Genomic DNA, 72,089 nt, shown 5'->3' with positions numbered 1-72,089 from the left:
GGACTTTTGGGAGGTCTCCGTACAACAACTGCTTGTACCTTACTAGGATACACCTTCACGCCTTCAGTTGATACAACATGTCCTAGACAAGAAACTACATTCATCCAAAATTCACACTTAGAAAGTTTAGCATAAAGTTTTCTCTCCTTCAAATTGCAAAATAATTAGGAGGCGTTTATCATGATCTTCACTACTTCTGGAAAATATTAAAATATCATGTATAAAAACAAGAACAAACCGACGAGATAAGACTTGAATACCCGATTAATTTAATCCATAAATATCGCAGAAGCACTTGTCAATCAAGATGGCATCACCAAAAATTCAATGTGATCATGTTGTGTTCTAAAAGTAGTTTTAGGAAGATCTTTCTCTCTAACACGCAGTTGGTGATATCCAGACCTTAAATAAATGTTTGAGAATACTTTAGCACCCTTAAGTTAGTCGAACGAATCATCGATCCTTGGTAGTGGATATCTATTCTATGTGTTATTCTGTTCAATTGTCTATAGACAATACAAAGCCTAAGAGTGCCATCTTTCTTCTATACAAATAAAATAGGGGCTCACCATTGAGAAACACTAGGTCAAATAAAACCTTTTTCAAGAAGTTCTTGCAATTACGATTTCAACTCTCTTAATACTAGTGGAGCCATTCTATAAGGAGTGATAGAAATAGGGGTAGATCCAGTTATAAACTCTATTGGAAATTCAATCTCTCTTTCCGGGGAAATCCATGAAGGTTTTCTTGAAAGACTTCTGGAAATCACATATCACAACTATGTCTTTAATACAAGGATTCTTCAACTGTGTATGAACTATGTAATAAAGGTATGCCCTACAGCCTTGGCGCATCAACTTTCTTTCCAAGGCCACAAAAATAATATGATCTTTCACCTACTACGATGATGTGTGAACGAACATGAAGGATCTTTAAAAGTCATATGCTTTGACCTAAAATATACAACTACATGATATTTATAAAGTCAATCTATCTCGATAATAACATCAATATCGTTGAAGGGCATTTCAATCAAATCAGCGGGGAAGACTAGGTTTTGAACCATAAAGGGACAATCACGATAAATTTGATAATACACAACCTAATAACCCAATGGACTCTCAACCAACACATCATAATTAACTCACACAGATTTCACATTTTCAGGAAGAACAGGTGATGATTAAATATAGGAATGTGTAGAACCAAAATTAAACAATGTAAGCACACATAATCCAAATAAGTGAAATTTACCGACAACCACGTCTTATCCATATTGATCATCCCTCTTCCTCATAGCATAAGCGCGTGCAGTACCCCTTTGTCAAGTAGTTTGATTAGCTCCACTTGTACATGTTGCTTGGGTGTTCTTAGGTGTTGCACCTTAGAAGGCTTATGCACTGAGCCTTCAGTTTTCAAGAAAGGAACATTATTACGATTAGGACAATCCTTCACTTTAAGATAAGAGCTCCCAGAATTAAAACATGCACCAGAGGCTCTCTTTCAAGTATCAAAATAATTATTTCCACATTGCGGACAAGTGGGAATGTGAGGCCTGCCTTGGCCATAATTTGGAGTACTAGCTATAGAAATGTCTGATTTGTTTTGCTTTTGTTGAAGTTGCCAGTTATCACTACTAGCCTTAGAATTATAAAACCTTCCCCTCTTTTATGGAACCAAAAAATCTAGTCTCGGCTTTTAGAATCTATTTTCATTTCTACTAGCTTCTTCTTTATCAAGTCGTTCCCATGTAAAAGCAGAAGACACTAACTTACAAAAGTGAAATCATTTAAACCATTTTCAAATTTCCTGCACTTGTCTTTTTCCTCTTTAATAATACCTCCATCATAGAGAGAGAGAGCCTTAGAAACTGTTGTTCATATTCAGCAACAGACATGCCTCGTTGCCTTAAATTCAAAAACTCCTTTTTCTTTGCATCATAATCAGCAAGTGGGACATACTTCATTTGAAATTCCTTAAGAAAATCATCCCATGTAAGTATATAAGGTTTTACCTTGGCATTCAAAACACTTACCCACCAATTATAAACATCCTTTTGTAATAGTGAAATAGCGTACTTAAATTTCACAACATTTGAACACTCTAACTGCTCAAACACCCTCTCCATGTGATTAAGTCATTGTTCAGCATCAGAGGGATCAACATTCATTCAAACTCCACTCCACCCATTTTTCTCATTTTCTCGAAGTTAAAGTTAATCCCATAGGGATATTGCATTGATTCATCCATGTGGTGGAAGAATTTAGCCATTTGTAAAAAATAGGATTCATAACTTGAGTACGATGACTCATGTGAGAATGTTAACTAGCTCTTATGCATTGTTGGTTTTCCACTTCAGACCCACTAGCATGGGGAACATACTCATTTGAATATGTTCTCCAACCCTTCCAGTGCATGAGGTTGGGAACAGAGGTACCCGAACCTTCACAAGCAACTTCCATAGGTTGGTGAGAAGAAGAGGATATAACTTAATTCCTTCAAAAGGGAAGATCATATTGCATTAGGGACATGTACATGATGCATGTGCACTCTACATGCAATAAGAATTTGGCTAACCATGAAAGTGAACATGAACTCTAAATAGAACCTTTTCAAAAGAAAAATAACTATAAGAGTAATTCACAACAAAAGTCCTAGAACCATAAACCTAGGCTCTGATACCAACACTTGAAGCGACCCTTTTCGAGAGATACTACAACATAAAATAAACCTAATTTCATACTTGCAACTTTTGAAAGAGATAACAAAAGAGCATATACATTCTAATCTAGTAGAGGGATTAGATTCATAACGAGTAATTTAGTTAAGGATTTGCATCTTGCCCATTCAAACATTTATTTGAAGTCAAAATTGATATGACATGGAATTTTGACTTATGACAAAAACCATCCCAAAATCTGTTAAGCAAATAACTGTCGAGCTTTTCATGAATATATTATCCTCGCACTTAAGGTTGAAATAACAAGAATATTACCAACTTCCAAGTACTAAAATCAATTGATTCATGCTTCACACAAACTTTCAAAACATATAGTAAATTAATATATTACAAGACTTGGGTTTACACACCTGAAAAAGATAAAAAGGTATAGCCATACTTATATTACAACCCATGGTGACATGACCAAATCATCCCTCAAAATTTCATGTAAATATATAACACATACATCATGTACAAGTCTCAAGGTTTTTACAAAATATATATGCCTATATGCAAATTTGATCTTCATTAAGGCTTTTGAAATCTCCATCTTTAATGAACAACTTTAAGCGTCCTCCCGAACATTCCCTATGATAGAAACAACTATCGCTAAGCATATAGCTTAGTGGTGCAAAAACTATAGGTTTGGTGGCCTTAGATTCACAAAGTTATAATCCTCAAGTCAAGGGAAGCACAATTGAAACAAAATTAGTAAATTAAGTAAACAATATACAAAAAGTCTCAAGTTTGATATTTAAAGATCCATGTCAAAAACGCTCATGGCACCATTTCCTAAGAGGTTCGATAACAAGACTCGTCCAATATACACATTATGTTGTCACAGCAAGCACGAGCAGGTATCAAGAATGGTCAAAGTCGAATAATCAAGAGAAGCAAGAACCATATTAAAAATGGGTTTCTAGTTCGTACTTAAACAGGACAACTCCCATACATAAGACGAACTAAGAATCGAGAGTCAAGATGAAAAACAATCCAAATCAAGAAGCATGCCAATAATGACAAAGTCACAGCCATAAGAAGGATAAGGTCCCAACAAGAGTGCCAAGTGATTAAACAAATCGTACAAATGGGTGCACTACACAAACGTGTTTAACATCTTAAATGACAACAACAAGACAATGCAAAGTGACAAGAGGTAACCAAGGTACCAAGATAAAGTTTCAAATATACCAGTAGGTAAAAATAGTACAGCTACAATTTTATACACAAACCTCAATGCTTTAGCAAAGAAACAGTCCAACACCATGTCAAGTGTTCAAACCATTGACCAGCCAACTTGTGAAGGTCCTCAACTTGTTCACGAGTATATACAATCTTAAAAATACAATTAAATAACTTCTTTAATTCCTAGTATATAAATAATGCAAAAGTAAAATAGGATAATTATCACAAGTAAGCTTTGCCTTTACAAATATGACTATGCTCCAAGAACAGTCATTCTGGCCAGCCTAATACCTCATGTCATAACTTAGTTTTGAATAGGTAAAGGGCAAAACTGGACTTTATAACCTTCATGAGATATATAGGTACATCTCTTAATATTTTAAAAAAACAAGAATCGCTGCAAAATATATTCTGTGTAAAAAGATATATTCAAAACACCAACAGTTGAACATAAATGATTTCCAATTCTAGTATATAGACAGAACTTGTCCTATGTTGCATCCCATATTTTGAATCCATAACAGCCAACTTAGAGCTTTACATAAGCATAAGAGTTGTAGGTATAAAAATTAGCTTTACAAATCATATTTATTCACTGTAAACTAAGTTCCATCGAAAAATATATGGATAAAAAACCAAACACTATCCAGCTCAAAAATATATTTCGTCACTTATCAAAAGAAAGTGTGTATGTGTGTGTGTTGGATTCAAGCCAAAAGTACCTAGACTTTCTCTTGATTTTGAAGAGCAACTGTTTAGCTAATTCTATAATGTTCATAGACTTGAGGTAAAACAAATTCAATCAACTGAGGTGTAAAAAATAGAGCTACAAAAGTGATCCTCGTCACATGTACACATGTCCTTCAAAGGTGTTTCCCAAATAAAAGTAGAATACCCAAAAAACGTACATATATAACTATATGTATATACCTGATACCATAACTATCAATTTGTTCATAATTCTAATTAGAAAATTATGCAAATACCCCCATACAATACCTTAAATTACGATAACAATTTATGGTAAGCACTTCTCAATTATCACATAATTTCAAGTTCCCAAAATGAGAATAAAATATATTATAGTAATTAAGCTATGGTGTATCGACGTGTAATTCTTGGCCTAGAATGTTAGGGCTGTTACAACTGCAATCGTACAATTATATTAAATTTGAAAAATAAAAATTAATTATTTAAGACCTATAATATACAAATAAGAAAATGTATAAATAATATTGAATTAAATCTTTAAGAGATATATTCTTTTTTACAAATATATTACTTAAAAACATATGTTCTTGACTAATATAATGAAAATATAATTGACTTATATTTTTTCAAATTAATATATTACAATTGAATTGATCATAAAAACTAAAAGTTTGAAGTTTCTACAAACATCATGAAATGCTTCTTCGATAAAAAGATTAATATATAAATAATATGTCATAGATTATTAAATATTCGACAAAGAGATAATTTAACAAGTCTAATTGAAAAATGACTTGCAATATGAATTCAATATAACTAAAACAAATGAAACTAAAAAGGGAAAATTTCACATATAGCCGCTAAAAAATAGCCTAATTACCCTCCATAGCTATAGTTTGAAATTACAATTAGTAGCTACATTTTATAGGGAGGAGATAGGTGAACAAGACATGGAGAGAAAGGAGTGAGGAGAGAGAGGGCAAAAAGTGGTAGAGAGGTGAATTGTATATGTATATTGGTTAGATAATTATATAGTATACATATGTACTTGTATATCTGACAAACGAGATTAGAAGAGAGTGGAGAGAGGCGAGCGAAATTGGGAGAGTGAGGAAAGAGGTGAGCGATATTAGGAGAGAGGCAAGCAAGAGAGGGAAGAGAGGTGAATTGAGCATGCATATTGATTAGATAATTGTATATTATACATATGAATATTTATAAAATCAAGCGAGACTTGGGGAGAGGGGAGAGAGGTGAGTGTGATTTAGAGAGGGAGGAGATAGGCGAGAGAGAGAGAGAGAGAGGAGATTGGGAGAGAGGTGAATTTATATGTTTATTGATTAAATAAGGGATAATGCCCAAGTACCCCCTCAACCTATGCCTGAAATCTCAGAGACACACTTATACTATACTAAGGTCCTATTACCCCCCTTAACTTATTTTATTAATAATTTTTTACCCCTTTTTAGCTTACGTGGCACTATCTTGTGGGTCCAACGATGGTTGACTTTTTTTTTCAGAACTAGTGCCACGTAGGCTAAAAAGGGGTAGAAAATTACATATAAAATAATTTCAGGGGGGTAATAGGACCTTAGTATAGTATAAGTATGTCTCTGGGATTTCGGACATACGTTGAGGGGGTACTTGGGTATTTTCCCATTAAATAATTGTATATTATATATATGTATTGGTATAATATGGAAAATTATACATATACAAATGTAGCTAATTATACAAACGCGAAGTCAACGCATATAATTAATGTATAATGTTAGTCGTGAGTTGTAATTATAGCAAACTATAGCTATGATGTGTAATTAAATTGTATAAGTTAACTTCATAATTTTCTCAACTAAAATATAACTTAAGCTATAAATTCAAAAAAAAATTTAACAGAATACTCTTATAGCAAATGTCAACATAGCATTCATAAATTTGATATTGTTGTAAAACTAAAACAAAATAAGACAACGAATATTAATGATAAAGAAATTGAAATAGGGATACAAAAGATGAGAGCATTTTTTATTCTTCAAAGTATTCATCAAATGTTCAAGTGTATACAGTATGAATCGTTAAGCCTCTATTTATAGTGTAACATAGAGGCATACAAAAGGTTAGTCAAGAACATGACATTAACATGAGTATAATGGGGAGGTTATGAAAGTGAAAGGTTACAAGAATATGGTTATAAAGGTGGAGTTTATGATCATCTTCATAATGAGGAAACTAGTGGAGATAATGGATGAGTAACTTCCTAGTGTAGTAGACATCCACACTATAATATTTTATAACACTCCCCCTTTAATGTCCGTATATATTTTAATACTCTTGAATGTTGCCTCGTTAAAAACCTTAACAAGAAAACCTATTTGGGACAAAACCATGCTTAAGAAAAGAGTAAAACACATATTTTTCTCCCCCAAATAAAAACTTTACTCGATATCTTGGACATGATGCATTCCTATATTATATCACAACTTCTCAAATATTGATGTTGGTAATCCTTAGTGGATAAGTTTACAAAATTATCAATTGAAGAGTCTTTAAACGTCTATTTCACCATTTTGTTGAAGATCTGTGTGAAAAAAAACTTTTGGTGAAATTTCTTTTGTCTACTCTACTTTGATTGTATCCTCTATTAAATTGAGCTATATATTATTTTCGTATATGGTGGCTGGAATATCCTTTGCCAAAGGAAAATCACATACTTCATGAATATGATAGGTTATGATTCCAACCGAACATACTTGCGACTTACTTCATGATCAATGTTATTTTTGTATGATGTGAAGAAGGGGTTACTAGTGTTGATTCTTTGAATGCTAAGATATTGTTGTACTTCCATATGAAAACAAATAGGTCATTTACGATCAAAATTTATGCACATCAAACAAATATTTTGCATCTATATAATCAAATAGTTTCTGACTCAGAGATTCATCATTACAATTTTATTGAAGATTGTCTTATCTTCTCTAAGAAAATCACACATCTTCTATATGTTGAGTCACTTGATCTGTTAGTTTCTTGGCATAAATTGAACGATAATATGACAATCCCTACACATAACTTTTGTTGTGTTTATCAAATAATCTTTTAGCATTTCCATAGCCAATAATCTATAAGTGCACCAATTGCACTAATACAAGAAATCATAACCACTTTCATGAGCTTGATGTAACACTCCGTATAAAAAACAAACGAAAAATCATCTTTTCAAAAAAATTGCAGCTCTAGTGGACGCTTTCCCTCGACGGACCGTAGCCTGACCCACGGTCCGTCCTACACATCCGTCGATTGAGTCAGAAACCCCTAAAAACTCAGCCTAAAAACATTTGACTAAGTGTGGAACGACGGACGGACCTACGTTCCGTAGGTTAGACTACGATCTGAAGTGTGCGTCTGTCGATCAACACACAACACCCCATTTACCCACTCTCTGACAAGAACCACGATTCACTAACACGGTCTCTAGATGGACTAATGGATCGTAGGTGGAAATTAATAGACAATTAGGAGGAAAATGCAGTTGGGTCAACTTAAATTGATCATAACTCTTAGCAAAAAATGAATAAGGAGTCCCATGATATACCCACCGATTAATAATTGAATTCGCTTTCCATAGACACCGGTCTTTATAAAATAAGACCTCCAAGTAAAACGTTATACCTATTTTAGTAAAGTCTCGTCGAACAAGCCCAACCTATGGACCCCAATGAAGGACCTATAATTCATGTCGTTATTTGGTCCGACAGCAGTTAACTCAGGGGTCTATTGGTCTTTTCTCACTTTTTTTAAACCCTAAGATACGTAGTTTTGACCCTAAATCATGATTTTTAGTTTGTTTAAGCTTAGAAACATAACTAAAACTTACTTTAGTCAAATCATTAATAAAAAACATACAAAATTAGAAGCAAGAAAGGAGAAAAAGCTCAAGAATTCTAGTTCAAGAACGCAACAAGGTTCCAGCACTCTCTGCCCCAAAATCTGAATATTTCTCTGTGAATTTCATCACGAGGTATGGGGGATTTCACTAGTAGGTTTCTTTCACCCATTAGATCTCTAGTTTTCAGTTAGACTCTTAATTCCCATATCATGATTTGACCTAGGGTTTCTAGAACTTCAACAAAACTTCATGAATTAATTAGTTATATGTTCCAAATAAGATATCCATGTTATTATTTATTTATCACATGAATTTTAGAACCCTAGCTATGTATTTCTTTAGTTCTTGAATTACACATGCTAGGTCAGATTTTTCATATATTCAATTATACATGCCTCAGTTTTTAATGCATCATTATAATATTAATTGTTGCATTCTTAGTTTGCATGTTAAGTTTTGAGGAATATAGTATGTACAGAAACTCAATCATAATCAGTTAAGTACATAATTCATTCGGAGTAGCATAATATCGAGTTCGACTAGGGTTTAACGTATCCAATTAGTCCCGGAACTACTAGCTAAGTAGGTTGTAAGTCCCCCTATGGAGGCAATTAGTTTAGTGATCGCGCTAGCATGCCTTTATACATTTGGCAGGGTATATTGGGTCCTCTCAATGGGGCTTATACATTGGAATCCAGATTTAGCTCATGTGGTTTTATTATCAGATATTAGTAAATCACACAGTTCAGTAAAACTCTAATGCATTGACTATATTTACAGCTCAGTTATCATTTAGTCTCTTCATGTTATAAATTTTTTCATTGCACCAGTTAGCTTAGAATTCAGTATATCATGTTCAGTTTATTATATTAGCTTTTGTTCTTGTTCAAATATAATTTATTTCATCTTTACTCTATCCTACATGCTCAATACCTTCAAGTACTGACGCATACATGTGTTACATATTCTCCTGGTATAGGTTCAGATTCTCAGCATCGAGATCGCGCTTAGGCCAATTTTAGATAGCATATTCAGTGGTGAGTCCTTATTTTCCGAGGATAATGTCATTAGTTCATTTCAATCATTTAGTTCAAGTTTTTGCTAGACTTAGCTGGGGATTTTCCTAGAATTTCTAGTCAATTATAGGCTTATTTCAGATATGGTATCCAACCAGCTTAAGGATATGACTTATATATATGTCACTCAGTGTATAGACAACAGAGACTATATTGTCTTTTGTAAATCAGTATAGCAATAAATATATGTATTAGTCTAGAAACTCTCTCAAAGTCTTTCTGCGTCTCTACACCAGTTGGTGACCCAGTTATAGCTTGACGGGTATACAGAACTGCCCTGTCACAGTTTCTCAGAAGTCACCCATCAGATCTTTGTAGAGTTAGAAATGGTAGACTTTGATGTCATTCTAGGAATGGATTGGTTACAGTCCTATTATGCTTCAATCAATTTTAGAACTAGGAATGTTCGTTTTCAGTTTGCAGACGAACCAATCTTAGAGTGGAAGTATAGAATCTCAGCACCTATTCTTACCTTATGTCCAGAAATATGATCTCTAAGGGTTATCCATATCATCTAGTTTGGGTTAAGGATTCTAGATCTTAAAACCCAACTCTTGAGGCAGTTCCAGTAGTATGTGAGTTTCTAGAAGTATTTCCAAAAGATCTTCCCAGAGTCCTTCCCGAAAGAGAAATCGACTTTTGAATTGATCTCCTTCCAGAACCCAACCTTTTTCTATTCCTCCTTATAGAATGACTCCAGCAGAGCTTAAGGAATTAAAAGAGAATTTGAAATACCTTCTATACAAGGGCTTCATTAGACCTATTATTTCACCATGGACTACACCCGTGTTGTTCATAAAGAAGAAAGATGGTTCTCTCAGAATGTGCATTGATTATAGACAGTTGGACAAGGTCTTAATCAAGAATAAGTATCCCATCCCCAGGATTGATGACTGGTTTTACCAACTTCAGGGTGGTAGTCATTTCTCAAAGATAGACCTCAGATTGAGTTATCATCAACTTAGAGTTAGAGACAGTGACATTTCGAAAACAGCCTTCGGAACTTCATATAGTCATTATGAATTTGTAGTTATGTCATTCAGACTAACCAATGCTCATGCAACTTTCATGGATTTGATGAACAGAGTGTTCAAGCAGTACTTGGACTTGTTTATTATTGTCTTTATTGATGATATCCTCATTTACTCTATGAATGAGGAAGAACATGCGAGTCATTTAAGAATTGTTCTACAGACTCTCAAGGATCCCAAGTTATTCGCTAAGTTTAGCAAATGTGAGTTTTGGTTGTAATACATTAATTTCCTTGGTAACATTGTATCTAGCGAAGGGATCCGAGTGGATTTATAGAAGATAGAAGCAGTGAAACAATGGCCCAGACCTACCTTTGCTACATATATTAGAAGTTTCTTAGGTCTAGTGGGGTATTATAAAAGGTTCGTGAAAGGATTCTCATCCATAGCCTCATCATTGACTAGGTTAACTCAGAAGATGGTCAAGTTACATTAGTCAGATGATTCTGAGAAAAGCTTCACAGAATTGGAAACTAGATTGGCTACATCTCATGTCTTGACTCTACTAGAGGGTTCAAATGGTTATGTGATCTATTTTGATGCATCCAGAGTTGGCCTAGGTTGTGTATTGATGCAGCGAGAAAATAAAAACTACCCAACCCATGACCTCGAGCTTGCATCAGTGGTATTTGCACTCAAGATATGGATACACTACATGTCTGGTGTTCATTCATCATAAGAGCCATCAGTATCTGTTCACCTAGAGAAAGTTGAATATTTTCCATAGGAGATCGCTTGAGTTCCTTAAGGATTATGATATAAGTGTGCATTATCATCCTGGTAAGGCGAATCTAGTAGCAGATTCTTTTAGAATATTATCTATGGGTAGTGTAGCCTATGTTGAGGAAGAAAGTAAGGATCTAGTGAAGGATGTTCATAGGCTTGATCGCTTAGGAGTTTGACTTATGAGCATATTGTGTAACAGTTCAGAATAGGGCAGAATCTTCTTTGGTAGTCGAGGTTAACGAAAAGCAAGACAGTGATCCAATCTTGCTTGAACTTAAGGGTGCAGTCCACAATCATAGAGTGGAGGTCTTCTCCCAAGGAAAAGATGATGTACTTTGCTACCAAGGTAGATTTTCTGTTCCTGATGTGGGTGAGTTGAGAAACCATATCCTTGCAGAAGCCCATAACTCCAGGTATTCTATTCATCTAGGTGGCACTAAGATGTACCACGATCTGTGGAAATTCTATTAGTGGAATGGAACGAAGAGGGATATAGTAGATTTTGTGAGTAAGCATTCGAATTGCCAGCAAGTCAAGGTAGAACATCAGAATCTAGGAGGTATGACTCAAGATATCGATATTCCTACTTGGAAGTGGGATGTGATCAATATGGATTTCATCACAGGGTTACCTCGTACTCGCAGACATCATGACTCCATTTGGGTGATAGTTGATAGGATGACTATATCTTCTCGCTTTTTAGCAGTCAAGACTACATATTCGGCAGAGGACTATGTCAAGCTTTACAATAATGAAATTGTGAGGTTACATGGAGTCCCTTTGTCTATCATCTCAGAATAGGGGTCCCCGGTTTACCTCGTATTTCTGGAAGTCATTTTAAAAGGGTCTTGGTATTCAAGTTAACCTTAGCACAACATTTCATCCACAAATGGATGGACAGATAAAGTGTACCATTCAGACCCTAGAGAATATGTTGAGAGCTTGTGTGATCGATTTCAAGGGTAGTTGGGATGATCACCTTCCTCTAATTGATTTTTGCTACAACAATAGCTACCATTCCAGCATTCAGATGGCCCCGTATAAAGCTTTGTATGGGCGTAGATGTAGATCTCCTGGTTTTTGGTTTGAAGTAGGTGAAGCAGCTTTAATACCTTTAGATTAAGTCCTTTATACTATAAAGAAAGTACAACTCATTAGACATACACTTAAGACAGCCTAAAGTCATTAGAAATCTTATGAAGATGTAAGGAGAATGGAACTATAGTTCCAAGTTGATGATTGTGTTTTTCAGAAAGTGTCACCTATGAAAGTGTTATGAGATTTAGCAAGAAAGTGAAGCTTTGTCCTAGATATGTAGGCCCTTACAATATCTTGAAAAGGGTTGGCACGGTGGCATATGAGGTAGAGTTGCCAGAAGAATTAGCAGCAGTGCATCAAGTCTTCCACATCTCACTTTTGAAGAAGTGTTTGGGTGATCAAGCCTATGTAGTACTATTAGAGAGTGTGGCGGTGAAAGATAGTCTTTCTTAAAATGATGTACCAGTTGAGATTCTTGATCGTCAGCTTAGGAGGTTGTGTAGGAGTCAGTCCGTAGAGGGAGCTACTTGCAAAGCACAAGCACCCATGAAATCCAAGTATCCTCACCTCTTTTCTTCCGATTCCACTCCAGCTTGAGGTAATAGTTCCTCTTCTGTTTCCCAATTATTCATGCGAGAATTCAGTCTTGGAATCATGTTCCCTCAATTTGTAATTGCATTTTCAATGTATTTGCATGTTCTGTGAACTCAAGTCAGTCAAAAAGTCAATTCTCAGTGTTTAGTAGTATGGTTTGCATCTCTCTCCCTCTATTTCAGCTAATTAAGTCTTTATTCGAGGATGAATGTTCCTAAGGGGAAGATAATATAACACCTCATAAGCAAAACAGACCAAAAACACGCTTATAAGAAAATCTGCTGGTACAGTCAACGGTTTCAATCGATGGATTGTAGTGTGACCCACGGTCCGTCCTGCACATCCTTTGATTGAGTTAGAAACCCCCAAAAACTCAGCACAAATTTTTTTGACTAAGTGTCGAATGACGGACGGACCTATGGTTTGTAGATCAGACTACGGTCCTAGTCTGCGTTCGTCGATCAACACCCCATTTACCCACTCTCTGACAATAACCGCGATTTACCAACACGGTACGTGGATGGACGTCTGACCGTAGGTGGAAATTAACAGAAAGTTAAGGGGAAATGGTGTATGGTCAACTTCAATTGATCATAACTCTTAGCACAAAATGAATTTGGTTTCCCATGACATACCCACAAATAGATAATTGAATTAGCTTCTTATAACCACCAACCTTAGTAAAATCAGACCTCCAAGTAAAATGTTATGCCCATTTTAGAAAAGTCCTATCAAACAGACCCAACCTACGGACACAAACGATGGACTGACGATTGAACGACGCAGCGTCAGTTCAGGTTGTCGTTTGGTCCAACAACAATTAACTCAGGGGTCTTTTGGTCTTTTCTCACTTTGTTTAAACCCTAAGATACGTCGTTTTAACCTTAAATCATCAAATTTTAGTCAATTTAAACTTAGAAACATAACTAAAACTTACCTTAGTCAAATCATTAATAAAAAAAGTTAGAAAATTAGAAGCAAGAAAGGAGAAAAAAGTCAATAACCCTAGATCAAAAAAGCAACAAGGTTCAAGCAGTTCCAACGACAAAATTTGAATATTTTTCTGTGAATTTCATCACTAGGTATGTGGGATTTCACTAGTGAGATTCTTTCATCCATTAGATCTCTAATTTTCAGTTAGAATCTTGATTCCCATATCATGATTAGACCCAGGGTTTCTATAACATCAACAGAACTTCATGAATTAATTGGTTATATGTTCCAAATCAGATTTCAATGATATTATTTAGTTTATCGCATGAATTTCAAAACCCTAGCTATGTATTTTTTTAGATCTTGAATTACACATGCTAAGTCAGATATTTTAGTTATTCAGTTATACATGTCTCAGTTATTAATGCATCATTATCATATTAAATGTTGCATTCTCAGTTTGCATGTTAATGTTTGAGATATCTACTATTTACGAAAACTCAATCAGAATAAGTTAATTGCATAATCAATTGGAAGTAACATAATACCGAGTTGGACTAGGGTTGTAAATCCCCTCTGTAGGCAATCAGTTTATTGATCATGCCAGCATGCCTTTATACCTCTCAATGGAGTGTATACATCGGACTCCATATTTAGCTCATGTGATGTTATTATCGGTTATTAATAGCTCAACAGTTCAGTAAGACTCTAATGCATTGACCATATTTACAGTTCGATTATCATTCAGTCTTAGCATGTTATAAATTTGGTCATTCCATCCAGTTAGCTTGGAATTCAGTATATCATGTTCAGATTATTATACTTGCTTTTGTGGTTGTTCAATTATGTTTTATTTCAGTTTAACTCTATCCTACATGCTCAGTACCTTCAAGTACTGATGCATACATGTGCTACATCTTCTCGTGATGTAGGTTCAAGTTCTCAGCATCCAGAACGCGCTTAGGCCGATCTTTGATCTCCAGTTCAGCAGATTCAGTGGTGAGTCCTCATTCTCCGAGGACAATAGTCATTAGTTTATTTCACTTATTTAGTCATTTAGTTTAAGTTTTTACTAGACTTAGATGGAGCTTGTCCTAGCATTTCTAGTCAATTAGAGACTTATTTCAGACATTGTTAGTTTCAACTTAGTATTGAGTTAATATTTTCTTTGTATTAAGCTCATTATTTTCAAATATCTCAATTATACAATATGGTTATTCCCCATTTTTTCTGTTTAAGTTATGAGTTAGCTTCCGCATTCAGTTTATTATCTTTAGTATGCTATTAATCATGCTAGCAGGGTTAGCTTGAGATCACTTGTGATCCTAGGTTCCCAGTCCGGGTCTCGAGGGTAATCGGGGCGTGACAGTTGAAAAAACTATTTATATGTCGTAAGCAATCTCAGAATCATTGAGTACCCAATGAAATTATTTTTAATACCTTTTAAATCGTTCAAAAATTTTCATACAATATTCATCATCTAGATAGACATGATAATTAGTTATTATACATATTCAAGTATTTTATTTATTTAAAGACTGAAATAAGTATTATTGAATCCACCATTGGAGAACATATATCCATTTAACAATGTCAAGACTTCTGCAAAAATCCTTATACCCCGAGGCACAAACCGTACTTTATATCTTATGGTTATACTTTTGCACAATGATTCATTTCTACCCTCATTGACATATATTTTGATCTATGAACTATATGTTCAGAAGCATCACTTTTCTAAGTGAAACAAAGTATACTTGAATAGTGTCAATCATTTATCTGTCCATACTATATGAAATATTCGAATTTAAGATTCTCGTAGCCATTTATAGCATTGGGTGTTGCATCATATTAAATATACTATTGACGACCGTTTTGATATCAATTACAATACGACATAACTTATCGAGATCTCTTTTTTTCATCATTTTTAGGTACCTAAATCTTTACCAAGGTTTTATGAAATGTTAAGTCATAGTGCGTTTTCAAAGCACTTGCCTCATTAGAAATGACCATTTTGATAATTTTCTCCCTTTATCAAGAAGTTTTACATTTGGAATCGATTGTTCTATCACGTTATTGGCGTACCGTAGATACTTTCGTACAAGGACTATTTATTAGAGCATTTGCAGCTTAATTTAAATATTGGGTCAGCAAATACATCTGCAAAATTACTTGCAACATTTTTAAAATGAATTATCTCTATTTCAAGTTCACATTGTCTTTTAATGAGGATCTAGATAATCATCCCATACATAATTTTCAGCTGCTACACATATCTCCCCTAATGTTAGGAAATCTAACATTTACACTCAACCTTATTTGGGGATCCATCTTGGTGCGTGGAGCAATAAACTCATATGTGCGCACATCAATATTAAACGTGTAATAAAACTAAAGCAAAATAAGACAAGGAATATAAATGATAAAGCGATAGAAATAGGGAGACAAAAATGAGAGAATTTCTTATTCTTCAAAGTATTCGTCAAATCTTCAAGTATATATACAATATGAATCCTTATGCCTCTATTGATAGTCTAACATAGAGGCATACAAAACGTTAGTCATAAACATGACATTAACATGAATATAATGGGGAGGTTATGAAAGTGAAAGGTTAGAAGAATAATGGTTATAAATGTGGAGGTTATGGAAGTTATGGTCATCTTGATAATGAGGAAAGTAGTGGAGATAATGAGTGAGTAACTTCTGGGTGTAGTGGACACCCACACTATAGTATTTTATAACAATATTTTTTACAAAAATGAAAATCATAAATACATAACCTTACTTAATATTAAATTCTATTTGAATTTAAAAATTAGAATACTTATAAAATTATGCGAATGAGAAAATAAGCATTACATAAAGTAATAGATAATACGAAAAAATTGCATAGAATCACTTGATAAGGTTGAAAACGATAAGAAAATGAAATATAAAAAAAAACCTTCTAAATTTTTTTTAAAAAAAAACTTAAAATAATAGAAGTTAAAATATTTTTAAAAAAGACATCAAAAATAGAATTCAAAAAAATTAAAAAGTAATCAGTTGAAAATTACACCAGATAATTACAAGCAATTAAGACTCGATCAGTGAATTAGAAAGTGTACTTATGCTTGTCAATTACAACAATTACCTGCTGACTAAGTAATTACTCTGTCCAACCAAACAGGACAGACAATGTAATTACATCAAACCCAATTGTCAGGGTGTCCTTCCAAACAGGTCCTTAATGTTTTTGTTCATCTAATTAATGACATAGCCACACATTATTGCTCTCATCTAAGGGTCATAGTACCACACTTGTATATTACAAATTAACACCTTAATTTCTCACCTACTCTGTTAAACCTACTAGATCAAATCTAAAAGCGAATGTCATCGCACTCATGTTGTCATCCTTTTTTTTTAATCACGACACTCTTATCAAATTCAAGCTTAGTGTCTAGTACTAACTAAGGAAATCAATATAATTTTTCACATAATATACTATCTTATGACTCTAGATAAAATCAAGAAAAAATCACCCCCTAAGACTTCATTACAAGTAGTCAATTTTTATCTCTCAGTGTACCTAGTTGCAGTTTATCGTTACATTCTCTTTAACAACCTAGGTACTATATACCCATTCAATATACATTATTGTCAAATTGGTTTCATAACCATATGACTATTATGGGGCTCTCCCTTTAAAATCATAAGCCAAACTTAGATCTATAACCTCATGAATACTTATCCTTATGTTTTACGCCTATACTAGGCCTTTACTAACACAATAACTATTCATGTACCTTTTATCTTGAAATTCACAATAATTATTACTCTTTAGTCAACACATTAGGGAGAATCACCCCCTTAATAACTTACTTGGTACATGACAACAACTACAGACTTTACTCAATAATTATCTCCACTACTTAGGTTACTACACTTCTATATATATACTTCTAGCTTTGGGCACTTCTGCTACTACTAGCTTATAATATCACATATTACACAAACTTTCAGGTGACAATATTACTCAAGCATTCTTAAGCAAGTTTATGGTGCACAACTCAATAACATGATTGATAAAATGTAAATCTACTATACGGACAAAGTGGATAGCTCAGCACAATTGCAATAGTGGAACAATCATCAAATCCTTAAGAATCAATTAAAGTTTTCTATCACGATCCGAGTCTACACTCTGGGCATGGCCGACACTCAAGAACCATTACTGTTCCACAAACAAACCCTCAACCTCGCTGACTACAAGCGGAAGACAAACTTAAGCATACAAAGCTTAAAAACTGAACAATATTCAAGAAACTAAAATACAAATGTTCAACTCAAATGAAAAAATTTGAGTAAAATAATGTATTCAACTCGCCATATAATAGACAACTTGAATCTTTAAAATATTCAATAAAATAAATTAATAATACAGAATTCTCAGCAATAGAAACTATCTATGAAGCATCTAACTGATAAATATCGAAGTCGGGATAAGACCCACGACATCTTAAAAATTAATATAAGTGAAAGTTAAATGAAATCCTCTGAAAGCAAGAAGTCTCACTATTGCTAACTCGAACTCTCAGATATATCAATGAAGCTCCTGTTAATGGTCCTCAATACCTATCATCAAAAGATGAAGGTCAAATGGCTTAGTATGTGAATGTACGAGTGAATGTACGAGCATGTAAGGGGAACTCTAAAACATAAACATAACCTTGAAACTCGAATGAAAAGGAAACATACTTACCTCTTTTCAAACTCATTCAACTCAACTCAACTTAAGAATAAGATATTCAACTCAAATATTAGATACAAAACTTCATAGATATAATATTCGACTCAACGAAGAACAAATTAACTCAAGATACTCAACTTAAGGTACTCAACTTGAAATACTCAACTCCTGATACTTAACTGAACTCATTTCAATATAAAGCAGTTTAAAACAAGTGCAATATGAATAAAAGCTGATTAAAAACTTGATTTCAACTCTGTGTATATAATAAGGATACAACATAACTCTGAAATGTATATGAAAATATAATTAACCGATGTATATAAAATACAATAACTTATGTGGAGTTTCTCTAACCGAAAAACATCACTTAAGAGTTATGGTTATGATACAACAATTCACCTCACGTGGCCAAGGACCATCATATACCTATCCATCAGTATAGGAGCTAACATAACTTAGTGGATTCACTAGTCTACTGTGAAAAGAATTCATTTAAAAAGTATTACCCTTTTCTACCCATGATGGATATATAGCTTTATGAAGACATGAGTTATATGAACTCATGCTTGCCCCCAATTTGGTGCTCAATTCTACTCTTAAAATATTCTAGCTCTTATGTTTTTAAAACATAATTTTTCTGTGATTTAATATTATTTCTCAAAAACATAGCTCAAAGGATATCTAGGAAATCTCAATTTCTTTTCTTGCTTCATTTAGAAAGCTATTACTCTTTTCTGAAAACTAGCGTGAAAGCTCTTTGCTGAAAAACTAGCTCAGAGGTTCTTTAATGAAATACAAGCTCATAGGCTCTTTGGGAAATCTTAGTTTCATTTCTTCTTTAAATGTGAAAACATTTTAAATCACTTTGGGAGTACTTAGTCTCCATATACTTTTGAAGAAATGAACTTCAACTTTACTCTTTACTCTTTACTCTTTACTCATTACTCTTTACTCGTTACTCAAGTTGAACTTTAAGTCTTCAATAAAAAGTTAAAATGTTGGTAAAAGACTTTTAAAAACTTTATGAACTTCTCTTTGACTTGCCCCTGAACTTCTAGACTTGACTCTTAACTTTCCTTCAATTTAAGTATGTGTTCAAGGTTCATGATCTCAGGTTTATGGATGATTCATGATGTTTAACTTGGAAGATTCATGCGGAATTATGAGCATGAACTACTCAACTCAAGGACTCAAAGATACTTCTAATCTCAATTTGTTCGACTTATAGGGTTCATGCGAAATTATGGACATGAACAATTCAACTCAAGGACTTCATGGGTAACATGTTATAGTTCCATGATTAAAAATATAAACTCATATGTGTTAAAAACATATTAATCAAGACTTGGAACTTGAAGATGCTATTCCTCTCAAAGATACTAAACTGATGGAGTTCATGCGGAAGTTATGAGCATGAACGATCGAATCGAAGGTCTAAATAACTTCATGGAACTCATGTATATAATTTTTCTCATTCACTTACTTACTTCCTCAAAACTAAGTTCAAATCAATAGTTGATCTCAATGATTCATAATTGAACCCAAATGTTTTGTTGAACTCTTCTCTTAACTCTCTCTTGAATGTGAATTGTAAATTCAAGAGTTATGGTTCAAGATATGAAGGATCTCAATAACAATATAGAAATTCGATAATTAGGAATAATGATTTTTAAAGAAACATGAACTCAAGAACTCAAAATCAACTTATCTCAGTAATACTCAAATCTAGGGAAAATATCCAAGATTACTCTTTTACTATGTGGAAGTAGATTTAGGGTGTCAGACAAACTAGTCCAACACTATGATAGCCTTACATACTTGAAAATAATAAGTCTCTTGAAGATTATTCAAGAAGAACTTGATAAGAAGTCTTGAAAACATAGCTTGAAGGCAAACAATCAATACTACCTTTCTTGAGATTCTTGAATCAATTTCATGAAATATCTATGACAAAAAAAATATGATTTTCATGAGTAAAGATGAAAATCTGATTGTTTTGATCTTTTTCTTAGTCAAGAAATTTGTTTATGGTTTTCATGGAGGTAAAAAGACTAAGACAATTATTTTTAATATTTTTCCGTCGGCTAATCCATAACAGCATTGTATAGGTTACTAAATTAGTCATAACTTGTTACTCAGAAATTGGATTGTCGCGAAATTGTTGGCGTTGAAAAGTAGATCAAATTACCTAAAATTATATAGGTTATGACTCATGTAACTCTTAATATTATGATATATATGGTTGTTCAAACCCAAGTAGAATCTTACATTAAAACTTAATGAAACTTCAAGAACACTTATCAGAAACTCATCAAAAACATAAATCCTTAAATTTCAAGAATAAAGTACGCTGAATATATCATGATTGGCGTGTGGGTGAATGAAACCAACACTATTGGGATCTTACATACCTCTTATGGATTAAACCTGTGGAGAAAATCCGCAACTAAACTCAAGAATGTTGAGGAACGCCTTCACCCTGTCCTCTTTTCTCCTCTTTTATCTTCTTTTCTTTTCTTAAAATCTCAACTAAAACTAGGTGTATATTAGGACTATACTGAACCAAATAGGATTATAACCCTAAAATATTACTAAAAACGAATTAAATATGATTGGGCATGGATAGGATATAAATATCCCTCACTATTTTGGTCTAACTTTCCTTAACTGGACATCCTAACTTCAAAAGGTCATATCTCACTCATCCAAAATGAAAACTTAGAAAACTTGGCGGAGTTGGTAAGATAAGTCAAACATATTTCCTATGGTATCTTGTAGCACAACTAAATCATCCTTTACTACGAGTTATGGTTGTTTGAATTTGACCCAAAACTCATACTTAACGTAACTCTCCAAATTTCAGATATTGCTATTTCCAATTTAGTTCTTTTTGGAAATCTTGGTGCTAAAGCTAGTAAACTAACCTTATTACTTAAGAAAATTTTTATTCCTTGGTAAAATCCCACACACTATGATGAAAGGTTCGATTCTTAGCTCAAAATTTTCTGGGGTGTTACATTTTCTAATATAGTATTTGCAAGGAATAGTAAGTAGGCTATAATGACCTGACAAGTATCATCGACTCATCTCGATCTATTAGGAACGACTATTTGTAAAAACATTTGTCACAATACAATACTTATTGTTTATTTCTTATACTTTAAATCAGAATTTAGGATCTTGTAAAAGTCGATAATGGTTTTTGAAACTTGTTGGCATGGCTTGCATTATGATCCGAGGGACTCCAAGGTATTTCAATGTCATTGAAACTCATTTTCATGTTGAAAATTTTGTTAGTTCTTGTTTCATTCTTCGTGACCACGAAGGAGGAAGTTGATAATCTTGAGGCTTAGAGAAATTGTCTATGTGACCGCATTTGGGAACTTCTTGACTGCGAAAATCAGTCAATGGGTTGGTCTGATCAAACCTCTTAAGTAATCATGATAGTGTGATTGTGACCATCAAAACATAAGTATGAAGTTATCACGAACGTGAAGACATACTTATTTTACGGTAAATGGTCAAAATTATCTCTAAACTCTATCCGGAATGGGGCACAAATACTCTCCTTTTTTTTTACTCAAAACTACCCATCCATTTGCTTTTTGTATCACAAATATCTCTACTTTAATGGAGTTCCACCAAGCACATCACGGGGAAAAAAAATTCCATGTGGTCAATCCACATCAAGATCCAACATAAGAAATCATCCGATTTAATACCCTAGAAATAAAAAAGGTGTTCTTAAAAGACCCTCAAATTAAATAAAGAATGTCAAACAGCTTGAAAAAGAGGATATAAAAGTGGGGAAAATACAATAATAAGAAAATGCGAGATAATAGGAAATGGAGAGTATTACAAAACAAAAAAGAGAAAAAGTAGTTACGACAATGAAGCAATGCAGTAATTCGAACACAAAAAACACAAGGGATAGCTGAATTCAAAGATTGAAAAATCTAAGAGAATAGAGCAAAAAATACTGGTAAGAAGGAAATACCAAGCATATCCAGCAGAAAGCGAAAGAACTCTGAACCACCATTTAACTTTCTACCCTAATATGGGACCTCCAAACTCTCCTATCTAAAGTCACATCCTTGATAGGATCAAAGTGTATCTCTATACTTCTATTTCGCTAAGAAATACAAGTGATACTAAATCTAATGAATACAAGTGATAAAGACATTTCAACATGTATGCATCAAATACACATGTATCAACTTGTATTTTTGTATCACGAATCAATATAAAAGTGAAACAAGAACAAATAAGTATAATATACAAGTGATACATCTTGTATCAACATGTATGTCTCGAATAAAACATATCAACTTGTATGTATATCAAAGTGTATGTGTTGATATAATTTGTATTCATAAAATTCATTTTGTATATATCGAACTTCTATCCTCTCTCTATCCTAAATCTTGCTCACCTCATTCCTGACTCTCCTAAACTTGCTTATCTCTCTCCTTTCTTCTCAATATCGCTCGCCTCTTCTACTTTTATTTTATTTTCTTTTTTCTTTTTGCTAGGAATGCTAAATACCCATCCATATATATATATCCACGCCTAATATTAGTCATTTCTAAAACTTTTCCTTTAAACTAAAGTATGAAGCTTTTTTTTCATTCGGATCTAGAAGTTGGGTTTGGCCTAGGTTTTATTTAGGTCTATAATATAATTTTTAGTATAACTTACATAAATATCATAGTGTAAAATATAAATTACCTTCTACTTCTATTTTTTTACTACATAAATCCCATATTTTTAGGTATTTCAGATACATAATTAAGGATTCAGATACATCAATCTGTTGTACTTATTAAGGGAAACAAGAGCTTAAAAATTAAATTAAGATCTGATAGTATCCATTTGTTTCACTAATTAAGGGGAAAACTGAAAATTAAATTAAGATGCCATAAATTACGTTATTTCATTCCAAATTATTGTCAAGAATTCAAAATCCTATAGTGTAACAAATCAAAAAATTCAAAAATAAATTGTTGGCTTCTTGTTCCTCTTTCTCTCTATTTCATAATTTTCTTTGGATAAGCGAGGTGAGTTATGAAGGATATAAAAGTGATTTTATTGTTGGACAAACCAATTTTATGTGAATCTTCAAGTTCATCGAATATTTCATCATCGATAAGATGCTAAAGATCAAGAGTGAGATAAACATTCAAGTAAAGCATTGCTATTAGGAGTGCAATCAAGTAGCTGTTGTATATTCCTATTTTGATTTGCACAGAACCTCTACTTAAACTTGATAAGTGGCAAATACCTTGTATTCGATCCAAGTTTGACAAGGCCAATTTTTATGTTAGCTAGAAGCTTGGCTATTTTCTGGCTAACTTATTGGTGACGTGATCACCACATGTGTTGTATTTGAGATAAGGACTTGACCCCCCCCCCCCCCAAATCTTTTTGCTTAATATAAAATTTTCCAAATATAAGACCGAGTAATTTATTAAAAAAAAGAATTTCCTTTCAATTCTGATTCATGATTGTCAAAAATTTTGAGATTCAAAATTCTTCTTTAGTTCATTGAAAATTCTTTCAATTTTGATTCAAAATTATAAAAAATTTTGAGGAGATAGATCATGAAGATCCTTTCAATTTAAATTGATAAGTGTTGTATTTCTTCTAGATACATTAAAAAGTGTTGCCCATAAGATTTTAGGTTTGAGATCAATACATTATTATTTGGAAATTGTTATGTATCAGATACATTTAGTATACATTCAAATTTACGTATCATAACTAAAAAATTAGTGCATGAGATATTATTATTTATGTATCTTATTTTGTTTGAGATCATGAAGATCCTTTCTATTTAAATTAATAAGTGTTGCATTTCTACTAGATACATTAAATAAGAAAGTGTTTCCCACAATATTTTAAGTTTGAGATTGGTACTTATTGTTTGGTAATTGTTATATATAAGACACATTTAGTATAAATTTGAATTTACGTATCATAACTAAAAAATTAGTGTATGATACTTTATTATATATGTATCATATTATGTTTGAGAATACTATATTTAAAAATAAAAATATATATAATACAAGTAATTGTTCCAAAATAACATCTTTTTTGTGTGTAATAAATAACACGAAATTCATATATCAAGTATATTTATATTGAACATGATAAACACTAATCAAAGATTCAACAACATTAGAGTTATGCATCAATACCTTAAACATGAACATTATACATTTGTATAAATTAAAGGTTATTGTAGCAGTGAGGTATCAGATCAATGATAACACTAATAAAGACTAATTTAAGACTCAAAATAAACAAAATACATTTAAAATCTATATCTTTGATAGTAATGGTCGTGCTATGGTAGATAAATTTTTTGGACGTTTTTCAATAGTAGAAACACTAAATGATAAGAAATATTTTTACAAGAAAAAATTTCAATGACAATATGATTAACTAAAATTGTAAATGTTCAATAAGATTTCAATAGGGCAAGGGACGGAGGTAACTTTATTTTTATTTTTAAGATGAAAATTTAAAAATAATAATAAAAGAAATCAAAATTTGAAGTGAAGGAAAAAATATACCTCCTGAATAATTTGAAATCATTAATTGAAAATAGAAAATATTTGAAATTTAAAAATAGATTAATTGATAAACTTGAGAGAGACGAAAATCAAAAGGAATTTGAAGTTTGTAACTTCTAAAGAAGTTGAGAGAATTTAGGGATAAAATGGAGGAGTGAAATGGGAAGAGGGAAACATGGTGTAGCTGAAAATAGGAGTGAAATATTTACGTATCCGAAAGATTTTTTGAATTGGGAAAATAAGGAATTTTTGAAATATTTGAAAAAGATAGGGATAAATGGACATTAACGTAATTAAATTTGTGCATATAAGTAATTTTTTCTATTTTGACAATATGATTAACTAAAATTGCAAATGTTCAATAAGATTTCAATAGGGCAAGGGACGGAGGTAACTTTATTTTTATTTTTAAAATGAAAATTTAAAACTAATAATAAAAGAAATCGAAAATTGAAGTGAAGGAAAGAAATCTACCTCCTGAATAATTTGAAATCATTAATTGAATATAGAAAATATTTGAAATTTAAAAAAAAATTAATTGATAAACTTGAGAGAGACGAAAATCAAAAGGAATTTGAAATTTGTAACTTCTAAAGAAGTGGAGAGAATTTAGGGATAAAATATAGGAGTGAAATGGGAAGAGGGAAACATGGTGTAGCTGAAAATAGGAGTGAAATATTTACATATCCGAAAGATTTTATGAATTGGGGAAATAAGGGATTTTTGAAATTTTTGAAAAAGATAGGGATAAATGGACATTAAAGTAATTAAGTGTGTGTATATAAGTAATTTTTTCTATCCATAGTGTAATTCAATAATTACATTCTGTCTCGACAAATTTAGTATTTACAAAAAATCCCTTAAATTTGTTGACCCGTGATACTTTAGACTCTAGTGATACATGGTAAATGATACATGGTAATTTTAAACTGTTGAGAAAAAAAAAAGGGGGAAACGGTACAGTTAATGTTGTTAATAAAACAGCTAAATTTACGGTAACATATCATTAATCAGCATAAAATCAGCACTTAATTGGATATTAATTTCAAATTTTGAAAAACAAAGATTATATCATCTATTTTGAAAACAATTTTTTTGAACAATCTGTTAAATTTCGAACTACAGTAATTTTATTGTTGTTACAGTGGATTTTTCAAGATGAATACGTCGATTTTGATGAGACATTCCAAAATTTGGGTGAACGAATTGCAGTTTGAAAGTTACAAAATCGACGGAATCGTTGTTGGAGATTCAATTTCGTTTTCTAATCTCAAAGCAACAATTGCAACCGAGTTGGATATTGATGTATCAAGGAAAGAAATTGAAATTCGATACATTGTAGAAGGTAACTCCTGTCCGATGAAACTTAAGAACGATATGAGTGTTAAACTATATTTTGAACTGGAAAAAAATGAGCCTGAATATTCAGTGTATCCATTATGTATTGACACAATTGAAAAGAATAGTGGTACTGTACATAACTTTGATGGAACAAGTGGAGAAATAACGTGTGTAGAAGGCACAACACATGATACACAGACTTTGGCAAACTTAGTGAATGATACATTATAACAATTTTCAAAACATATATTAGTACATCAACTAAACAACTAATACCTTACTAATACATGATATCAGTTTTCAGAAATTCATACTATATGCAAAACATGTATCAGTGAATTGACTAAACACTGTACACACTGATTCTATATGTATCATCAAGCACAGTTGATGACGCATTTACTAAACTTATTGAATGATACATTATAACAATTTCAAAACTTCATGATACATATAAAATATTATGATACACAACAAATTCATGTATCAATTCACCATCTAAAATACTATACACACTTATTCAAATGTATCGGCAAGCACACTAGATTCCTTAAAATTTTTACTAATTTCAACAAAAGTTTTAAGTACCAAAATACTAACCCGAGACAATGTAGGCCTAATAACAATGTTTGCTGCTTCTTTTTTCTTTTTTTGTTGTATTTTGACAACCTTTGATTTTGATGTTTCGCCAGAGTCTTTGTTTGAATCCTTCTGAAGATTCATAGGATCATGCAAAGACTTTTTCCTATTTTCTTTCCAATTTTCATCGTCGGAATCATATATTCTTCTATTAATTAACGGATCCATTACTATAATGTAATAGAACAATTAACAAAAACAAATAAGAGAAGAAAAGACGAACTGATGATGGATTAATAATAAAAAGATGTTGGGTTAAGACGATTACAGATTAAGAAGAAAAAGATGATGGATTAAGAATAAAAAGAAGAAACCAATAAATTCTGTTGGGTTAAGAAGAAGGAAGATGATTATGGAAAAAAAGGAAGTGAAACTTGATGGAGTAAGAAAAACGGGAGAAGTTAAGAGTTGTCCTGATTTTTAAAATTTGAAATTTTTTGAATTTTGAAATTAAAAATTTCAAAATTAGGTCTTTTATTTAAAATTAATTAAAATTAATAATTCAAAATAAAAAAACTGATTTAAAAGGTTGAGTGTTTAAATGGAGAAAATTCAAAATCCAAAAACTGATTTAAAAGGTTGAGTGTTTTAATGGAGAACAAATAGACATTAAAATTGGTAATTGTGTATTATAGGAGAGAGAATGTAATGTATCTATAAACTTACACTAATATTAAAAATAAAAATGAATTATGTAATATTTAAAAAAAAGAAGGGAAAATTAGAGAATATAAAACTTATAGTTGTGTATTTAAGTTATTTTTTTATTCCGGTATAAATTTAAGGAATCCCGTAGTATAATTCAATAATTACATTCTGTCCCGACAAATTTAATATTTACAAAAAATCCCTTAAATTTGTTGAGCCGTGATACTTTAGACTCTAGTGATACAACTGATTTTATGCTGATTAATGATACGGAGTGATGGACTATAATTTGGATTGTCTTTTTAGTTTGATGAAAAGAGGTGATAATTACAAATACGTTGATGATTTAGTGCTAATTTTATTAATAGTAATGATACATTTTTTTTATATATCTCAATTTCAACGGGACAGTGGTTAAGGTTGATAAAAAACTAGCTAAAATAACCGTATAACCTTCATAAGTAGTTATAACATAAGAAACTTTTACTTCCATTCTTAATTAAGTTCTAGATAAAGAATTTGTATTATAAGTTTTGAATTATATTTCTGTGTAGGTTAGGTCAATTCTAATAAGTGTCGAGTTATTATTTATTCTTTGTACCATTTAAAGTCAAAAATAAATTATAGATTTTAATTTTTTTACATATATTAAAAGTCTGTTTTTGTAGGTTTAAGATGCCGAATTGTTAGTATATTTTTTAAAAAATATTTAAAGGCAAATTATTTTTTTCTTTTAATAAAAAAAATTGACTTTTTTTATAATTAGTACTTCGTCATAAAGAACTTTTTTTGAAAATTCTTAAACTAAATTATGTTTATACACCAACATATCTTATAAATCTTGTGGTCTTAAATATGAAAAGTGAAAAATTGAATTAAAATTTGAAAAAAATAACATTTTTTAATATTTCAAAACAAACTTAAAAGAGTAAAATAAATTATATGAAAGACGTATAATTTCTTTTTAAAAATAACTCACAGCAATTTTATTATTACTAAAAACACGGGGTTCCTCAAATTTGGACCTAAAGCGGATATCTCATTTTAAATGCGTTGAGCCGCCCCGTACCAAACAAGCCATTATAGTCAAATATTTATCACACAAATTAGATTGTGTTAAGAGCTAATTACATTTTATTTTCGATTCTTTTTAAATTATAATTTCTTTTGGTGGAGTCCGAATATATCCTAAAACGTCTAAATACATCGTATTCCAGTTTGACATTCCGATCCATCACATAAAGTGATATATTGATAAATCGAGTAAAGTAATGCATTCGAGAATAGTAGAGACTAGAGATTTTTATAATTTTTTTTAAATTGTGTGAAATTTTTAAGAGTGTATAAAGTATTTACATAATTTTTTTTCAAATGTTTATGCTCTAGAACGTTACAAACTAAGTTTAGATTAATTTTACTTTTAATAAAGAAATAATAAATAAAAAGATCATTATCAATATACAATTTCTTTATAATATGGTTCATAGTTGAAATCAAATTGTTTTTTTTTCAAAACAAGAAACCCTAAAACGTCATTCAACACGCCATCAACATCTTCAAATTATTATTATCATTTAAAACAATAAAATTTCTTCCTTGTTCTGATCAACTATTTAATAGATATCTATTATGAGCCTTGACAACTTTTATGTCATTATTATTACCTTTATTCAAACCTTCCTCCCCTTTGATACATGTGATATATAAGTTAGAGCCATAGAAGAAAAAAAAAATCTTCGAGATTGTCTTTTTGGTTCGATGGATTTACAACTTGTTGAAAGCGAAAATCGAGATCTAAATAAGGTAACTCTTGAATGGAAAAAGTTTGTGGAAGAAGTACAAGACGCGGTAGGATACGAATTCAAGAATGTTAATTTGTTATATCAAGCTTTTACTCATCCTTCGTTTCATCGAGAAGATAAGTATGAATCATATGAAAGGCTTGAATACGTAGGTGACTCCGTGTTAAATATGTTGATAGCAAAGTTCCATTATTTTCTACATCCTGATTTGGCGCCGGGACAGTTGACGCGGCTGCGAGCGGCTAACGTGGATACCGAAAAACTTGCTAGGGTAGCCATCAGATATGATTTTCATAAGTATTTACGGCACAAGAAACCTCTATTTAAAAGTCAAGTAAGTAATAATATTTACTTTTTTATTATTTCTATTTTTGTTGTTTTGATATGTTTTTTAAATTCTTAGTATACTACAAGAAAACTGTGAATTATATGAGAATTACTATGAAAATTCACAGAAAAATAAGTTTTCTTCGAATTTTCATACTAATTCCCACTAAAATCTCCATGTAAGTTTGGACAGATAAATTAAGAAATTCACTTATTTTTAAATTTTAATTAAAATATGATATTTTTATCAAGAACAAATTTTAGATATTCTTTTTTTCATGCCATCACTATTAGATTTAGATATAGTGATTTAGATGTTATTGGTTTGGGGAGGGGATGAGGGGATTGACTTGACCACTCCAATATTTTATTATATTATATATAAGACAATAACTTACAGAGATGAAAAGGAGACCATGGACCAAGTCATCAATGATAAAATGAAGATTCTAAAACCAAAGAACATGAAAAAGAAAAAAATTAGCTGGAAGAAATCAAACTTCTAATATGTGTCAATAAAGTAAGAGGATATCAATTTAGAAAGGAAAAAAGGAAATATGTAAGTTGAATCACGAGGCTTCAGGTTAAAATTCTAATATAAATAAAAAATATTAGGTGAATTTTTCTCATTTGTTTCAATCATAAAGTAATTTACTAAAATCATCTAGTACCGATTGCTAACGAGAGACAATTCACGTGTTCTCATTTGGTGATATTAGCTATGTTATGAACAATCTATTTGATAGATGGAAATAATCTGAAAATCCATCTCTATAATACACCTTAATCATGAATCAATTTTTAAAGTTTAAAGCATTAATTAATTAATTTTGGACGGAAGAAAGAAACTGTTAATTTGTTAGGTCGAAAATTCAACCAATGAGTTATTAGGTAATTGTCTGGCGTGAGTTTAAAAAATTGATAGATATTTGGTTTCTATAAATATTGTTTTTCTGGAAATCATTCTATAAACATAATTAGACAACATTGATGGCATAAGTAACCTTCCCAGTTTATTATCTCCTCCATAATTTCGAAACCCCAATCCCTTGACCATTCCTCTTCACTTTCATAATATTTTGCTACGTAATATTTAAATATTTTGAAAATAATATCTTTTTATTTGTATATCAAATACTAAAATATGTTTTTTATATATAAAAAAAAACATTTTCCTCCGCACCAAACAGCTCATTTAACACTTCTCATATAAAACCTGTCACTTCATATTACCCTAAACATTAATAGTGTTGAATTAATTCACCATTTAAAGTCAGAAGTGTCATGTGTACCATTGCCAGCTAATCACGTTTTTGAAGTAAATGCAAATATGTTTCCTATTGAATTCAACACTTCGTTGTTAGAAATATTTATATATAATTAATTATCTTGCATATACATAAGTTCTAAATCAGATTTTTTCTAAATGGCCTTATTTGAATTTCTGTCTCCCTTTAGATGGATACACGACCTAATTTGAGCTACATTTCCAAATAATTAAGACTTGTTATGTTTTTTCAGGTAGAAGAATTCAAAGATGCAATGCTTGAGTACCCATTACATTCAACAGGACTTATTGATCCCCCAAAGGTGCTGGCTGATGTTGTGGAATCCCTCATTGGTGCCATTTATATTGACTGCAATTTCTCCATGGACATAACTTGGCAGGTGCATTATAATTGCTTCACTACTAATTTATTTTGTGTATTAGTTGTATAGCTAGGGGTGTAGTATTATGAAAGTGGTTGTACTTGTACATCGTCCATACTTTCATATTATTTGCATACACGTTGCGGCGACTTAGCTAATTAGTGACCTAAAGTCAAAAATAAGTTGCTTGGAAATCTAAATTTTAATTATTTTTTTTAATATTGAGATTCAAGTTATTTCTTTCTTTTTAAAATATTTTTCAATTATTATTTCTTTTGGTTAAAAAAAAAAAGCTTAAGATAATTTTATTATTACCAAAAAATTCGGCCCTTCAATTTTGGGGTCCAAGACATATGCCTCATTTTTAAAGACATAAGCCATCACTACATGCACGAACGTGTATGATGAACAAATATATCTAGGTTAAAGTTTAAACCGTTTGACTCTCAACAAAAAATTGCTACAAGCATTTTAAAATGAAGGAACTAATACTTTTTTTCATCTCATTTTATGTGGAGGTGTTACTGTTTTGAGAGTTAAACGGTTTTTTCTTTGACATAAATGTTTCAAACATTTTAAAAATATTATCACTGCAACAAAAACAACCTTTAGCGACAATAAATATACACATTTACAAGGAGAGGTAAAGTCTTTAGCGACATTAGTTAATTGTCATTTGATCCACCGTCGCTATAAACTTTAGGGACATTTATAAAGAGTTTTAAATACCATTAACAATATATTTTTAGTAGCAATTAAACTATTATCGTTAATTAATTGTCGTTAAAGATCATTTTTGATGTACTGTATGGACTATTATTTGTGTTGATTTATAGAACCTTCCGTTTGATTTTAAAATATGTAAATTTTTATTGATCTTTTTTTTTTTTGTAATTTTTACACCTAATTTCATATTGTTTTTTTCCACATAAATTGAAACAGAGAACCTTGCAACTACAATATGACGTACTAACTCTAGATTTTAAATACACATTCATCTGTGTATAGAAGAAACTTATATCAACAAGTTAAACTTTGGACAGGTGGTAGAAAATTTGTTGCAACCTATGATTACTCCAGAAAATCTAGAGACTCATCCAGTTACAAAATTCTATGAGGTTTGCCAAAGAAATGGATGGAGTGTTAAACTTATCGATACATGGGAAAAAACAGGAGAAATTGAAGTTTTTGCTGGTGAATTTGCAGGCAAGGGAAAATTTAGTGGCAAGAAATTAATTGCTCTAAATAGGGCTGCACATAATGCATATTGTGAAATTGTCAAAAACTTAAAAACTACTTGTAATGATTATAATTTTTAATGAAGCTCAAGACTAATTATTAGTTTTGATACTTTGTATCTATTTTTATGTATCTATAGTTTCTTACTTATTTACTAGTGCTCATGTGTGCGCGCCTTTCACAAACATTGTAATAGCTATAGATTTTGGACTATATATTCAAAATGTTATATATGTATGTTTTGAACTATAATGTAGCGACCATTATATTTTTGTAAGTTTTTAACTTTGAACTTTTTTTTTTGGTTAACAAAATATTGATATTCATTACTAATATTCGTTCATAGAATATAGTGGCATTAGTACTCATGCTAGTACAGAGATGTAGTTTACCTTGATGCTAAGGTAAGGGGTGTTTCTACTACTAGTATTAATGCATTCATCTATATTTGTAGGGGAATTATGTTGGGAAAACGCGGACAAGCACAAAAATATATATGGTAAAAGTAATGGAAATAAAATGAGAAAATAACGACACCAAGAATTTTACGTGGAAACCCTTCTGAATAAGGAAAAAAACCACGGGCCAAGAGGAACAATTGATATTACTATAGTAAGGAATTTTACACTGTGTAGTCACGAATACAACACTCAAAGTGACTACTACACACGCAAAAGGAACAACACTCTTTTAGTTTCCGTCTTACTAAAATATCGCTCATACTCTATTTTTCTTCACAGACTATTTTCTTATATAGTGTATGGAATACCTCACTTTTCTCTCAAAATGGTTTTTCTCTCTAACTTGGTGTGTTATACAAATGAGCAAGAATGCTCTATTTATAGAAGGATAAAACCATGCCTATGTCACTAATGACATATGTAAACATAGCAAAGTCAAGAATGGTTGCAAATCTTACCAATTTGCCAACTACCAAATCTTTTCTTTTCAACTCCAATTACTATTCCTTTTTAACAATTGTTTGTACCAATTGAATAGCTAAAGTTGACTAAAACAATGGGATGGATTCAACAAATCTCCCCCTCCAGTCCCATTTACTGGAAGAAGGTATCTTCAACTTCTTTAGAGAGAGCTCATACCCACAAGTTCTTTGCATAACTCGAACTTGTCTTTCGGTATCATCTTGGTCAACATATCTGCAGGATTTTTACTTGTGTGAATCTTTTTGACGTGAAATGATTCATTCTCTACTTTCTCACGGAATCCAATGATATCTGACGTCAATGTATTTTGTTCTTGCATGGTACATGGAGTTCTTGCTCAAGTCTATTGCACTATGGCTGTCACAATAGACAATATACTCCATTTGATTCAAACCAAGCTCTTGAAGAAATCGCTTTAGCCATATCATCTCCTTGCCGGCTTCAGTAGCCGCAATATACTCAGCTTCAGTTGTAGATAGTGCAACACACTTCTGCAACTTTGACTGCCATGATATAGCTCCCCCTGAAAAAGTAAACAAATATCCAGTAGTGGATTTTCTGTTATCAAGGTCACCTGCCATATCAGAATCTGTATAGCCTTTCAAGATTGGATTTGATGTTCCAAAACACAAGCATTCATCTGAGCTTCCTCTAAGATACCTGAGTATCCATTTCACAGCTTCTCAATGCTCTTTTCCCGGATTTTCGAGAAATCTACTGACAAAACCAACTGCATGAGCAATATCAGGTCTAGTACACACCATTGCATACATTAGACTTCCGACAATGGAGGAATATGGAACTTTGGCCATGTTCTCTTTTTCCTCCCTAGCTGTAGGACACATCTTCTTGCTCAACTTCATATGACCAGCAAGAGGTATATTCACAGGCTTAGCATTCTTCATATTGAAGCGCTCCAATATGCGTTCAATGTACTTCTTCTGGGACAAATAAATCTTCCTTTTATCTCTAAGACGAGTAATTCTCATGCCCAAAATTTGCTTGGCATGACCCAAGTCTTTCATTGAAAAAGACTTACACAACTCTTTCTTTAGCTCGTTAATCTTGGAAGTATTCTTGCCCACAATAAACATATCATCCACATACAACAAAAGGATGATAAAATCATTGTCAGAAAATTATTGTACAAATACGCAATGATCTGAAGAAGTCTTCTTATAGCCTTGCTCCGCCATAACAGATTCAAACTTTTTGTACCACTGTCTGGGAGCTTGTTTGAGGCCATATAGACTCTTTTTGAGTTTGCATACAAAATTTTCTTTACCATCTACTTTGAAGCCCTCAGGTTGTTCCATATAAATCTCTTCTTCTAGGTCACCGTGAAGGAAAGCCGTCTTCACATCCATCTGCTCAATCTCTAAATTAAGACTAGCAGCCAAACCTAGAACTGTGCAAATTGAGGACATTTTCACAACAGGAGAAAATATTTCGTCAAAGTCAATACCTTTCCTTTGACCGAATCCCTTAACAACCAATCTAGCTTTGTACCTGGGCTTCAAGTTGTGTTCTTCAACTTTAACTTTGAACACCCACTTGTTCTTCAAAGCTCTCATGCCCTTGGACAATTTTACCAACTCATAAGTGTGGTTCTCATGCAAAGACTTCATCTCGTCTTGCATGGCTTCAATCCATTGATTCTTGTGCTCATCTTCCATGGCCTCCTCATAACATTCAGGTTCTCCCCCGTTAGTGAGTAATACATACTCATTGGGTGAATAACGGGAGGAAGAAAACCGCTGTCTTGTGGACCTCCGAAGCGGAATATTTGATTCGTCCACAACTTCATGAGCAACAGGATCATCAATAACAATATCATTGTTATTATCAACATCAACATGTTGATTCGATACATGATTCTGGGCGTCACCATGATTATCAAACCCAACAACATCATGCACTCTTGTGTGAGGAACTTCATCATGATGAACTATACCATCAAAACTTGAAGATTCTACCTTCTCCGCTTTGTCAATATCTTCAATTGTTTGATTCTCCATGAAAATAATATCACGGCTTCTCACAAGTTTCTTTTCAATTGGATCATATAGTCTGTAACCAAATTCATCTAGGCCATATCCAATGAAGATGCATTGCCTTGTCTTGGCATCTAATTTTGACCTCTCATCTTTCGGCACATGTACAAAAGATTTGCAACCAAATACTCTCAAATGGTCATAGGAAACATCCTTTCCATACCAAACACTATTTGGCACATCAGTTTGCAAAGCAAAAGCAGGAGATAGATTAATAACATGTGCAGCTGTCAATAAAGCCTCACCCCAAAATGAGTTCGACAACTTTGCTTCAGTTTGTAAACATCTAACTCTTTCCATCAAGGTCCTGTTCATCCTCTCAGCAAAACCATTAAGCTGAGGAGTCTTGGGAGGATTCTTCTGGTGTCTAATACCTTGATGCTTGCAGTATTCGTCAAATGGTCCACTATATTCACCATCATTATCTGTACGAATACATTTCAATTTCTTTCTAGTTTCTCTTTCAACTGAAGCCTGAAACTGCTTAAAGACACCTAACACTTGGTCTTTAGTCTTCAAAACATATACCCAAAGTTTTTTCGAGCAATCATCAATGAAAGTGACAAAGTAAAGTGCACCACCCAATGTCTTTGTCTTCATTGGACCATATAAATCAGAGTGCACTAACTCAAGCAACTCTGTCTTTCTCGAAGGAGGGTAGGACTTAAAGGAAACTCTATTTTGTTTACCAGCCAAGCAGTGCTCACATTTTTCTAATTTAGCACTTTGGAAATTTGACAATAATTTCTTCTTGGCTAGAACATTAAGTCCTTTATCGCTAATGTGGCTAAGCCTCTTGTGCCATAATGTTGAAGAGTTATCGCTCTCAACCGCATTCACCATATCAACACAAGCAGAGGTCGTAGTCCAGTATAGACCACGACGTTTGTTACCACGAGCCACGATCAAGGAACCCTTAATGAGCTTCCATTTTCCATCACCGTTGGTACTAACATATCCTTCATCATCTAAAGCACCAACAGAAATTAGGTGCAGACGAACATCAGGAGCATGTTTCACATTGTTCAAAACTAGTTTAGTTCCAATACTAGTTTCCAAACAAATTGTACCAATACCAACCACCCTAGAAACAGTCTCATTACCCATACTCAAGGTTCCAAAATAACCAGGAGTGTAGGAAGAGAAAAAATCCTTTCTTGATGTCACATGAGATGCGGCACCAGTGTCCACAACCCAGTTTGACTCATCACAAGCAATATTTATCATGTTTGCATCAAGAACGGTAACCAGATCTTTGGTGGTGACGGTGGCTAGGCAACTCTCATTGCAATCATGTTTAGTTTCCTCTTTGTTATTGTTCTCCCTCTTCAACTTCCTGCAGAACTTCTTTGTGTGCCCTTTTATGCCACAATGATAGCACTCAATACCCTTAAGTCTGCCTTTGGATTTGCTCCTATTTTGTTCTCTATGCTGAGAACCACGAGTTTTATTTCTTCCCCTGGGGCCAGTTATTAGGACATCCGACGAAGAGGAACCTTGAGTTTTTCTTCTCATATCTTCGTTCAAGACACTACTCTTGGCGGAATCCATAGAGATCACACCATCCGGAGCAGAATTTGACAAGAATCTGGTAGGGAACCAAGTAGAAGCAAGCCTTGAATTTTTCATCAAATTTGATGCCCATAGCAGATAATTGGTTCATAATCCCCTGAAAATTATTCAGATGGTATGTCATTGGACAACCATCATGATACTTCAAACTCAACATCTGCTTTATTAAGAACATTTTGTTGTTGCCAATCTTTCGAGCATACAAACTTTCAAGATGCTCCCATAGGGTTCGAGCATGTGTTTCCCCAGAAATATGGTTCAACACATTATCACCGACCCATTGCCTAATGAATCCACAAACCTGTCTATGCAACAGACTCCACTCTTCATCTGTTATATTATCAGGCTTTACATTGGTAAATATTGGTTTATAAAAATTCTTGACATAAAGCAGATCTTTCATTTTCCCCTTCCAAATGACATAATTAACACCATTCAAAGTAACCATTCTACTTGTGTTGGCTTCCATTATTTTCCCCAAAAATTATAGTTATCGCAAATCAAAGTAAATCTTTTCTGATGTGGAAGTTCAGACTGTGCTGCAACCACAAAGCATACTCAGATAAAACTTTGGCTCTGATACCAGTTTTTTGGGAAAACGCGGACAAGCACAAAAAATATATGGTAAAAGTAATGGAAATAAAATGAGAAAATAACGACACTAAGAATTTTACGTGGAAACCCTTCTGAATAAAGAAAAAAACCACGGCCCAAGAGGAGCAATTGATATTACTATAGTAAGGAATTTACACTGTGTAGTCACGAATACAACACTCAAAGTGACTACTACACACTCAAAAGGAACAACACTCTTTTGGTTTCCGTCTTACTAAAATATCGCTCACACTCTATTTTTCTTCACGGACTATTTTCTTATATAGTCTATGGAATACCTCACTTTGCTCTCAAAATGGTTTTTCTCTCTAACTTGGTGTGTTGTACAAATGAGCAAGAATGCTCTATTTATAGAAGGATAAAACCATGCCTATGTCACTAATGACATATGTAAACATAGCAAAGTCAAGAATGGTTGCAAATCTTACCAATTTGCCAACTACCAAATCTTTTCTTTTCAATTCCAATTACTATTCTTTTTTAACAATTGCTTGTACCAATTGAATAGCTAAAGTTGACTAAAACAATGGGATGGATTCAACAAATTAGTCAGCCTATCAAACGAGCTTCCGCTGTGTCTGCTTCTAGCTTTTCCAAGACAAACAACTTCACAGTACAAAAAGGAATTTGGTTGTGTTAGATGATTAGTCCCTTCCTTCATTAGTGCATCAACCACCTTGTAATAAGGATGTTGATTTCTCTTTGATGGCGTTTGTAGTAGTTGGAAGTGTTTCCTGATAGAATACATGCGTAACGGACTAGGTCCCTTAACTAAAACATATTAAGAACGAAGAGTAAATAATAGCAAGAACACAACAGAAGCAATTTACGTGGAAACCTCCTTACTTAAAGGAGTAAAATCACGATCTGTCGCACAAGATTTTCAACCATTTTCACTAATCTTCTCATGCAAAAGTGAAAACCCGGTTACAACCAATGTGAGAAAAAACAGTTATTAACAAAAACAATGTGTCACTTTCTTATCAAACAAACATAATATATTTTAAAAAATAGTTATAATACATACATATTTCACTTTAATATACATTGTAGATTTAACATAGTATTGCTATTAATTATAATAAACAAAAAATATCTCTAATTTATAATTATTTATTTAAAGATACCCATCCAAGTAATTTTTTCTGTTAAAAAAAAATATATCGAGTTCAGATTAACACGGGCTTATATATGTGGAAAAAATACCTATAAACACGCCTTTATTTTCCATAATTTCCATTATTCCCTACCATTTTAAAGTATTTCTGAAATCCCCTTTTTTTTCCAATTCTTAAGTCAACAGATACATTACTCCTAACACAACAACCCACGTTCCCTTTCTATTTTTGTTTCTTAAATCTCTCCCTTATTTTACTCCCATAATCTGATCAGTTACATCCTTGATCCCAATTTGAATTTCAAAAGGTTTTTCTCTCTAGTTACAATTAATTTCAAATCAAGTTTTCATCTTCTCCATTCTACCGTTCAATTTTTTTCGAAGCTTCATCTTCTTCATCTTACATTGGTTCTCTTTAACAATTCTAATGCTTATGAGACGACGTCGTTTCTAATTAATTTCTCTGTCATTACTGACTACAATTCCTAATATTAGTCTTATTTTTCTGTCGAGGTGAATTTTTCTGATTTATTTTTTATGTAGGTGTACTTGAATATTCTTCCAATGGTACATGAGCGACAGAAAAGACTGATGATCAATCCAAGATAAACAATATTAGTTCATTAAGTTGTAATGAGTATTAGATATAAATTTTTGATAGATGTTTGATATTTCCTTTTGTTCGTTGATTCAAAAATTTAAATTATTAATGACAAGGTATTGTTCTCGTATGGTCATGTATCATAAGTTAAAGTATTATCTAGATACATCTAATTCTAATTTGTTCTCGTTTTGAATAGGTGTTATGGATGTATGAAGTTATAAAATTCGCATTGTAGAATAGGCTATAATTTGTAGTATCTTATATCACATACAATATAATTATATCTGATACATAATAATGAGTATGTGAAGTTTAATTAGTATCATATAAAAGTTTTGATACATTTGCACTTTATCAAGTTGAAGTAAGTATCTATATCACATAAACAATCAAAATACTTTATATTTGATATATGTATCATTTTTTATCAGATTCAAAGAAATGTCAGTTTGTTTCAAATAATTTTTTTTTGATATTTATGTTCAATGTATCAAAGACTAAAGTTCAAAATTATATTATGGATGTAAATTGCAGAACTGTGTATCATAGTCTAAAATAGTTGAACATATGATACGTAAATATCATATCATGAATATATGATGTTACATTTTGTAGCAGATTCAAACATAATTTGTTATTAAGTATCAATTACTATTTATTATCATTAAGTATCAATTAAGGTCTAAGAGTCAATTCACAGCACTAGCTCAAGACAATTTGGTTAATGTTGAATAGAGATTATCAATGAGTTTTTAGGCAGTTCTTTTATATTGTTATTGTTTTTGAGATCTATTAACTCTAATTTTAGATTTTTTAAAATTGTTTTAAGATACTTGTACTCATGTTTTAGAGTGTTTCTCTATAAAATTATTTATTTTGACTTTAACTTTCATTATTGTTAGTTGTTATTTATAATATGAATTGTCTCACACATTTGTCTTATATAAATGCATATAAATACACAATATTGTTTCTTCTCATTAGTTTTAGTTAATTAGTAATACAATTTGACACCTAACTAATCCAATGTAATATATAACTTGACTGCTGATTCGATTATGTATTTACTTGATAACTTAGTTCTAGTAAGTTGCGTATTGATTTATGCTGATATATTGGATAATTAGTTGTGATTACTTCGTAAATCATTCATGTATCTATTGATAAATTATTTTTTACTTATTGTGATACATTTAAAGATACACTTTATTTAATTATGTATACTACTTTTTTACAATCCTATTATATAGGATACACTATTTTCAATTAGAACATGATACACTATAAGAAAAATATATCTGAACCATATTAAGTGTTACAATCTCCATAAACATAATCTCTGGTACATTATTCTCAAATAATTATATGTGAAACATAATTTGTTACAAAAATAAACACAAAGTTCAAAATCTTAACATTTCAATTTATTGTATCAGAATTTCACCACCTGATAGTTAATTGTAATGTTCTATAAAAGTAAAAATGAAAAAAAACAAAAAAATTAAAATTGATAATCTGAAAATGATGTATCAAAAACATGCTAGTAGTCTAGAAAAAAGTTTGTCAATCTTCTTTCTGAAAAAAGTACAAGTTCTTCGGTTGTGACCTTCTTGTCCACGAATTTCGCCATCTGTGCACACTTGAAAGTTAGAGATACATCACATATCAATCAACTCAATTTAAGATACACAATATCCTAATAAAAACTACTTCAAATACATGATAGTTTATATATTGATACATACCTTCATATATTGATAAAGAAATTCATATATTGATACATTAAATTTTTTATATGTATCTAATACGTTATAGTAACAACAGACTGACTCACATCTAGAAAATTCATTACATACACATCAAACTAGAATTGAATCAAGTTAAAATCAGTAATGTATCATGATTTTTATATATGCTTATACAAATTCAAAAGTAAAAAAAATGCACATAATGTGATACTTTATATTAACAACACATTAACTCACAGATCTTCAAACCCACAACATATACGTGAACACTTTAATGTATCAAGTTCTAACCAATAATGTATCATGACTTATAGGTCAATATACAAATTCATAAATGAAAAAACAATGATTAAAGCACACGAAGATGTGTTGGATATTTTTTCTATCAATCTTTTAACTCGAAAATCGAAGTTATGAAAAATAAACATAACTAATTTTGCTCAAGTTAATTGTATAATAACAACTTTCTGTTGCCTTCATATTTGAGATCTACCATCACACCAGCAAGCAACCATCAACACGAAAAAAAGATACCAAGAAAGTTGTCAAAGAAATTCGACCTAATCGTCAATCATAGTGAGATTTATGTAAGATTTGAAGAACCCAAAAGCTACGATATTTGATTTTTTCCTCCTTCGAGAGTGTCAGTCAAAATCAAAATACTCATCTTGTATCTGATCAAACTTTCAACAAAAATTTTGAATCCTTGAAATTTTTTCCCCTTGAAATAGGGGCAAAGATGAAAAGGGATTTTGGATTTTGAATAGATTTGTTACTTTAGGATTTAGTTTCTCCATTAACACAGTAAAGAGGAATTGAATACCATAATTTATGGGACTTTAATATGATTTTCTGATTTGTTTTTCTTTTTAAGCGCAACAACCATATTTATAATGTATCAAATTAATATATCCGAACAACCAATTATGTATCCGGATGACTTACATTTTAAGGAATTTTCGTAAAATAAAAAAAAGTAGGAATATGATGTAATTTAGATTTTATACTATGTGATTTATGTAATTTATATTATATATATACTAGATGGTCATGGCATACGGGCCCAACATGATTATTACAAGTAACTGCAGAGTTGACATGTTGATAATGTCTTGAATACTGATGTGATATCATAAGTTCAATGTATCATATTATTCTTAATTCTGAAAGGATGATATGCAATTTTTCATCCCGCATGCCATAACCATTTTATTGTTGCCATTATGGTAACAATGGAATGAAAATGAGGAACTCTAGATAGTGTTGGATGATTGAAGTCAATGATCATATTAAAGGTGAAGAATGAAACAATAAGCAAATATTTTCTTTTTGTTTTCTACAAGAAGAAAAGAAGTTATCATAGCATAAAATACTCGAGAAAAAGCTTGATAAATATAAATGTATTACATGTTCTCTCCTATTGCAAAACATAGAATTTCATTAACTTACCAATGGTGTTGAGTGATACTTTCTCACCTCAACTATCAACAACTTTGTTTCCCCTACTACAAGCTCAATATTTTTTCCCTGTATAAATCTTTGAAATTAGAATAATTATCTTACTAAAACAGGAAAGACTCGCTTAGCCAATTATAATTTAGATTACAAATTAATAAAAATAAATGAAACAACACAACTCCATTACTAATTTTTGATAATTTTACTCAGATTCTTCTAAGTAAGGACTATGCAATTGATAGAAAATAGTGAATGACTACATGCGTATATAAAATCAGTTTTAAGAACCGAAGACACAACTTATTGTAGAATAATTATTACAGAATCTCATATCTTCTAAAGTTTCTAAATTAGCAGGGACGCGAAAACTTGGGAGAGAAGAGGCAAAATCGTCAAAGCAATACTACCTACCTGTTAGTGATCAAAAATATAATATAACCCCAGAAAAATTTGAACCAAAATTGAAACCTTCGAAAAAGAAATCCAAAAGGGAAATAAAAAATCAAAAAATCAAAGTTCCAAGCCATTCAGAAGAAAATAAACATAAATACCTGATGAAGAGTTTTGGAGAAAGAGGTTGATTTTGATTTCTACAATATGCATCAAAGAGGAAAAGAGTAGAGTAAACATGGATGTATAAGGTGCTATCCACACAACTTGGTAGTGTTCGTCCAAGCCGGTATTAGTGAAATTACACATGTGCCCTTGTTCATCCTCTAGAAATTCTCTAAATTTTATGACAAAATTACATAATTATCCTTGTTAAGTAAAGTGATATATATATATATATATATATATATATATATATATATATATATATATATATATATATATATATATATATATATATATATGTATGTATGTATGTATGTATATATGTATGTATGTATATATAAATATATAATATAAAACAAAGACACGAGGGTATCTAAATACATGGCAGGTATTATGTTAGTACGATACCTATTTAATAAAGTGGTACTTAACATAGTACAACTTAAATTACTCTAGAAACAACTTTGTGAAGATGTGTTGGTCCTTCCCAACTCCCTCTCTAATTAAGCGAATGTGGTAATGTCTCAATTCGTGTGGTTTATAATGCTTGTAAACTAAGGTATCATTGTTTGAGGCACTCCCACAATGCCCAGCACTGTCAAATTTGTGAAATGAAACTACAAATCATATTGGAGCATGGTTTTTCGAGTCACTATTAGAAATAACAAATTTCTACCAATGTTATCGCTTCTTACATGGTATCAGCAAGTGCACCAGCAACAAAAGAGTTATCACCAATTGGGCGCATGTTATACAAACTTAAAACACCTTGTTATAAACCAAGTATTACTCCTTGCAAATGAAAGATGATACTCAAACAATGAAGCATTCTAAATTCAAATATACAACTTTTCCAGAAATATATTGTTACATGTGATAATATTTATTTTTAAATGAGTAATTGATTAATAAAAAATAAAAAAAATATGAAAAAACTATAAAATTAATGCCAAAATATCACAAATAAATGTAGTAACCTTAAATTCAATAATTTTTGTAACACCCGGTATCCCAAAACAGACCAAAAATTAGCTTTCCAAAAAAATCTGTAGGTGCATCGGCGGTTTCCATCGATGGATCGTAGCTTGACCCACAGTCCGTCCTGCACATCCGTCGATTGAGTCAGAAACCCCCCCAAAATCTTAGTCCAGAAAATTTGACTAAGTGTCGAATGACGGACAAACCTACGGTTCCGTAGTCTGAGTTTGTCGATCAATACACCATTTATCACTCTCTGATACAAACCACTGTTGACCATCACAGACCGTCATTCGATCTACGGTTTTTAGGTCTGACCGTAGATAGACGGTCTTTATGTCTGACCGTAGATAAAAATTAGCAGACATTTTAAGGGGAAACACAGTTGGGTCAACTTCAATTGATCATAAATCTTAGCAAAAAAAATGAATTAGGTGTCCCATGACATACCCACAGATAGATAATTGAATTACCTTTTCATAGACGCCGATCTTTCTAAAATCAGACCTCCAAGTAAAATGTTATGACTGTTTTAGTAAAGGCCTGTCGAAGAGGCCCAACCTACGGACCCAAACGACGAACCATCGATGGAACGACAGACCGTCTGTCCAAGTCGTCGTTTGGTTTGACAATAATTAACCCAGGGGTCTTTTGATCTTTTCTCACTCCATCTAAACCATATGACACGTCGTTTTGACCCTAAATCACCAGATTTTAGTCAGTTTAAGCCTAGAAACATAACTAAAACTTACCCTAAGTCAAATCATTAATCAAAACATAGAAAAAATTGAAGCAGGAAAGGATAAAAAGGTCAAGAACCCTAGTTCAAGAACTCAACAAAGTTCTAACAATTACAGCCCCGAAGTCTAAGTGGTTCTCTGTGAATTTCATCACCAGGTATGTGAGATTTCACTAGTGGGTTCCTTTCACCCATTGGGTCCCTAGTTTTTAGTCAGTTCTTGATTCTCTTATCATGATTAAACCCAGGGTTTCTAGAACTTTGATACTTCATGAATTTATTAGATATATGCTGCAAATCAGATTGTAAAATTATTATTCAGTTTATCCCATGAATTTCAGAACCCTAGCTCTGTATTTCTTTAGTTCTTTGAATTACACATGCTAGGTCAGACATTTCAGCTATTCAGTTATACATGCCTAAGTTTTTAATGCATCATTATTAGATTAAATGTTGCATTCTCAGTTTGTATGTTAAGTTTTGAGCTATCCAGTAATTACAGAAAATTCAGACATAATCAGTTAACTACATAAATCAATGAGAGTAGCATAATACCGAGTTGGACAAGGGTTCAGCGTATCCAATTAGTCTGATAACTACTAGCCAAGTAGGTTGTAAGTCCCCTCTATGGGCAATTAGTTTAGTGATCATGCCAGCATGTCTTTATACCCTTGGCAGGGTATATTGGGTCCTCTCGATGGGGCGTATACATCGGATTCCACATTTAGCTCATGTAGTTTTATTATCGGATATTAGTAGCTCCTACAGTTCAGTCAGACTCTCTTGTATTGACCATTAATTAGTATACTCAATATTCAGTTTCAGCATGTTATAAATTGGTCATTGCATTCAGTTAGATCAGGATTCTTTATATCGTGTTCAAATTATTATACTTGCTTTTGTGCTTGTTCAATTATGTTTTATTTCAAATTTATTCTATCTTACATGCTCTATATCTTTCAAGTACTAACGCATACATGCGCTACATCTTCTCGTGATGTAGGTTCAGGTTCTAAGCATCTAGATCACGCATAGATCGATTTCCGATCTTCAGTTCAGCAGACTTAGTGGTGAGTTCTCATTCTCCGAAGATAATAGTCATGAGTTTTTTTAAGTATTTAGTTTTTTAGTTTCAGTTTTTGCAAGATTTAGCTAGGGCTTATCTAATATTTCTAGTCCAATTTAGAGGCTACTTTCTAATATAGTTAGTTTCAACTTAGTATTGAGTTAATATTTCCTTTGTATTAAACTCATTGTTTTCAAATATCTTAGTTATAGAATATGGGTATTCCCCATCTTTTGAGTTTAAATTATGATTTAGCTTCCACAACAGTTTATTATCTTTAGTATGCTCATGATCATGCCAACAGGTTTAACTTGGAATCACTTGTGGTCCTAGGTTCGGTATCCGCGTCTCGAGGGTAGCTCGAGACGTGACAAAACTTTGTATCAGAGCACTAAGTTCAAGAGTCTTAGGATGTCTGAAAAGCCGCACTAAGTAGAGTCCTTTTCATGGGTGTGAAGTGTACCACATCTAATTAGAGGGAGGCTATAAAGTGTTTTAGGAAAAACTTCACTTTCTTGTTACTCTTATCGTGCGTAAGGTATGATCTTATTCCATTCTAAATTGATGTTCTATGTGTTAGGTCATTCCTCCTCGTAGAGCTAACGCTAGGAATGCGAATTCCAGGAATGTGAATGCAACTTCTCCAATCCCAATCAGGAATCCCCCATGCTGAGTTTAGAAATTCCATACAGATGGTGGCTCAGAGTATGACTAACCAGAACAATCAGGTTCATGCTCATGTGAATGAAAATGGTGGATCAGTAGCAGCAAGGGTTTGTGACTTTGTTAGGATAAATCCGCCTGAGTGCTTAGGATCGCAAGCTAATGAGGATCCTCAGAATTTCTTGGATGGGATCAAGAAAATGTTTGAGGTAATGCAAGACAGTGGGAATGATCGAGTTGAGTTGACATCATACCAGTTGAAAGATGTTGCTCATTTTGGTACACTCAGTGTAAGGAGAATAGGGGTGCAAATGCGGCTCCTATCACTTGGAATTGGTTTAGTGAGACTTTTCTCGACAGATTTTTCCCAATAGATTTGAGAGAAGAAAAAGCCCAAGAATTCATGAACTTCAGGTAGGGTAACATGGCATTCCAAGAGTATGGACTCAAGTTTAACCAACTCTAAAGGTATGCTCCTTAAATGGTTGCTGACTCTAGGGCTCAGATGAATAAGTTCTTGTATGTAGTGTCGAATTTGGTGAAAACTGAGTGCAGAAGTGCTACGTTACTTGGAGATATGAATATCTCTAGGCTTATGACTCATGCTCATCATGTTGAGGGTGATAATCTTAGGGAACAAGCTATGGAAAATAAGAAGGTTAGGACTGGGAACTATGACTATTATCAGCAGAAATTGGGTGGTGGAAATCGCTCACAGAGTCAGCAAAAGTTTTCATCTCCAGCCCTTTCGTTGGCTAGTGTTCCATCATCTAAGAACATGTATGACAAGAAGGGTAGAGCACCAGTCTCTAAGTCTCAGGGAAGTGTTTCAGGCACCAAGACTCACCCTACTTGCCCTAAGTGTGGTAAGAACCATCCGGGCGAGTGTCTCGCATGAAAAGAAGGATGCTTTCGGTGCGGTTAGCCTGGTCACAGGTTGAGGGATTATCCTTCTAGACAGGGTCAAGGAGGCGGTAATGGTAGAACTTAGTCTACAACTTTAGCAACACCAGCAAGTCGCCCAACTCAGCAAGGTAACTCCTCTGGTATAGGTGGCAGTCAGTACCAGAACAGGTTGTATGCTCTTCAAGCTCGCCAGGATCAGGAAGGTTCTCTTGATGTAGTTACTGTACCTTACGAGTCTTTTTGACCTTTTGAGATCCAGGGGCTACTCTTTCTTTTGTAACTCCTTACATAGCAGTCCAATTCAGTGTTAGTCTAGAAACTCTCTCAGAATCTCTCTCAGTCTCTACTCAAGTCGGTGAACCAATTATAGCTAGACGTGTATACAGAAATTTCCCTATCACAGTATCTTAGAAAGTCAGCTCAGCGGATATTGTAGAGTTATAAATGGTAGATTTTTATGTCATTCTAGGCATGGATTGGTTAATTTCTTGTTATGCCTCAGTCGATTGTAGAACTAGGATTATTCGTTTTTAGTTTTTAGATGAACCAATCTTTGAATGGACGGGTAGTAGTTTAGCGCATATGGGTCGATTCGTCTCTTAACTTAAGGCCAGAAAGATGATCTCTAAGGGTTATCTCTATCATCTAGTTCGGGTTATTGATTATAGATCTGAAACCCCAACTATTGAGTCAGACCCAGTAGTCAATTAGTTTCCAGAAGTGTTTCCAAAAGATATTCCCGGAGTCCCTCCCGAAAGGGAAATCGACTTTGGAATTGATATCCTTCCAGATACCCAGCCTATTTTTATTCCTCCTTACAAAATGGTACCATCAAAGCTTAAGGAATTGAAAGAGCAATTGAAAGACCTTCTAAATAAGAACTTCATCAGACTTAGTATTTCACCATGGGGTGCACCAGTATTGTTCGTAAGGAATAAAGATGGTTATCTCAGAATGTGCTTTGACTATAGACAGTTAAACAAAGTCACAATTAAGAATAAGTATCCCATCCCTTGGATTGATGACTTGTTTGACCAACTTCAGGGTGCTAGTCACTTCTCAAAGATAGACCTCTGATCGGGTTATCATCAACTTAGAGTCAGAGATAGTGACATTTCAAAAACAGACTTCAGAATTTGGTATGGTTATTACAAATTTGTAGTTATGTCATTTTGACTAACAATGCTCCTGCAGCTTTCATGGATTTGATGAACAGAGTGTTCAAACAGTACTTGAACTTTTTCGTTACCGTCTTCATTGATGATATCGTCATTCCTCTAGGATTGAGGAAGAACATGCGATTCATTTGAGAATTTTTTTACAGACTGTCAATGATCGCCAATTATTCGCTAAGTTTAGCAAATGTGAGTTCTGGTTGTAATTTATTGCTTTCCTTGGTCACATTATATCTAGCGAAAGTATGTGAGTAGATTCACAGAAGATAGAATTAGTGAAACAATGGCCCATACCTACCTCTGCTGCAGATATCAGAAGTTTCTTAGGTCTAGCGGGTTATTATAGAAGGTTTGTGGAAGGATTTTAATCCATAGCCTCACCATTGACTAGGTTGACTTAGAAGATGGTTAAGTTTCAATGGTCAGATGATTGTGAGAAAAGCTTTGCAGAACTGAAAAAAAGATTGACTACAACTCCTGTCTTGACTCTACGAGAGGATTCACATGGTTATGTGATCTATTGTGATGCATCTAGAGTTGGCCTAGGTTGTGTGTTGATGCAGCGAGATAAGGTTATAGAGTACGCTTACAGACAGCTTAAGGTGCATGAGAAGAACTATCCAACTCATAACCTCGATCTTGTAGCAGTGGTGTTTGCACTCAAGATCTGGAGACACTACTTGTATGGTGTTCACGTAGATGTGTTTACTGATCATTAGAACCTTCAGTATGTGTTCACCCAGAAAGAGTTGAATCTTCTCCATAAGAGATGGCTTGAATTCCTTAAGGATTATGATATGAGTGTGCATTATCATCCTGGTAAGGAGAATGTGGTAGAAAATGCTGTTAGTAGATTATGTATGGTTAGTGTAACCTATATTGAGGAAGAAAGGAAGGAGCTAGTGAATAATGTTCACAGTCTTCCTCGGTTAGGAGTTCACTTTATGAGCATATCAGACAGTGGTGTAACAGTTCAGAATGGGTCATAATCTTCCTTGGAAGTAGATGTTAAGGAAAATCAAGACAGTGATCCAATCTTGCTTGAACTTAAGGGTGCAGTCCACAATCAGAGAGTGGAGGTTTTCTCCCAAGGGAAGATGGTGTACTTCGCTACCAGGGTAGATTGTGTGTTTCTGGTGTGGGTGAATTTATAAAGAATATTCTTGCAGAAGCCCATAACTCTAGGTATTCTATTCATCCAAGTGCCACTAAGATGTACCGCGATCTGTGGGAAGTCTATTGGTGGAATGACATGAAGAGGGATATAGCAGTTTTGTGAGTAAGTTTCCCAATTTCCAGTATGTCAAGGTAGAACATTAGAAACCAGGAGGTATGACTCAAGAGATTGATATTCCTACTTGAAGTGGGAAGTGATCAATATGGATTTCATCACAGGGTTACCTCATACTCGCAGACTACAACTCAATATGGGTTATAGTTGATAGGATGACTAAGTCTTCTCGCTTTTTAGCGGTCAAGACCACAGATTCGACAGAGGACTATGCCAAGCTTTACATTAATGAAATTGTGAGGTTGCATGGGGTTTCCTTGTCTATCATCTCATATAGAGGTCCTTAGTTTACCTCTCATTTCTGGAAGTCATTTCAGAAGGGTCTTTGTACTCAAGTTAACCTTAGTACAACATTTCATCCACAAACGGATGGGCAGGCAGAGCGTACCATTCAGACCTTATAGGATATGTTGAGAGCTTGTGTGATCGATTTCAAGGGTAGTTGGAATTATCACTTTCCTCTTATTGAGTTTTCCTACAACAATAGCTACCATTCCAGCATTCAGATGGCCCCTTATGAGGCTTTGTATGGGCGTAGGTGTAAATCTCCTGTTGGTTTGTTTGAAGTAGGTGAAGCAACTTTAATAGGTCTAGATTCAGTCCTTTATGCTATGGAGAAAGTGCAAATCATTAGAGATAGACTTAAGACAGCCCAAAGTCATCAGAAATCTTATGCAGATGTGAGAAGAAGGGAATTAAAGTTCCAAGTTAATGATTGGGTTTTCTTGAAAGTGTCATCTATGAAAGGGGTGATGAGATTTGGCAAGAAAGAAAAGCTCAGTCCTAGATATGTAGGCCCTTAAAATATCTTGAAAAGGGTTGGCAAGGTGGCATATGTGTTAGAGTTGCCAGCAGAATTAGCAGCACTACATCTGGTCTTTCACATCTCACTCTTGAAAAAGTGTGTGGGCGATCTAGCTTCTGTAGTGCCATTAGAGAGTGCGGCGGTGAAAGATAGTCTTTCTTACGAGGATGTACCAGTTGAGATACTTGACTGCCAGGTTAGAAGGTTGAGAAATAAAAACGTCATTTCAGTCAAGATTTTTTGTGGAGGAATCAGTCCGTAGAGGGAGCTACTTAGGAGGCAGAATCATCCATGAAAGCCAAGTAACCTCACCTATTACCTTATGATTTCACTCGAGCTTGAGGTAACGGTTCCTCTTCAGTTTTTCCAGTCATTCATGCGTGAATTCAGTCTTAGAATCATGTTCCCTTAATTTTCACTTGCATTTTCAGCGTATTTGTATGTCTCGGAACTCATTCAGTCAGAAAGTCAGTTCTCAGTGTTTAGTAGTAGGGATTGCAGCACTCTGCCTCTATTTCATCTAGTTTAGTCTTCATTCGTGGATAAATATTCTGAAGGGGGAGATAATGTAACATCCTGTATCCCAAAATAGACTAAAAACTAGCTTTATAGAAAAATCTGCTGGTGCATCAACAGTTGCCATCGATAGATTGTAGCCTGACCCACGGTCCGTCCTGCACATCCATCGATTAAGTAAGAAACACCCCAAAATCTCAGTCCAAAAAATTTGACTAAGTGTCGAAGGATGGATGAATGTACGGTCCGTAGTATGAGTCCGTTCATAAACACCCTATTTGCCACTCTCTGATACGAACCAAGGTTGATCGGTATGGACCGTCATTCGACCTACGGTCCGTAGGTCTGACAGTAGATGGAAATTAGTAGACAGTTTAATGGGAAACACAGTTGGATCAACTTCAATTGATCATAACTCTTAACACGTAATGAATTAGGTGTCCCATAACATACCCACAAATAGATAATTTAATTAACTTTTCATATCCACCGACTTTGCTAAAATCAGACCTTCGAGTAAAATATTATGACCGTTTTAGTAAAGGATTGTCGAACAGGCCCAACCTACGGACCCAAATGACGGACCGTCGATGGAACGACAGACTGTCTGTCCAGGTCGTCGTTTGGTTTGACAACATTTACCCAAGGGTCTTTTGGTCTTTTCTACTTCATTTAAACCCTAATGTACGTCGTTTCGACCCTAATTATCAGATATTAGTCAGTTTAAGCCTAGAAACATAACTAAAACTTACCCTAAGTCAAATCATTAATCAAAATATAGAAAATTTAGAAGCAAGAAAGGAGAAAAAGGTCAAGAACCCTAGTTCAAGAACTCAACAAGGTTCTAACAGTTCCAGCCTCAAAATCTATGTGTTTCTCTGTGAATTTCATCACTAGGTACGTGGGATTTTACTAGTGGGTTCCTTTCAGCCATTGGGTCCCTAGTTTTCAGTCTGCTCTTCATTCTCTTATCATGATTAAACCTAGGGTTTCTAGAACTTTGATAGAACTTCATGAATTTATTAAATATATGTTTCAAATCATATTATAAAGTAAATATTCAGTTTATCACATGAATTTTAGAACCCTAGCTCTGTATTTCTTTAGTTCTTAAATTACACATGCTAGGTCAGATTTTTCACCTATTTAGTTATACATGCCTAAGTTTTTAATGCATCATTATCAGATTAAATGTTGCATTCTCAGTTTGCATGTTCAGTTTTGAGCTATTCCATAATCACAGAAAATTCAGACATAATTAGTTAACTACATAAATCAATATGAGTAGTATAATACCGAGTTGGACTAGGGTTCAGTGTACCCAATTAGTTCGATAACTACTAGCCAAGTAGGTTGTAAGTCCCCTCTGTGGGCAATCAATTTAACGATCACGCCAGCATGTCTTTATACCTTTAGCAGGGTATATTGGGTCCTCTCGATGGGGCGTATACATTGGATTCCACATTGAGCTCATGTGATTTTATTATCGGTTATTAGTAGCTCCCTAAGTTTAGTCAGACTCTCTTGCATTGACCATTTATTAGTATATTCAGTATTCAATTTCAGCATGTTATATATTGGTCATTTTATTCAGTTAGCTCAGGATTTTCCATATAGAGTTCAAATTATTATACTTGCTTTTGTGCTTGTTCAGTTATGTTTCATTTCAACTTTATTCTATCTTTCATGCTCAGTATCTTTCAAGTATTGACGCATACGTGTGCTACATCTTTTCATGATGTAGGTTCAGGTTCTCAGCATCCAGATCACGCATAGATCGATTTCCTTCTTCAGTTCAGCAGACTCAGTGGTAAGTCTTCATTCTCCGAGATAATAGTCATGAGTTTCTTTTTTGTATTTAGTCCTTTAGTTTCAGTTTTTGCTAGATTTAGTTGGGGCTTTTCCTAGTGTTTCTAGTCCAGTTTAGAGACTATTTTCAGACATAGTTAAGTTCATCTTAGTATTGAGTTAATATTTCCTTTGTATTAAACTCATTGTTTTCAAATATCTTAGTTATAAAATATGTGTATTCCTCTGCTTTTGAGTTTAAATTATGAACATATTCAAAGGCATTTATATCATTCACATACTTCATATAAACATATTCAAAGGACAAACATCACATAAGATTACATATAGAATTTATGACATTTTCAAGTCACTATACAGTGAGCTAATTTCCCTTAACAGTGAGTATTCCTTTCTTTTATTCATTAACCTCCCAAGTAACCCTATAGTGATACTTGGTGCAATGCATCACCTTAAGGCCACAGGGAAACATACATATAACCTACATAAGTCATCATATATCACTATAGAAGTATAGCACATCAAATACATATTTAGGTCGAGGCTCCTTTAGCTTTACAGTAAGTTTTTTATTTCTTTCTTATACATCATTATTAGACCTTGTTCATGACCCCAATCTTAGTCTACTAGTGAAATGAACATATAGAGCCCCATAACCCCATACATTCTTAGTAAACCCTTCATGAGACCACAAACCTTAACATTCAATTCATACATCAACAAGTAAGTGAAGGCAACTTCATTCATGTTAACAAAAAAACTTCATCATATAGTCATTTAGACTAACATAGTGCATATAAGGATAAGATCACATCATATAGATTCATACCATGCACATGTTCATAACAAGCCCAGTACTACAAAGTCATGAAATAGACATAAACATAATCATACATATTAGGTCAACTTTCTAGGACTTCCTAAGGAGCTACTTGTGCAATGTCTAGATGGGTTCATTACTTCCACCTATCCTAAGTAACTTACCTTAAGTCCTCCTAGTTCGGATCCTATTCATTTACTTCCATTGTAAATTTGACATTGGGGAAACCATAGCCTTAACCGACATTAAGACCATGGGTACTAAACATGGAATTTGGTGTTATAGAGCCTTACACAAATGGGAGGTGTTCCTACCTAACCAAGGTAAAATAGTAACACATGCTAGCATACTAAGTGATATCACATTGCTAGATCCTATGTGGTAAGCATAGTTATGGAACTTGGAAATACATGTGAAAAAACCCTCTCTATGCTAAGATGGGGCATTTTGGTTATTCACTTATGGAAACCCTATATATGCCTATTGAGGCATTGTGGCTATCCACCTCATAAGATTGATGGTGACCTACCTTCCCACATTGGGAAGGGACACACACTTTTATTCAAGTTCACTCAATGCTAAGCTAAGGTCCCTTTATTGAAAAGTCATAATTAACACTACTTTATAAAATATAGGCTTAGGAGAGTCATCCCCTCATATGCTTATGTCATAGCTCATAAATGAAAGTTCATCAACCTAAATCATGTGACAAGATCCTTTCACATGGACATAGCATAGTATTAGCACTATCTAGTTTAGGATACACTTGAGCACACCTTGTAAGGCTCCTCTATTGACTAGATCATCATTCATGTGTGTGTTTATACATATATGTGAGCAAAACTTTCACATAACACCTTAAGTTACACATGTTCATACGTTCTTATTCATACATATATAAATCAAAACTAGAACTATCCTATCAAGGTGCACATATGCAATGCATAGGCAAAATGCCATACCCTTGCCCATACTAGTACACCTATCAAGTCATCCTAGCTAAGGAAAAACATATCATACTTCCATAAACATCATCTTAACATGCCTAGTAGTAGACACTAGTGAATATGAGAACTACCTTTGATTTAGACACCATGACCTATACTACTTGTAACATGCATGTAAAGTGAGTGTGTACATTGGTCACATGATCACATAATGGACATCAACAACACATTGAGGCAGACACCCTCTTAGACTATAATACTCTAGGAAACATAGTCCACACAACACACAATAGCACAGGAGACAAGTCAACTTCATATTAAACTGAAGACTTCTAACGTGTGCTATTCATGCATTCACATAGGGGTACATGGTAAGGGATTATTAACCATATTAACTCATCGATGTAAGCACCTATACTTTACCCAAACATTGATATACACTAGCCATACAACCTAGATCACAACTAGAATAGGAAAGTAGGCATAATGTTCTCATGGTATCGTCATAAGCTCATGTTCATATATTAATTAATTTGCCTTCAAGGACATGTTCAACACATATATAATGATAACAAAGTAAACACCTCCACCATAAGTGGACCATACCACACAATGCCATACAAGGCTTCATCAACTACATTAATATCGAAAAGTAAAGGAGATGAGCATTCTTACCAATTTCTCACCCTTTGATCATCATTGATCAACACACTCTATTTATCAACAATTCATATCTATGGAAGCAGATAAATACACTTTAAGCATAGAAGAAACCATGTACAACTCGCTAAAAGACCATGGTACAATTAGTGCAAAACATTACCATTGTTCTAGAGAATAGATAAGCATAGATCATCAATCGATTTCCCTAGTCTTGTTTATCAATCAAGATTCATCAACAATGTACATGTAGGGAAGTAACCAAAGAATTATTAATCTAAACGAGATCCTACTACAATTACCAATGAAGTCAAATTCACTTTGAGTATGTTTTGTATTTGGAATTTATGAAAGATAAGTTTACATAGATAAATCCTATTCAAACTATCATGAATCGATCCATATTAGAACCATTACATACAATTCATAGTCATATTGCATTATAGGCAGTAACTAAGGACATTTAACCATGATCGTTTCACATAGCAACCATCCCAACATCAAGATCACAAGTTACTACTTGATAAGCCAGAAGAAAATAGCTCAACTCATATTCATCCTTCTTCACCTTGATCATACTCAATTTATACTTAAAATTCAATCATAATATAACCCTTAAACAGTAGCAACTAGAACCACAACATAATCGAAATTCACTTTTTAACCAATTAAGGACCCATATTATAGTGATCATAATGAATACTAGGATAAGAATGTTCAAACCTTCATACATTGATCCACATGGATTATTCATCATTGATTCACATAAGTAACAGCATATATAACCACTTTAACGTAATAGAATCACAATTCAATCGATAACAAGTCAAGATCACAAAGTCCATGCAAGAACTAAATTGATTTAGGGAAGGAACATGGGTTTATCATGCAATAAAGTAAAATAAAGTTTAAACCAATAAATTAACATCAATTGATCATGATTTATGCATTAAAAACGTTTTTAGAAAGAACACATGGCTAGATTGAAGAAGAAGAGATTTGATCATGAAACTTTCTTTGAAAATATTGAGATTAACTCTCCAAGTGAAAGGTTACTTAGAGATGAAGGATCACCATACCTTTGTTTAGTTGAACAACTCTAAAATTTGATGATTTATCCATGGAAATCCAAGCTCCAAGATTTTCTTGAGCTTCACCAACAATGGTGGTTTCTAGGGAGAATATTTTGGAGGGAAAAATTCAATTTCGTGAGAGGGGTTTGGGAATGGGGTGTTCACGTATTGATGACTTATATACAACCAAAAGTAGATAAATTAACATATTAGAATCATGTTAGTACATGGGGTGAATTCACCATTCACTCCTTAAACAAAATAGTCGCAATGCAGTAGCTACAGGCCACCATTGACGTACCCATCGATTGGTCGTTCGTCAATCGACTGGACGTCCTTTGGCTTCCGTTGATTGGTACTTAGCTAAATTTTTGGTTGAGACCTGACCAAGATAGGTTTCCATAGATGATAACTCTCCAACGGGCCGTTGGTTGACCAACTGGTCATCGTTTGGTGCGTCGATTGACACTGCCAAGTGCCTCAACCAGCCTTTGGTTCTTCTTGTGGGGACTTTTGGGGGGCCCTTTAGAAGTCGTACCCGGATGTTTTCAATGTAAATACAACCTTAAAAATTTTTAGACCTTAAACATAAGTTTCATCCAAAACAAATACCTACAACTCATCCAAACAGGCTAGGCCCCCCATCAAGACACACATTGAGCGTCTTAAGGGCTATCTTTCGAACGCCTTGGACGTTCTTGGTCGTTCGACCTCCAAACTTTTCAAAACTTAATATACCATATTTAAACATAATTATAACTAATTTTAAGACTTTATAAGCTCATATAATGAAATATATAAACACGCATGGACACATGAGACACATAGGTGACTAGTCGTCGAACGTCTTGGTCGTCCCTTGACGTTTGACTTCCAAATAACCTTAAACTTTACACACTGCCTCTAAACAGTATTATAAGTCATTTTATGACCTTATAAACCTAAGATAAACATTTTAGGCTCTAGACACACTAACTCATTTTGGGGTCTTACAATCCCCCCCACTTGGAACATTCGTCTTCGAATGACACTTAGGGCTCTTTAATCACAACAAGGACTTCAATGCATCATAGAGCAGTTCATAAAATTTATAACATCATAAAATCATTTTAGCACTCAATGCACACAAGAAATAAAAACTTCATTTTACTCACTCTTTGATGCATCAAACACAAAGGCTCTTATCATGTTCATAGGAGGAACATCCATCTCCTAATCATAACATGGTCATTACACCTCAATTCATTAAGAACTCATCTTGCAACTATTATTTAAGTCACACTTAGGCCGATTTTAACAACACTCAAGAAGCAATTTAGGCACTCATACTTCAATACACATAGACTTGAGTTAATTGAATCAACAAAGATCTTCATTAGCTAGACCTAGTGCCATGAATGTCATACTCAACCATACCATGCTTAATGGTGTCCATGGAGGAATTTCCTTCCCTCAACACACTTACATCTATCATGAGTTCACACCTAAGCAAAGTATAAGGTCAATTTCCTCTTAAAATGGTAATTCTCAACTTTTAAACCAAGTCTTGCTTATATTTCCTTCCTAGTGAAGTCCAAATGGTAAGTCACACCAAGTACATCATAACAATTAGGATGTCATTTCACAAAATGTCAATTTCTAACATAGTACTCACATTCACGGTAAGCATCTTTTGAGAAGAATAACACACATCATAGGCACACACATTAACACTTAGATAAACATGCTTTCACTTTTCAAAAATGAACCTACAATCATGCTTCCCAAACAACACAAATCAGATAATTTCAAGAGACTCTACATTTTTCATTTTAAAGGGACTCAAATTTCCATTATAAGGCTAAACATTTTACCTCACAAGTGACTATTAGCATATTTCTTATCTTATCTCATGAATTCAAATGCACAACTAGCATATCAAGATGCACTTTAATATGTGAAAACATGGATTTTATCAAAAAAATTCTTTCATACACTTTGGAATCTTTATAATAACTTTAAGGTAATTTCAATCAATGCATACCAAACATATAAGGTCATGTAATTCATACTTTATGCAAAACTCTTATTCATGAATAAACTTACTGAAAATTCAATAGATTCAAGTTCAAGTAAGAATAGAAGGACAAGGTAGACAATTTCTACAACCAACTACTCAATCACCATTCCTCACTTAGGGTGAACCCTATTTTAAGAGTAAGTGAACCCAAACATAAGAGGATCTTAACAAATAACCTTCATTCTCATTACTTAAAGTGATTACAACTTTAGAAGGAATTCACAGTAAGTTAACATAGGAACACTAAGGTATTCTAAACCTATTATTTTAGGCAAATTATCCTCCAATTATCAAATTAGTTCATCTCATTCAATCACATAAGATTTTCATACAATACAATGGATACCAAGGTCATACATCATTAGGGGAAAATTTAGAGAAGACTTAGCCTTAAGGACTCTTTCTTTCTTTCAGCATTAATGTAAGGTAACTTCTAGGTCAATCAAACCCACATCATCACCCTACATAGATAAGAGTACGACCCTCAATTCTATGGAATCATCAATTCCACAATCATCAAGGGTCTCACAACACAATAAAAAGTTAGAAACAATTCTACGATTCATCATGCCATAAGACTCTCATTCTTCATTTCAAATAGCAATTTTTTTACATTCTTTATCATGTTCATATGCATAAATTCTATACACATTTCAACAACTTCCAATCAAAGAACAATTTAGTTGATTTCTCAAAAATTTCATTGTAACCTGCCTATTATTACATCGAACATGCTTCAAAACTCTAAAAATGCAACATTTAGGCAATTGATGGGAAAAATATGAAAATATGATATACAAAACTCTACCAAGACAAGCATACTTTCGTCACACCAAGGATCAAGTCTACACAAAGAACTCCAATCCATACTAAGCAACTTATCATAGACCACATAGATATAAAGGGAAACATTGAACACTTTTAAGTACATAATCTTAGGGTAGCATGCTTCCATAGGTAGTCACTAAGCATTTCAAGTTCCAATCATATCATAAGGCTACCATCATGCAAAACCATATAGTAACACATTATTCCAAAAGAAACTCATGTCAACTATAATAACTTCCAGCATGCTTTAACTATATCATGACATACATTTTTCAACATAACATGTTATTTCACATAAATTTCATATATAGCCACAAATGCCATTACATCATCAAAACATGCCAAAATTCACCTTCACACATACTCATTCAAACCATAAAACCAAGATAAGCATTTAACTCACCTTTTCTCCCTCAAGCATAAAGATAATCTCATCCAAGAAATCACCTCTAAAAGACCACCGGTCAAGAAAACGTAAGAGAGAGATCTTATAGAGTTAAGTTCTATGGTACGATATGAGTGATGAAGAAGAAGGGAAATTCAATCATTTTTTAGCCTCTCGTACCATTTGATGTGTCGCGACTCACCATCAATGATACAAGACTATACTAGACGTGGCAATATGAGACATTTTGGACCCTAAATCACTTTTAAAAACTTGTTGCTCTGATACCACGTTTGTCACATCCGGAGAGCCCCCCCTAGAAGTAACATGACGTAGTTGACCTCTCAGAGATCTTATACATGCCAACAATTATCATTCATCGCATTGACATAGAAAATTTAGTAGAAAATTTAAAACTTCATAGCACATCATATGCTAGAGACATCATTTTATATATATGTAAATTATAAGTTATAATACATATTTAGGCCCTAAGTCTCTTTTCCATCTTAGATTCAACAACCTTAGAAAACATTAAGGACACGACCCTTAAAACATAAGACATAACTATAAAATGTTTAATATTTTACGTTAAGACATGAGTAGGGAATCCTTGGAACTTAAGGACCCTTTTCCTTGAGCTTGGGAATCATCTATGAAGCTCTTCACCTTTAACGACATCCTTTAAGCGTCCATAACCTAAACTTTGTGTAAAAAGTAGACAAGAATGGGATTAGTACAAGATGCACTAAGTATGACAATCATGCAAAAACATGCATTTAAAAGGGACATTTTCTTGAAATCATACTTCATGCCTTTTTGAATAAATCTTCATCAAACCTCTATACCATATAATTTATATCATTCACATAATTCATATAAACATATTCAAAGGACAAACATCACATAATATCACATATAGAATTATGACATTTTCATGTTACTTTAGAGTGAGCTAATTTCCCTTAACAGTGAGTATTCCTTTCTTTTATTTATTAACCTCCCAAGTAACCCTCTAGTGATATTTGGTGCAATGCATCACCTCAAGGCCACAAGGAAACATAAATATAACCTACATAAGTCATCATATATCACCATAGAAGTAAACACCTCCACCATAAGTGGACCATACCACACAATGCCATATAAGGCTTCATCAACTACATTAATATAGAAAAGTAGAGGAGATAAGCATTCTTACCAACTTCTCACCCTTTGATCATCATTGATGAAATCACTCTATTTATCAACAATTCATATCTATAGAAGTAGATAAATGTACTTTAAGCATAGAAGAAACCATTTACAAATAGCTAAAAGATCATGGTACAACTAGTGCAAAACATTACCATTGTTCTAGAGAATAGATAGGCATCGATCATCAATCGATTTCCCTAGTCTTGTTTATCAATCAAGATTCATCAACAATTTAAATGTAGGTCATTAACCAAAGAATTCATAACCTAAACGAGATCCTACTATAATTACCAATAAAGTCGAATTCACTATGAGTATGTTTTGTATTAGGAATTCATGAAAGATAAGTAGATAAATCCTATTGAAACTATGATGAATCAATCCACATTAGACCCATTACATATAATTCATAGTCATATTGCATTATAGACAATAGCTAAGGAAATTTAACCATGATCGAATCGCATAGCAACCATCCCAACATGAATATCACAAGTTACTACTTGATAGCCTAGAAAAAAATGGCTCAACTCATATTAATTCTTCTTCACCTTGATCATACTCGATATATACTTACAATTCAATCATAATATTACCCTTAAACAGTAGCTACAAGAACCACAAAATAATCGAAATCTATTTTTTAACCAATTAAGGACCCATATTACAGTGATCATAATGATGACTAGGCTAGGCATGTTCAAACATTCATACATTGATACACATGGATTATTCAACATCAATTCATGTAAATAACAGCATATATAACCACTTTAACGTAATAGAATCACAATTTTGATAACAAGTCGAGATCACAAAGCCCATCCAAGGACTAAATTGATTTAGGGAAGGAACTTGAGTTCATCATGAAATTAGAGTAAAATCACGTTCAAACCAATAAATTAACATTAATTCATCATGATTTATCCATTTAAAATGATTTTAAAAAGAACCCATGGCTAGATTGAAGAAGAAGAGGTTTGATCATGAAACTTTCTTTGAAAACATTGAGATTAACTCTCCAAGTGAAAGGTTACTTAGAGATGAAGGATAACCATACATTTGTCTATTTGAAAACCTCTAAAACTAGATGATTCATGCATGAAAATTCAAGCTCCAAGGTGTTCTTGAGCTTCACAAACAATGGTGGTTTCTAGGGAGAATATTTTGGAGGGAAAAGTTCAATTTCGTGAGAGGGGATTGGGAATGGGGTGTTCATGTTTTTGATGACTTATACAAACCCCAAAGTATCTAAATAAATATATTAGAATCAGGTTAGGACGTGGGGTTAATTTCCCATTCACCTCTTAAATAAAATAATTTCAGTGCAGTAGCTACAGGCCACGATCGACGGACAAATCGACTGGCCATCCTTTGGCTTACGTCGATTGGTCCTTAGCCAAATTTTGGGTTGATACCTGAGCAAGATAAGTTTCCATCGAAGAGACCTCACCAAAGGTCCGTTGGTTGACCAACTGGCCGTCGTTTTTGTCCATCGATTGACACTGCCAAGGCAGTGCCTCGACCAGCCTTCGGTGCTTCTTCTGGGGCCTTTTGTGGGTCTCTTTAGAAGTCATACATGGACGTTTCCAATGTAAATACAACCCTTAAGAAGTTTTATACCTTCCAAATAAGTTTCACTCAAAACAAACACCTACAACTCATCCAAAAAGGCAAGGCCACATCAAGACACATATTGAGCGTCTTACGAGCTATCTTTCGAACGCCTGGGATGTTCTTGGTCGTTCGAACTCCAAAATTCTGGAAATTCCATAATCCAAATTTAAACATCATTGTAAATTATATTAAGACTTCATAATCTCATACCATACAGTATATAAACACACATGGACACAAGAGACACATAGGTGACTAGTCGTCGAACCTCTTGGTTGTCCCTTGACGTTTGACTTCCAAATAACCTCAAACTTTAAAAACTGCCTCTAAACTATATTATAAGTCATTTTACAAAATACTGGTATAATTAGACAAACATACATAAAATATAATTCACAGCAAAAACTTTTGCATTATAAATGATCAAATGTCATCATTTTTTTGTAATCGAACAAACCTACAAGGAGGTCATTTAAATATTAATGTTTTGTAATGCAAAAAAATGTAAACTAAAGTTCCTTGACAATCTAACAAAGATATAAAGTCATACCCATAAAGTTGTGAATACGTATTCAAAAAAAGTTAAACTCGTGTGATTATACAAAAGTCGTACGATTATATACCTAAAAAGAAAGTTACAAATTGCTTTATCTTTAAATCTAAGACATAAAAATGATTAAAACAACATAAATATCCATCCTATGGGTAATTGTACACAACTCTTAACAGGAGGAAAAAAATAGATTATTACGATGAAGAAACCCAAAGTATATTCTAAAGAGAAATGGAGCAACTAACTTTAAAAGAAGAAAAGAAATTGATTCCTCTATAATAATTGAAACTTCCAAGGAAAAGATGGCTTATTGGTCTATGGGTATGAAGCCAAATACACATGTTATACATGCAAAATTTCTGCCTTAGGGACTGCTACTGCGACAACAGATACTACACATCCCACCTCAGGTAATGTTATCGATGAAACAACCCTTTACATGAGTCATTATGGGAGTGAATATCGTAATTGAAGTGGAATCATCTAACTATATCTAAAAGGTACTTGCTACGTAGCAGATGGTACAAATCTATAAGTTGTGTTCGTCCCTCACCAACTTGTACTTATCACAACAAAACGGGAACTGACATAACCAAAAGCTAAAGAAAACAACCTTTCTTTTCTAGGCATTAATTAGCAACAATTAATGGTATAATTAGACAAACAAACATAAAATACAATTCACAGTAAAAACTTTTGCATTATAAATGCTCAAATGTCATCATTTTTTCGTAACCTAAAAGACCTACATAAAGGTTATTTTAATATTAATGTTTTGTATGCAAAAAAAATATAAATTAAAGTTCCTTTACAATATGCCAAAGATATAAAGTCATACCCATAAAGTTGTGAATACGTTTCCAAAAAATGTTAAACTCATGTGATTATAGCAAAATTTGTATTATTAGATAACTTAAAATAAAGTTACTGATTGTTTTACCTTTAAATCTAAAACATTAAAATGATTAAAACAGCATAGATATCCACCCTATGGGTAATTGGAGACAATGCTTAATAGGAAAAAAAATAGTTTATTAGGATGAAGAAATCCCAAAGTATAATCTGAAGAGAAACTGAGCAACCAACTGTAAAAGAAGAAAAGAAATCGATTACTCTATAATAATTGTAACTTCCAAGGGAAATATGGATTATTGATCTATGGGTATGAAGCCAAAGACACATGTTATACATGCAAAATTTTGGCCTTAGGGAACGCTACTGTGACAAGAACTATTACACATCCCACATCAGATAAAGCTATCGACGAAACAACTCTTTACATGTGTCATTATGGGAGTGAATTTCATAATTGAAGTACAATCATATAACTATATCTAAAGGTACTTGCTACATAGCAGATAGGAAAAATCTATAAGTTGTGTTCGTACCTCACCAACTGATACTTATCATAACAAAGGGGCAACTCACGTAATCAAAAGCTAAAGAAAACACCAATCATTTCTAGGAATTAATTAGCAAAAAATTACGCGTATAATTTGACAAACAAACATAAATACAATTTACAGCAAAAATTTTTGCATTATAAATGCTCAAATGTCATCATTTTTTCGTAATCTAAAAAACCTATATAAAGGTCATTTAAATATTAATGTTTTCTAATGCAAAAAAATGAAGATTAAATTTTCTTGACAATCTAACAAAGATAAAAAGTCATACCCATAAAGTTACGAATACGTATCAAAAAAATGTTAAAATCATGTGATTATAGCAAAATTGGTATAATTAGGTAACTTAAAAGAAAGTTAAAGATTGCTTTACCTTTAAATCTAAGACATTAAAATGACTAAAACAACATAAATATCAACCCTATGGGTAATTGGAGACAAAGCTTAACAGGAAAAAAATAGATTATTAGGATGGAGAAACACCAAAGTATATTTTGAAGAGAAATTGAGCAACTAACTGTAAAGAAGAAAAGAAATTGATTCCTCTATAATAATTAAAATTTCCAAGAAGAAGATGGCTTATTGGTCTTTTGGTATGAAGCCAAAGACACATATTAGACAAGCAAAATTCTTGCCTTAGGGTTTCCTACTGTGACAACAGCTACTAAACATCCCATATCAGATAATGCTATCAATCAAACAACCCTTTATATGTGTCATTATGGGAGTGAAGGTCATAATTGAAGTGGAATCATCTAACTATATCTTAAGGTACTTGCTACGTACCAGATGGTACAAATCTATAAGTTGTGTTCGTCCCCCACGAACTGATACTTATCACAACAAAGAAGAAACTCACATAACCAAAAGCGAAGTAAAACAACCATTCTTTTATAGGAATCAATTAGCAACAAATTACTGGTATAATTAGACAAACAACATAAAATACAATTCGCAGCAAAAACCTTTGCATTATAAATGCTCAAATGTCATCATTTTTTCTTAATCTAACAAACTTAAATAGAGGTCATTTAAATACTAATGTTTTATAATGAAAAAATATATTAATTAAAGTTCCTTGACAATCTAAAAAAGATATTAAGTCAGACTCATAAAGGTGTGAGTACGTATCTAGAAAAAGTTAAACTCAACTGATTATACCAAAATTCGTATAATTAGATAACTTAAATGAAAGTTACATATTACTTTACCTTTAAATTTAAGACATTAAAATGATTAAAATAACATAAATATCCACCCTATGGGTAAATGGAGACAAAAGTTAACAGGAAAAAAAATAAATTATTAGGATGAAGAAACACCAAAATATATTCTGAAGAGAAATTGAGCAACTAACTATAAAATAAGAAAATATATTGATTCCTCTATAATAATGTAAATTTCCAAGAAAAAGATGGGTTATTGGTCTTTGGGTATAAAGCTTAAGACACATATTATACATGCAAAATTTCCGCCTTAGGGATCCCTACTGTGGCAACAACTACAATGCATCCCACATCAGATAATGCTAGTGACGAAACAACCGTTTATATGTGTCATTATGGGAGTGAATGTCATAATTGAAGTGGAATCATCTAACTATATCCAAAGGTATTTGCTACATAGCAGATGGTTTAAATTTGTAAGTTTTGTTCGTCCCTCACCAAGTGAAACTTATCACAACAAACGGGGAACTCACATAACCAAAAGCTAAAGAAAACAAACATTCTTTTCTAGGAATTAATGACCAACAAATTACTGATATAATTAGACAAATAAACATAAAATATAATTCGCAGCAAAAACTTTGCATTATAAATGCTCAAATGTCATTATTTTTTCATAATCTAGCGAACCTACATAGAGCTCATTTAAACATTAATGTTTTGTAATGGAAAAAAATATAAACTAAAGTTTCATGACAATCTAACAAAGATATAAAGTCTAACCCATAAAGTTGTGAATACGTATCCAAAAAAAGTTTTAACTCATGTGATTCTAGCAAAATTTGTATAATTAGATAACTTAAAAGAAAGTTAGAGATTGTTTTACTTTTAAATCTAAGACACTAGAATGATTTAAATAACATGAATATCCATTCTATGGGTAATTGGAGACAACTCTTAACAGGATAAAAAATAGATTATTAGGATGAAGAAACCCAAAAGTATATTTTGACGAGAAATTGAGCAACTAACCGTAAAAGAAGAAAAGAAATTGATTTCTCTATAATAAATGAATTTTCCAAGGAAAAGATGACTTATTGGTCTTTGGGTATGACGTCAAAGACATATGTTGTACATGCAATATTCCCGCCTTAGGGACCCCTACTGTGAAAAGAACTACTACACATCACACATCAGATAACGCTATCGATGAAACAACCCTTTACATGTGACATTATGAAAGTGAATGCCATAATTGAAGTGGAATCATCTAACTATATCTAAAGGTAAGTGCTACGTAGCAGATGGTAAAAATCTACAAGTTGTGTTCGTCCTTCACCAACTAATACTTATCATAACAAAGGGGAACTCACATAACTAAAAGTTAAAGAAAATAACCATACTGTTGTAGGAAGTAATTAACAAAAAATTCCTGGTATAATTAGGCAAATAAACATAAAATACAATTCGGAGAAAATACCTTTGCATTATAAATAATCAAATGTCATTATTTTTTCGTAATCTAACAAAACTACATAGAGGTCATTTAAATATTACTGTTTTGTAATGCAAAAAAATATAAATGAAATTTCCTTGAAAATCTAACAAAGATATAAAGTCAGACCAATAAAGTTGTGAATACGTATCCAGAAAAAGTTAAACTCACCTGCTTATAGCAAAATTCGTATAATTCGATAACTTAAAAGAATTTACAGATTGTTTTACCTTTAAATCTAAGTCATTAAAATGTTCAAAATAACACAAATATCCACCCTATTGTTAATTAGAGACAAAGCTTAATAGGAAAAAGAATAGATTATGAGGATGAAGAAACCCCAAAGTATATTTCTGAATAGAAATTGAGCAATTAACAGTTAAAGAAGTAAAGAAATTGATTCCTCTACAATAATTGAAATTTTCAAGAAAAAGATGGCTTATTGGCCTTTGGGTATGAAGCAAAAGACACATGTTATACATGCAAGTTTTTCGCCTTAGTAATCCCTACTGTGAAAAAAGCTACTAACACATCCCACATCAAATAATGTTATCGACAAAACAACCCTTTACATGTGTCATTATAGGAGTGAATGTCATAATTGAAGTGGAATCATCTAACTATATCTAAAGGTACTTCTTAAATAGCGGATGATACAAATCTATAAGCTTTGTTCATCCCTAACCAACTGATACTTATCACAACAAAGGGAGAACTCACATAACCAAAAGCTAAAGAAAATAACTATTCTTTTCTAGGCATTAAATAGCAACAAATTAGTGGTATAGTTAGACAAACAAACATAAAATACAATTCGCAGCAAAAACTTTTGCATTATAAGTACTCAAATGTTATCATTTTTTCGTAACCTAACAAACCTACATAGAGGTTATTTAAATATTAATATTTTGTAGTAAAAAAATAGAAATTAAAGTTCCTTGATAATCTAACAAAGATATAAAGTCAGACCCATAAAGTTGTGAATACGTATCCAGAAAAATTTAAATTCATTTGATTGTAGCAAAATTCGTATAATTAGATAACTTAAAGGAAAGTTACACATTGCTTTACCTTTAAATCTAAGACATTAAAATTATTAAAACATCATACATATCCATCCTATAGGTATTTGGAGCCAACACTTAACAAGAAAAACATATTATTATGATGAAAAAAACCCCGAGTACATTTTTAGTGAAATTGAGCAATTAACTGTAAAAGAAGAAAAAAAATTGATTGCTCTATAATAACAGAAATTTCCAAGGAAAAGATGGCTTATTAGTCTATTGGTATGAAGACAAAGACACATGGTATACATGCAAAATTTCCGCCTTAGGGACCCCTACTATGACAACAGGTACTACGCATCCTACATCAGATAATGCTATCGACAAAACAACCCATTACATGTGCCATTATGGGAGTGAATGTCATAATTTAATTGGAATCATCTAACTGTATCTAAGGTACTTGCTGCATAGCATATGGTACAAATCTATTAGCTCTGTTCGTCATTCACCAACTGATACTTATCACGACAATGGGGGAACTCACATAACCAAAAGCTAAAGAAAACAACCACTCTTTTCTAGGCATTAATTAGCACGAATTACTTGTATAATCAGACAAACAAACATAATATAAAATTCGCAGCAAAAAGTTTTGTATTATAAATGCTTAAATGTCATCATTTTTTCGTAATGTTACAAACCTACATAGAGGTCATTTAAATATAAATGTTTTATAATGCAAAAAAATATAAATAAAGTTCCTTGACAATCTAACAAAAATATAAAGTCAGACACATAAAGTTGTGAATACGTAGCTAAAAAAATTAAACTCATGTGATTATAGCAAAATTCGTATAATTTGATAACTTAAAAGAAAGTAACAAATTTCTTTACCTTTAAATCTAAGACACTAAAATGATTAAAATTGCATATATATCAATTCTATGGGTAAGTGGAGACAACTCTTAACAGTTAAAAAAATAGATTATTAGGATGAAGAAACCCCAAAGTATATTCTGAAGAGAAATTGAGCAACTAACTATAAAAGAAGAAAATAAATTGATTCCTCTATAATAATTTAAATTTTAACGAAAAAGATGGTTTATTGGTCTACGGGTATGAAGCCAAAGACACATGTTATACATGCAAAATTCACGCCTTAGGGACCCCTACTGTAACAACAGTTACTACTCATCCCACATCAGATAATGCTTTCGATGAAACAACCCTTTACATGTGTCATTATTGGAGTGAATGTCATAATAGAAGTGAAATCATCTAACTATATCTAAAGGTACTTGCTAAGTAGAGGATGATACAAATCTATAAGTTGTGTCCGTCCCTCACCAATTAATACTTATCATAGCATAGGGGGAACTCACGTAACAAAAAGATAATGAAAAAAACCATTATTTTCTAGGCACTAATTAGCAACAAATTACTTGTATAATTAGACAAACAAACACAAAATACAATTCGGAGCAAAAACTTTTGCATTATTAATTATCAAATGTCATCATTTTTTCATAATCTAACAAACCTACATAGAGGTCATTTTAATATTAATGTTTTGTAATGCAAAAAGATATAAATTAAAGTTCCTTGACAATCTAACAAATATATAAAGTCAGACCCATAAATTGTGAATACGTACCCAAAAATAGTTAAGCTAATGACCGAAATAAACAGGTGTAAATGCGGAAGTTAGCAAAGCAAACCTCGAAAGATCACGAGTAAGAAGACAACGAGAAATATACCAAAAGACACAAAGATTTAACGTGGTTTGGTCAATCGACCTACGTCCACAAAGGAGATGAGCAATCCACTACAAATATGAGAGTACAAAATACAGAGAGAAACAACCTCAACCAATTCACTTGGAATACATGAGAGGTTTACACAAGTGATAACGTATCCAACTTGGGACCTTAAATTCTCTCCCTAACCGAAACTCTCAAAGCCTTTAAGACTACATTGTGAATGTTGATTAAGTTAGAAGGAACATGCCTCTATTTATAGAGTTCTAAACCTTTTCCTACAAGAAAAGGGATTAGTCAATCCATAAACCTTTTCCTAAAAGGAAAACCTATTTATGGTAAGAAATCAGGACAAATAAAACCCAACAAATCTCCCCCATGGCCTAAATTTCTGACAAAATAAATTTGTCCACCTTCTTGACTTAATATTCAACAACCTGCTTCTCCTCTCCGTAATCTCCTTTGCAAAATTTATGTCTCAACACAGAGAACATCTCTGAAGCAATTTCTTCAAAAAAATCTTTGTTACTGTCAAAAAAGGTTGTGGCTAGAACTACACCCGTCAAGATGAACACCTCTTTCTAACCTGGTTCAATCATCGTTTATCGAACCATAAAACCTGATTCCATCATTGAATCTGGCTCTGATACCACTTGTTAGGATAAAAAAATAAGCAGGTGTAAACGCGGAAGCTAGCAAAGCAAATCTCAATAGACCACGAGTAAGAAGACAACGAGAAATATACCAAAAGACACAAAGATTTAACGTGGTTCGGTCAATCTACCTACGTCCACAAAGGAGATGAGCAATCCACTACAAATATGAGAGTACAAAATACGTAGAGAAACAACCTCAACCAATTCACTCGGGATACATGAGAGGTTTCACAAGTGATAACGTATCCAACTTGTGACCCATAAAGTCTGCCCCTAACCAAAACTCTCAAAGCCTTTAAGACTACATTGTAAATGTTCATTAAGTTAGAAGGAACATGCCTCTATTTATAGAGTCCTAAACCTTTTCCTACAAGAAAAAGGATTAGTCAATTCAAAAATCTTTTCCTAAAAGGAAAACCTATTTATGATAAGAAATCAGGACAAATAAAACCCAACAATTATAGCAAAATTCATATAATTAGATAAATTAGAAGAAAGTTACAAATTGTTTTACCTTTAAATCTAAAACATTAAAATGATTAAAACATCATAAATATCAACTCTATGGGTAAGTGGAGACAACTCTTAACACGTAAAGGAATAGATTATTCGGATGAAAAAACTCCAAAGTATATTCTGAAGAGAAATTGAGTAACTAACTGTAAAAGAAGAAAAGATTTATTCTCTATAGTAATTGAAATTTGCACGGAAAGGATGGCTTATTGGTCTACGGGTATGAATCCAAAGACACATGTTATACATGCAAAATTCCCGCTTTAGGGACCCTTACTGTGACAACAGCTACTACGCATCCCACATCAGATAATGCTATCGACGAAACAACCCTTTACATGTGTCATTATGGGAGTGAATGCCTTAATTGAAGTGGAATCATCTAACTATATCTAAAGGCACATGCTACGTAGCAGATGGTACAAATCTATAACTTGTGTCCGTCCTTCACCAACTAATACT

The 72,089-nt window shown here is 32.8% G+C and overlaps 1 protein-coding gene and 1 long non-coding RNA gene across 2 annotated transcripts; one reads left to right on the top strand and one right to left on the bottom strand.

Annotated features, from left to right (window-relative positions):
• Positions 1-29,167: 29,167 nt before the first annotated feature.
• On the top strand, positions 29,168-33,147 carry LOC101253789 (ribonuclease 3-like protein 3). The gene is made up of 3 exons (XM_004240115.5): positions 29,168-29,988; positions 31,503-31,649; positions 32,675-33,147. The coding sequence occupies exons 1-3, from the start codon at positions 29,611-29,613 to the stop codon at positions 32,948-32,950; spliced, it is 801 nt and encodes a 266-aa protein (XP_004240163.2). The 5' UTR covers positions 29,168-29,610; the 3' UTR covers positions 32,951-33,147.
• A 7,950-nt stretch (positions 33,148-41,097) lies between these two features.
• LOC112941508 (uncharacterized) lies at positions 41,098-43,701 on the bottom strand. The gene is made up of 3 exons (XR_003246763.2): positions 43,534-43,701; positions 42,974-43,051; positions 41,098-41,406 (listed from the first exon to the last, which is right to left on the bottom strand). It is a non-coding gene; the product is annotated as an uncharacterized lncRNA (long non-coding RNA).
• Positions 43,702-72,089: the final 28,388 nt, after the last annotated feature.

This window comes from Solanum lycopersicum, chromosome 5, assembly GCF_036512215.1.
Source record: "Solanum lycopersicum chromosome 5, SLM_r2.1".
Classification (NCBI taxonomy): domain Eukaryota; kingdom Viridiplantae; phylum Streptophyta; class Magnoliopsida; order Solanales; family Solanaceae; genus Solanum; species Solanum lycopersicum.
Note: the sequence above shows the minus strand (reverse complement) of the source record. Positions and strands in the feature narration are given on the sequence as shown.

Excerpts from the sequence above, each read along its gene's own strand:
- LOC101253789 (XM_004240115.5), top strand. The coding sequence starts at position 29,611 with ATGGATTTACAACTTGTTGAAAGCGAAAATCGAGATCTAAATAAGGTA. Across the intron at positions 29,989-31,502 it reads AACCTCTATTTAAAAGTCAA|GTAGAAGAATTCAAAGATGC; the intron begins GTAAGTAATAAT and ends ATGTTTTTTCAG. Across the intron at positions 31,650-32,674 it reads CCATGGACATAACTTGGCAG|GTGGTAGAAAATTTGTTGCA; the intron begins GTGCATTATAAT and ends AACTTTGGACAG.